General features: G+C 46.0%; 2 pseudogenes; both read right to left on the bottom strand.

Moving 5' to 3' along the window:
• Positions 1-20,822: 20,822 nt before the first annotated feature.
• On the bottom strand, positions 20,823-29,122 carry LOC129006068 (golgin subfamily A member 6-like protein 6; annotated as a pseudogene).
• A 1,250-nt stretch (positions 29,123-30,372) lies between these two features.
• On the bottom strand, positions 30,373-56,861 carry LOC129045022 (U3 small nucleolar ribonucleoprotein protein MPP10-like; annotated as a pseudogene).
• Positions 56,862-72,089: the final 15,228 nt, after the last annotated feature.

Here is a 72,089-nt window from a genome sequence, read left to right on the forward strand (position 1 = left end):
TGGGACTTTAGGTGATAAACAGGTACCTTTTCTGAGCGTAGCATAGCAAAACTGATAAGGCCTTGTTTACATCCCTATACTTAGAATACTTGGCATTCTAAGGTCAGGAGTTTGAGACCGGCCTGGCTAACATGGTGAAACCCCGTTTCTACTAAAAATACAAAAAATTAGTTGAGCTTGGTGGCAGGCGCCTGTAGTCCCAGCTACTCAGGAGGCTAAGGCAGGACAATCACTTGAACCCAGGAAGCAGAGATTGCAGTGAGCCGAGATCATGTCGTTGCCCTCCAGCTTGGGCAACAAGAGCAAAACTCCGGCTCAAAAAAAAAAAAAAAAAGATTTTACAAATTCACTTTCTTTAACAGATATAGACCTATTCATGTGACCTGTTTGTTTCTAGGAGGATTTTCCTGGTTTGTAGCACTCAGACATTGCTTTATTTCATCTAAGTTGTCTGATTTTTACATGTCAAGTTTTCCTTAGTATTCTCTTGCTAACCATCTCAAGTCTGTGGGGCCTGCAGTGATGTCCCTTCATTCATTCCTGATACTGATAATTTGTATCTTTTCTGTTTTTTTGTTTGTCAATTTTGCTAGAGTTTTTCAATTTCGTTGATCTTTTCAAAGAACAATATTTAAGTTTCATTAATTTTTTGCTTGTTTTTTTGCTTTCAATCTCATTGGTTTCTGCTTTTATCTTGTCATTTGTCCCTTTGGCTTGTTTTGCGTTCACTTTGCTCTTTTTCTAGTTTCTTAAGGTGGAAACTTAGATTGCTGATTTAGACCTTTTTTGTAATATATAATGATTTGATGCTATAAATTTTTCTCTAAGCAGTGCTTTAATTAAACCCACAAATTTTGGTGCATTTTAATTTATGTTCAAAACATTTTCTAATTTCTCCTGAGAATTGTTCTTTGACCCATGGATTATTATTATTTTTTTTTTTTTCAAGATGGAGTTTCACTGTTGTTGCCCAGGCTGGAGTGCAATGACATGGTCTCGGCTCACTGCAAACTCTGTCTCCTGGGTTCAAGCAATTCTCCTGCCTCAGCCTCCTGATTAGCTGGGACAACAGGCACCCACCACCATGCCCGGCTAATTTTTTTGTATTTTCAGTAGAGATGGGGTTTCTCCATGTTGGCCAGGCTGATCTTGAACTCCTGGCCTCAGGTGATTCCCCCACCTTGGCCCCCCACAGTGTTGGGATTACACGCATGAGCCACTGCACCCGGCCTGACCCATGGATTATTAAGTATGTTGTTTAATTTTGAAGTGTTTGCAGATTGTTCTGTTAATGACTTCTAGTTTAATACCATTGTGATTGGAGAACAAACTGCATATGATTTCATTTCTTTTAAATTTGTCAAGATTTATGTGTCAGGATATGTTCTCTCTTAGCGAACATTCTGTGTGTGCTTAAAAAGTACATGTATGGTCCGGGCGTGGTGGCTGAAGCCTGTAATCCCAGCACTTTGGGAGGCCGAGGAGGGCAGATCACGAGGTCAGGAGATCGAGACCATCCTGGCTAACACGGTGAAACCCCGTCTCTACTAAAAATACAAAAAAAAAAAAAAAAAATTAGGCGTGGTGGTGAGCACCCATAGTCCCAGCTACTTGGGAGGCTGAGGTAGGAGAATGGCGTGAACCCGGGAGGCAGAGCTTGCAGTGAGCTGAGATCGCGCCACTGCACTCTAGCCTGGGCAACAGAGCGAGACTCTGTCTCAAAAAAAAAAAAAAAAAGTATATGCATTTTGCTGTTGTTGGGTGAAATGTTCTATAAATTAGATCCAGTTTATTGATGGTGTTCTACAGTTCTAGATTTTTGCGGATTACTTGTTCTGTCACTATGAAAGGTAGTGTGTGTGTTATATGTGTCTAACAATTCATTGTGTAGTTAGAGTTGCTATTATACCACTTCAAGTGGATGGAGATCCTCACTGCCATCCATTAATGTGCATTAATCATTTTGAGAGTGAAAAGATTTTTTAAAATGCTTTTACTTTTTTAGGTATGGCCAAATGAGATGGGGCTAGTGAAATGGGCGGGAAAATTGGAAGCTGATAGTGTGTGAGCTAGACACCCACGAATGCCTTTGGACTGGGCAGTTCGAAGGATGATAGGTAATAACATAAGGCAGCTCCATCACACACGCTGGTGACTCCTGTGGAACAGACCAGCAGCTGCATTTGGAGATTCATTTCAGATTGCTGCGTTTCCTCTTAGAGCTGTGCTTGGTCATCGTGTTTTGAGTGATCCATTGGCCTCCATGTCCCTTTTGTGGTGGACATTTGCTCAGTGACTTTTGAGCAGCTGGATCTCCTGCTGTGGCAGGTGAGTGAGGGGATGGATGGCTCTGTGGACTGGCCCCCACCCCAGGAGAAAGAGTGCGTGGCTGTGGCAGCGCTGAATCTTCCCCGACTTCAGGTATTCGTGATTTCCCTTCTTCTTGCTCCTTTTATAAGTGTCTTAGGGATTTGTAAGAAGTTTTATGTATTTTGAAGGGCATGGGTTTTAGCCTGTTTGGTGAAGTATTTTAAAGTAAGATTGTAATGTGCTAATAATGGACATGAGGCTTAAAAAACTTGATCTGGTTATATTATGTTTGTCCTGGAAGTCAGCCTCCACATGCAGGAAGAGTGTATATGGATCATGTTATTTTTGCTATAATCAGTTTGTTGGCATTCTTACTGTTTTACTGTTGTTGTGTGTGGAGAAAAGACTGGGTGAGATCACAGGTGATGGAGAGAGACAGCGCTCAGCTGAGAGACCAGTGCTGGCGTGTCTCTCCTCTGTACTGTGAAAATCCTGCTCCAGGAGGGCCAAGTCTTTTGGTTTCCCTGGGCCACACTGGAGAAGAATTGTCTTGGGCTGCACATAAAATACACTAACGATAGCTGATGAGCTTTAAAAATATCCCAAAAATATCTCATAATGTTTTAAGAAAGTTTACTTTTGGGCCACATTCAAAGCCATCCTGGGCCACATGCTGCCCTCGGGCTGTGGGTTGGACAAGCTTGATCTACTTAGTAAGCTCAGCTCCCTACAGCAATACCTTCCTTTCCTCACCATGAAGGTTATGGTTAGGGTCAAAATAAAAGCTACAAAAGTCTTCCTCCCTGGCAAAACTAAAGCTGAAGTCTTTGATCATCATCTTTTCTTCGTCTTTGTAATAAAACCCTATAACTTAATGACAAGAACCACGGTTTTCTCGACATAGTAATTTTTCCCTTTTATTACAGTGGTTTCTGTGTAACAACTCATTGTGTCCCTCTTTCAGCCCCTCCCCTTTTTGCCCTGCTTCTAGAATGTACAGAACTGAGTGTAGTGTTTAGTTGCAGTAATGAACTGAGCGGAGGTCTGGAGCGTGCTTCTCCTCTAGTCCTCTGTAGCACTCATTTATCACCATACCTGTGGCGTCCTGGCGTTTGCATGGGTGCGCCCCAGGTGTTTGCTGCCCTCCTGGGTTGCAGTGATGTTTCTGTTCTGGTCAGTGCTGTGGGGCGTGGCCTTGTGTATGTCTTAGGCTGTCGGGGTGTCCCAGTGTATGGTTTTGCATTGGCCTCTCCGGGGTTCTGAGGGTTCTGTGGGTTTCACAGACTCTAGGTGAGTTTCGGTGCTCATTTCCTGACCTGTGATATCTATACCTAGAGGAGTGGTGTGCTTTTGATTTCACTTCTACTCACAGGGCAAGGCCGGGTCTCTGATTTCTCATGGCGCCTCTTGCTACCCAAAGCCTGGGATGGGGAGTGTGTTTCCCCCTGGCTGTGGTTGGTTGGCAGGCAGGTGATCCTGAGTGGCTCCCAGCCTTCTGCAGAAAGCTCGGGTTCAGTGGGTCCTTGTGTGCATTCCCGTGTGGGAGTTGTGCTGAAGCCTGGTGGCTTGGCTCTGCTTTCACAGCCCGGAACCTCTTGACTCCTGCTGTGTGTGCCCCTGTGAATTTCGGTTTTGCATTTGAGGAGTTCCCTTGTGTACTCTCAGCTCCGCAATCTAATTTTTAGCAGCTTTTTTTTTTTTTTAGATGGGGTGTCACTTTGTCACCTAGGCTGGAATGCAGTGGTGCTGTCTTGGCCTGCCAGGTTCAAGTGATTCTCCTGCCTCAGCCTCCCAAGTAGCTGGGACTACAGGTGTGTACCATCACACCTGGCTGAATTTTTATAGACTTGGGGTTTCATCATGTTGGCCAGGCTGATCTTGAACTCCTGATCTCAAGTGATCTTCCCACCTCCGCCTCCCAAAGTGCTGGGATTACAGGCATGAGCCACCACCTGTGGCAGCTTTTGTGGTTACGTTGTAGCCATTATTTCTGTGTTTGGTGCAGATTGTTGGGGCGGGGTGGAGGTTGCTGTTGCTAGTTGTTTAGCTCCTCTGCTGATCTTGAGTTTTTCCATATACGTGTTCATGGTGGGGTTAAAAAAATTCCTCTAGAAAATACTTCAACTATTGTGGGTAAGAGTATTTTTAGTCCAGTTTTTAAAAATACATAAACTGAGAAGTTATTTTGTCTATTTAAATAATACTTCAAATTGAGTTTTATTCAGTGTTTAATAAGACTTTGAAATTCATTCATTTTTAGGTGTTCTAAGTGAAAATTGTTTTTCTCCTTTCAGTTGCATGCTGCCATTAGTCACCAGGTTGACCCAGAATTCCTTGGTTTAGGTCTGGGCAGCGTCCTCCTGAACAGCCTGAAGCAGACGGTGGTGACCCTGGCCAGCAGCGCGGGCATGCTGAGCACTGTGCAGTCGGCCTCCCAGGCCATGCTGCAGAGCAGCTGGTCTGTGCTGCTGCCCACCGCCAAGAAGCAGGCCCAGGCACTCTCTGCTCTCTTGCCCTGCGCAGGTGGGCTTGGGGAAGGAACAGGAGAGGGCATGGGGTCAGGGTGTTGGGAGGGGATGGCGTTTCACTCAAATTGGCACACACTTTCTATTTCAGTTTCAGGCAATGAAGTGAACATAGTCCAGTCGTCGATTCATGATTGATCTTCTGGTGGGCAGCTTCATGGCTGCTGGAGGGTTGGAGTCAGCCTTACACACAGCCATTATGGCAGAGATCCAGGTATGGCCTTGGAGGCACACGTGACCTGGTGGTGCGCTGAGATCAGAAATACCACACTCACACATGTGAAGAATAACTGAAAACAGTAAAACACTAAACTTTCATCATATCCAAGTATTTTTTAAATTAAAATTATTTTATGTGCTAATTTTAAAAATTATGGAGATATGATTTAATTATGAGAAAATACTGCAGTTTGTCTGTTTCAGTGAAGTTAACAGGTAACCTGTTCGTCATGTAGACCATTCCCATCACCCGGAAAGATCCCTGTGCCCTTGACACTTGCAGCCAGGATACTCCCCTGCCCTCAGATTAGATTCATTTTGCCTGCTCTGAGTGTCGCAGCAATATAACTGTATAGTATGCACTCCTTCCTGTTTTCTTTGGAGAATGATTTTCAGATTCGCTCACTGTTGTGTGTATTATGACTTTGTTTTTATTATTGGGAAGTGTTCCATTTTATAGGTGTAGTACTGTTAGTTCATTCTCCTATTGAAGGACATTTAATTGTTTTTGGGTTTTGTTTCCTTTTTTTGTTTGTTTTTTTTTTGAGACAGGGTCTTGCTCTGTCACCCAGGCTGGATGCAGTGACCTGATGTTGGGTCACTGCAGCCTTGTCCTCCTAGGCTCAAATGATCCTCCCAACTCAGCCTCCTGCGTTGCAGGGACCACAGACATGTCACCATGCCTGGCTAGTTTTTTGATTTTGTTGTAGAGACAAGGTGTTACTGTGTTGCACAGGCTGGTCTTGAACTCCTGGGCTCAAGTGATCCCCCACCTTGGCCTCCCAAAGTGTTGGGATTACAAGTGTGAGCCACCGAGCCCAGGCTTTCTGGTTTTTGGCCATGTAGAGCTGCCACGATTGTGCTGTGAACAAGTACTTTAGTGAACGTATGTTCTCCCTTTGGGTAAACACTTGGAGTGGAATTTGTTAGGTCCTGGGGTAAGTGTGTGTTCATAGTTTCCCCAAGTGACTTTGCCATTTACATTTGAACCAGTGTGTGTGAGAAATACAGCTTCTTCTTGTCCTTACAAAGCAGCTGGATGCTGCATGTGTGGGGCAGATCACATTGGGTTTTGTGAGAGCCAGTAGCAGAGTTCACAATTTTGGGGACTTCACAGAAGGAGGCTGGAGAGCATCAGCAGAGGCAGCCTGGACCTTGGATCTGTAAAAAGAAGACACTGTTTGAAACTGCACAACTGAGTTGGGGTTTCCAACAGGGCAGGTGGGGGCCTGTGGGTAGGTGTGCGCATTAGCCACAGGGGCTGGGATAGCTTGGCGCTGGGGTCAGGGCTCAGCCAGCCTGTGTGTCTTCACACCTGGTAATGAGATCACTTGTAAACAATTTCTGTTTATGAATTACAGGATATTGAAGCCAAAAAAGAAGCACAGAAGGAAAAAGAAATGGATGAACAGGAAGCGAATGACTCAACATTTCATAGAAGGAGGACTCCATTGGATAAAGACCTTGTTAATACGGGGATCTGTGAGTCTTCTGGCAAACAGTGTTTGCTTCTGGTTCAGCTCATACAACAGCTTCTTAGGTAAATCGTATTAGCTGTGTTGTATTGTATTGTATTTATTTACTTTTCTTTTTTTTTTCTTGAGATGGAGTCTTGCTCAGTTGCCCAGGCTGGAGTGTAGTAGCGCAGTCTCAGCTCACTGCAGGCTCCGCCTCTTGGGTTCATGCTGTTCTTCTGCGTCAGCCTCCCGAGTAGCTGGGACTACAGGTGCCCACCACCACGCCCGGCTAATTTTTTTTTGTACTTTTAGTAGAGACAGGGTTTCACCGTGTTAGCCAGGATGGTTTCCATCTCCTGACCTCATGATCCACCCACCTCAGCCTCCTAAAGTGCTGGGATTACAGGCGTGAGCCACTGTGCCTGGCTTTTTTTTTTTTTTTTTTTTTTTTTTTTTTTTTTGAGACAGAGTTTCACTCTTGTTGCTCAGGCTGGAGTGCAGTGGTGCGATCTTGACTTCCTGCAACCTCCACCACCTGGGTTCAAGTGATTCTCCTGCCTCAGCTTCTCGAGCATCTGGGATTACAGGCATGTGCCACCTCACCCAGCTAATTTTGTAGTTTTAGTAGAGACGGAGTTTCTTCATGTTGGTCAGGCTGGTCTTGAACTCCCAACCTCAGGTGATCCACCCACCTTCGCCTCCCATAGTGATGGGATTATAGGCATTAGCCACCACACCCGGCCTATTTACTTTTCTTTTTTTTTTTTTCTTTGAGACAGAGTCTCGCTCTGTTGTCCAGGCTGGAGTGCAGTGTCACAATCTTGGCTCACTGCAGCCTCTGCCTCCTGGGTTCAAGCTATTCCCCTGCCTCAGCCTCCCAAGTAGCTGGGACTACAGGTGTCCGCAACCACACCTGGCTGATTTTTGTAGTTTTAGTAGAGATGGGGTTTTACCATATTGGGCAGGCTGGTCTCAAACTCCTGACCTCAGGTGATCCACCTGTCTTCGCCTCTCAAAATGTTGGGATTACAGGTGTTAGCCACTGTGCCTGGACTGTATTGTATTTTAATAGGTGATTATTGGTTTTCATATTAAGACAGTGAAATCCAACACAAGGATCTCAAAAATTTGTTTGGTGATTGAAGGAATATTCTGAAAATTACCTAGTATAGATGTTAGGATAAAGAGCACACCCTTTTCAATATAGGTGAGAGGAGAAGTTGGAGGGTATGATGATATTCAGAAGTTTTTCACAGAAGAGAAATTGGGATGTGCAGTAAACATGTAAAAAGATTCTTACTAATAAGCAGGTAGGTGCAAATGAAAATAATCATGGAAGGTTATTTTTAAAACTGGTTGTATCATTGCCTCACTTCATATATTACGGAGTTATACATACTACTTTGTAAGATAACTTTCCTTTTCAAAACTGAAGTCAATGTGAAAGAATGGTGAGCATTGTTGTGGAAGGCCAGACTAGGAGGAGGTGGGAGGAAGAAGTCAGAGTTTGCCTGTGAACAGAGGCTAACCTTGGGAGAAGCCAAAACGATCAGACAGTGTTGTCTAAAAATGATCATTCAAGAAGAGCAAAACAGCAAGGTGACTTGTGAAAGAAATCTATTAGAAAATGAAACACATTTATACCTCTGTTTAATAAAAATCTGCTTTTTGTCAACTTGTGCTCCTGGTTTTTGTTTCTACACATAGAGAAAGCAGAGCCCTGGCAGGTTGGATCAGGCAGCCGAGCACAGAGCAGGGAGCCCTGGGCAGTGGCCGCAGCTCTCAGCTGGCCTGTTCATGGGACCATGGTGGGTCTGTGGCGTGGGGTGGGCCTGTGGCGTGGGGTGGGCCTGTGGCGTGGGGTGGGCCTGCTGTCCACAGCCAGAAAAATGAACTTAGTGGACACACAGTGAAATTTTGAAACGGGAAGTTTTAGAGCTAGTTTCTGTCATAGATTTTAGTAAATGCTAATTTGCAAAACCTTTTTCTGATGTTTGTTTTGTTTTTCTAATCTGATAATGCATATTTCACACATTCTGGTCTTTAACAAATGGAAATAAAGAGAACTAAACTTAATATAGTTTGTGTTAATGGAAAGAGCTTGGGATTTGTTCTCAGGAAATTTCAGTTGCAACAGTTTGTTCATATAGGTGGACTTCCAACACAGTAACTATAGGAGTAAGAATAAAAGCTGTGTTTACTTTCACAGAGTTAATTAAGAATACATGAGAAAATGGATGTTAAAAACCTTGTAATTAAAATGCACAGTTACATGCAAAGTTTTAAAGTGAGCATTTTCCAGAGGTGCTTTTCTAAGTTCTTGAATGCCTCTCCCTTTTCTGGGGAGCCTGCTTTGTGGGGCTGTTGGTGTCTTTGGCAGAGGGGTGAGTGCAGGCTTCCTGTTGTGGGTCCTTCGTTCTCACGAGGGCAGTGCCTGTTTTCCCCGTCTCCTGCTTGCTCAGACTGTTCCTGTGCGCAGAGAGACTGACCTGTTTCACCTGCAGCTGTGCTGTTTCAGCTACAGCTGTGTAGCCTGCGCCGGCCGTTTGCTAATCGGCACTTGAAGTCTGTCTGTCCTAGCTGAGACACTGAATATTTTATCTGTTTAATTTTTATTAATTAAAATGCAGGTTTAAAAATTTGATTCTGTTATTAGAAAGCACTTAAGTATGTTTAGAATCACTTGGCCATGTGAGTCTACTTTGTCAACTGTATATTTTATGAGTCTAAATGGAGATCAGATATTTTCAATGCAAATTTCACTGTCCAAATTGAAATGTGCTACATATGTAAGCTGCGCAGATGGTTTTTGAGGACTTAATATGAAATAACCTATGTAAAATATCTCAATAATTTTTCTTATATTGATTTCATGTTGAAATGGTAATATTTTTGATCTGTTGGAATAACTACGATACATTATTAAAATTATTTTTATTTTTTAAGATGGAGTCTTGGTCTGTTGACCAGACCGGAGTGCAGTGGCGCAATCTTGGCTCACTGCAACCTATGCCTCTTGGGTTCAAGTGGTTCTCCTGCCTCAGCCTCCCGAGCAGCTGGGACTACAGGACTACAGACTCCCAAGCAGCTGGGACTACCACCACACCTGGCTGATTTTTATATTTTCATAGAGACAGAGTTTCACCATGTTGGCCAGGCTGGTCTCGAAGTAATCCTGACCTCAAGTAATCTGTCCGCCTTGGCTTCCCAAAGTGCTGGGATAACAGGCATGAGCCACTGCACCCAGCCATTATTACAATTAATTTTATGCGTTGTTGTTTTTTCTTGTTGGTGTTTTTGTGTGTGTGTGTGTGTGTTTTACTTTTATTAATGTGACTAAGAACAATTTTTTTTCCCCACCCTGAGATGGATCCTCACTCTGTTGCCTGGACTGGAGTGCAGTGGCACGATCTCAGCTCACTGCAGCCTCTGCCTCCTGGGTTCAAATGATTCTCCTGCCTCAACCTCCTGAGTGGCTGGGACTAACAGAAGCACGCCACCATACCTGGCTAATTTTTGTATTTTTAGTAGAGATGGGGTTTCACCATGTTGGCCAGGATGGTCTTGAACTCCCAACCTCAGGTAATCTGCCCACCTCAGCCTCCCAAAGTGTTGGGATTACAGGCGTGAGCCACCGCACCTGGCCATGTTTATTAATGCGACTAAGAACATTTTGAATTGCACCTGTGGCTCCACTGGTGTCCTGGGCAGGTGGCTCTGTGCTGTCTACACAGGTTGTCTCCTGTGCCTTCATCTTCGCTGCATGCGACTTTTTGGTTCCTGTGGCACATAGAGTCCCATATGGGATATTGGTTCTACAGCAGATTTATAGTAAGGATGTACCTACCAAAAAATACAAAATAAAAAGAATAGAAACAAACGTAGAAATAAGTATCACCTCACAAAAATTTTGGAAAGTAGAAAAATGCATTCGCAGCTTTTCAGTAGCCGATATTCAGGCTGTCTTCGTAAGCAAGGATAATGTGTCCCTCTCCTGCATGGATAGACACTGTTTTCTCACCTTAAGTGTTTGTGAGTGAAGGATTCTTGATGTGTTGACTTGGCGGATGCAGTTGTTGAACAGTAGTTTATCTAAAGATTGTAAGAGACTTTTGGAGACATTTCATGTCCTTTTTTCCCTTGGAAAACGTGGGTTGAAGAAATCGCTGCTTGCCAAAAATAAGCCGTGAAACGGATTTCCGAGTAAATCATTATTTACCTGCCGGCGAGGAGCCACGGAATACCATTTACATTTGAAAATAGAGCGCTGTGAAGTTTTTATAAGTAGTGAATCCCATCAGAATTACACATTTTGATTATGGCTCTAAATTTTATATTAAGTAAATTAAAAATTTTCTTGTATTTTATTACCGTCTTTTGCTCCTTCAGGTGTAGCATACATGCTAAATTCTAGACCTGTTTCTTGTGTTACAGTGGTGTTATCCAGGCAGGTTATCAGGTAGTGAAGCTGAAAGGTGATGTTGAGTGGTGGTGGTGAGCCCAGTGAGGGCGCATCCTTGCCGTGTGTGATGAGGGCCTGTGGGTTGCTGTGGGATTCCCAAGCCTTGGCTCCTCTGTCTCCTGCTTCTCATACTTACTGCTGGTAGTTTTCTGGTGTGAGCCACGGGGGCCAGTGGGATTGACAAGCCTGCTGTCACGTTAGGAACCTGAGTTAAAGTGGAGCTGAAAGCATGTCCTCGCTCTTGATGTTGTGCAGAGAGCCACCTGTGCTCCTGGCTCAATGGGGCGTGTGCAGTGGGTCTGGAACCAGGCCCTGGTTTGGCTGTCCTCCCCTCCATGTTCCCCTGTCCTGTCTGATTTGCTTCACACTGACATAAGAGTTACTTTCCCTTGGCCTCCCAAAGTGCTGGTATTACAGGCATTAGCCACTGGACCCGGCCAGCATCCTTTCAAGTACTGGGGTACACCCAAGCTCCCAGCTTCTAGCTAGGAGTCATTTGGTCCCTCTTTATCCCAAAGTACCTGCCACCATCTTTGGTTCCCAAAGCCCAGCAAGGTCCAGGCTCTTCAGCCTCCAAGCACTTCATTTCTTTTCTGCTTTTCGTTCATGGAGATAAAGATTAACTTATTTTTCAGCCTGGGCATGTCTTTTTTATTTATTCTTTATTTTTATTTTTTGAGATGGAATCTCACTCTGTCGTTGCCCAGGCTGGAATGCAGTGGCGGGATCTCATTTCACTGCAGCCTCCACCTCCCGGGTTCAAGTGATTCTCCTGCCTCAGCCTCCTGAGTAGCTGGGACTACAGGTGTGCACCACTATGCCCAGCTAATTTTTATATTTTTAGTAGGGACAGGGTGTCACTATATTGGACAGGCTGGTCTCGAACTCCTGGCTTCAAGTGATCCTCCTACCTCAGCCTCCCAGAGTGCTGGGATTACAGGCATGACCACCGCACCCAGCCTTTATTTACTTTGTATATCTCATCTATTAGTGCTGCAGTTTGCAGAAGAGAGGATGCCCTCAAACCTAACTACTCCAAACCATCCCAAATGGGAAGTCTGCTCCATGGCAACAGCATTGTTGCTTTTAAAGACTACATGTCAACATGCCAGATTATAGCAAAAGGATGTCGAGGGCGCAATAGGAAAGCAAGCCTGAGAGTCCTGGAGAGACGGTGGCAGAGCTGCCTTTTGAAGGTGGTTCCTTCCTCAGACCCTGCTCTTCCTGCCTTGTTCCTCCAGTTGCCAGATTTGCTGTTGGAGCTCCTCCACGGGCGAAGAGGTGAGGCTGGACTGAGAGGGAGATGGAGAAGCTGCCAGAGGTTCTTTTGGATCTAGAATTGAGACAGCAGTTCCAGCTAGGTCGGGAGGTGGGGGCTGTCACCCAGCCCCCAGGGGAATGGTACTGATTGCAGAATGTGGCAAGAACTCCCTGGCTGGGAGAGGGAGGTGCTTGCTCCCTTGAATCACCTGAGCCCAGACTGGAAGGCCCAAGGGGGAGGACGAGGCCAGCTCACTCCAGCTCCATCCCCTCCCTTTAACCCTGAGCTAGTCACCCTCCCAGATTCCAGTCCCTTTTCCTAAGTGCCCTCCCTGCAAAGTCTGCACTGAGCAGCACTCCCTTGCGCCAGCTCATCCCGCACTTTCTTGTCTTTCAGCAACCCCATGGGTGTGAACTTGAGATGATTCATTTTCCTAAAAACCTCTTTGGGCTGAGGGAAGGTGTGGGTGGCTCTGCCAGTTTTGGAGTGGGGGCCACCTCTTCTCAGAGCCACTGCGAGGGCCAGGGCCACCCTCCCAGGTGGGTGTCTCTGGGCTGGGCAGCAGCTTTGTAGGCAGCCCGGGTCATCCCCACTGGTCTGGGAAGCTGGGGGTACACCAGCTCCTGCTCCTGATAGGGCCAAGGCACTTTCCTTACCTAAGAGCTGACTTTCTTGAAGAGTGGGCACAGAGGAGCCGGCAACCTGGGTGGTGTAGGCACCCAGGAGAAAATCTGCGGCTCAATATCAGGAAGAAGTCTCCACCAGCATAGCTGTTGTAGAGATGGGGAAACCAGGCTGAGAGGGAAAGGGGCTTGCCCAAATCACCAGCCCTGGGATGTTTTTTTTGTTTGTTTTTTTTTTGTTTTTTTCAAGTTTGAGCTTTTCCTTTATTTGGAAGGTGAAAATATGCTACTTATCACCACTTTTTGACTTTCATAAACTGAATCCCTAATTCCTATTACAGAACTCTTATGTAATGTTAATTATAACATGTATATTCTTAGCTATTTTATCTATTATATTTCCCTGAAGACTGGCACATTTTTTTTTTTTTATTATTATACTTTAGCTTTTATGGTACATGTGCGCAATGTGCAGGTAAGTTACATATGTATACATGTGCCATGCTGGTGCGCTGCACCCACCAACTCGTCATCTAGCATTAGGTATATCTCCCAATGCCATCCCTCCCCCCTCCCCCCACCCCACAACAGTCCCCGAAGTGTGATGTTCCCCTTCCTGTGTCCATGTGTTCTCATTGTTCAATTCCCACCTATGAGTGAGAATATGCGGTGTTTGGTTTTTTGTTCTTGCGATAGTTTACTGAGAATGATGATTTCCAATTTCATCCATGTCCCTACAAAGGACATGAACTCATCATTTTTTATGGCTGCATAGTATTCCATGGTGTGTATGTGCCACTGAATCCCTTCCTTACACCTTATACAAAAATCAATTCAAGATGGATTAAAGACTTAAATGTTAGACCTAAAACCATAAAAACTCTAGAAGAAAACCTAGGCATTACCATTCAGGACATAGGCATGGGCAAGGACTTCATGTCTAAAACACCAAAAGCAATGGCAACAAAAGCCAAAATTGACAAATGGGATCTAATTAAACTCAAGAGCTTCTGCACAGCAAAAGAAACTACCATCAGAGTGAACAGGCAACCTACAAAATGGGAGAAAATTTTCGCAACCTACTCATCTGACAAAGGGCTAATATCCAGAATCTACAATGAACTCCAACAAATTTACAAGAAAAAAACAAACAACCCCATCAAAAAGTGGGCGAAGGACATGAACAGACACTTCTCAAAAGAAGACATTTATGCAGCCAAAAAACACATGAAAAAATGCTCACCATCACTGGCCATCAGAGAAATGCAAATCAAAACCACAATGAGATACCATCTCACACCAGTTAGAATGGCAATCATTAAAAAGTCAGGAAACAACAGGTGCTGGAGAGGATGTGGAGAAATAGGAACACTTTTACACTGTTGGTGGGACTGTAAACTAGTTCAACCATTGTGGAAGTCAGTGTGGCGATTCCTCAGGGATCTAGAACTAGAAATTCCATTCGACCCAGCCATCCCATTACTGGGTATATACCCAAAGGACTATAAATCATGCTGCTATAAAGACACATGCACACGTATGTTTATTGCGGCATTATTCACAATAGCAAAGACTTGGAACCAACCCAAATGTCCAACAATGATAGACTGGATTAAGCCCTGGGATGTTTTGAGCTTTGGGGATGGATCTCCCAGGAAACGTGTTTTATGGCACCACCGCCTCTAGTCACCCACCCCGAGGTGTGGCAGGCCTGGACAGCCAGCTTGACTGAGGGCCAGGCTGGTGAAGTCAAAACTACCACTCAGGAAGGAGACCCAGCCCTTCTCCAGACAGAGTTCAAATGCGAGAACTGCCTTCTTTGGGTCTCAAATTCCCCACATGAATTCCAAGGACCCCTCTAGCTCCTACACTCTGGGCCAAGGTTTCCTCTGAGCCCCAGTCAGCCTAGAGGACCTAGGATACATCTTCCTTGGACAGAGACCCACCATAGGGGCAGCAGGAGGTAGGGGTGGGGGTAGGCAAGGTTCCTGTGGGGAGGTGGAGCTGTCATCAGAGATAGTGTCTGCAGGCAGTGGGTGTATCATGGCTCTGCTACTACTTGCTGGGTGGCCCTGTGATGTTTCTTTCCCCACTCTGGACCTCAGTTTCCCTATCTGTTCTGTGGAGATAAGATGCCTGCCTACAAAGCTGTGGACTGGGATGTGTGTGGGCCAGTTGCAGTGTTTCTTGGTGTGGTCCTGGGGCAGCCTGCACCACCCCATAGAGATTTCTGGGCCCCACCCTAGGCTCACAGGACCAGAATCTCTGGGAATGAAGCCTGGGAATTTGCATTTCCACAGGCATCTGGCTGATTCTGACATGATTGAAAAGCACTAATAGTATATAGCAAGCTCTTTATAAAAGGTAAATTCATAGCTGCCTTTTACTAAACATAAATCTCACCTTCCCTTCCTCAGTTAAGGACACACACCGCAGTTGAAAATCACTGTGCCTTTCCAGATGCAGAATCTGACCTTTCTGATAAGATTCTGTTAACTGCTGCTTTCTGTAGTTTGAATTCCAAAACAAGGGGAACATCTTTCCATTTTTTCAATATAAATGTTTAAGTCGGATATACTTTTTCAAACTGGACACACACTCACACAGTTTAGAATTTCAGCTATGGCTTCCTCTCAAATTATTAGCCCTTTTCTGCCAGGGAGCACTTTTGCCCAGACAAGACCCTGGGCAGAGGCTGGTGGGGCCCCCTCCTCATCAGAATCACTAGATCATGACTGACCCCTAGAGGTGGCTTTCTGCTTAAGTGTCAGCCCGTGGGCTGGGATGTGACCCCCAAAGCTCCAGGAGAAGCTGCCACCCATCCTGGGCACCCCCCTGCCATCTATGGGGAAAGCCCTGTCCCTTGTCTTCTGGGCCCAGCCGGCCTCACAGGCATTCAGCAGATTGGAAAGTCGAAGCATGTGCTGTGCTTGGCTGGGCTCTCCTGCGCCCCTTTTTGGAGTGAGGTGGAGTGCATTCCAGCTCCCAGAATCCCTGCCATTTATTCCCACCCCTCATCCCTACCCCCATACACACTCACAAGTACAAACACAGGCGCAGTCACGGACACACACCACTCTGGACAGCACCATTTCCAGCCTCAGCGGGGCAGTTTCCTTACAGGGAAGTTAATGAGGCACTAAAAAAGGCTCAGGGGACTGGGAGAACCTCTATCGAGAAAAGGCTCCTAGACCTGGTTCTGCCTCCGAATTGCTGGGGGTCCTTGAAAAAGTTGCCTTCCCTCTCTGGTCTCAGTTTCCTCAGGTGAGAAATGGGGGTTGGGCCAAATGGTCTAAGGTTCTGGGAACCTCTAAGTCAGAGCCCGTAGCTGGTGGTCAAGATGAGGGAGAGGCCCTCGGGGTCAGCCGAATGCCTGAGAGGCAGGACATGCCCAAAGGTGAGCAACCTGAGCACATCAGGTGGGTTCGGAGCTGACGCATAAGCCCCATAGCCTGCAGAGCAGCCCTGGACTCGGGAGCCCACTCGCACCAGCCCGGTGGGACTTCAGAGATGTGGGGTCCAGCCTCTCCTACTATTGCAGGGCTGAGGGTTGGAAGCTGCAGATTCTGACCCCACAGCTGCCTTAGACATGCCAGATGGGCTGGGGCAAAACACAACCCTCTCTATGAAATGAGCACTCAGTCCAAATAGATACACTAAAGAAGGGCTGTGAGATGGACCCAGCTGTAGCCTGGGGCTACAGACTGGCTTCCAGGGTACTCAAGCAGCTGGCTTCTGGGGTAGCAGCCCCGGGTATGAGAGGCAGGACTCAGAATCTAGGCCAAGCCTCCACAGGAATCCCCTCTGGAGAGCCTGGGCACTCTGCGGGAGGGGCAGCAGGCAGCAGGGGCACTAGGAGCATGTTTCATGAGGTGCCCAATATTACGTCTGCTCAGATAGGCAGTGATTTGGAAAGCAGATGCAGTAGGCAGGGTGGCAGCTGCTCCTCACAGCCAGGAGTCCAGCCCAGCACCCACCTGAGTCCACCTCAGTCCTGCTCAATTGGGTCATCCGTGCTCTGGGCCCTCTGGTCCCACCCACAGAAGGAGGGCTTTGGGGCGACCAGGTGACCTCGTGGAAGGATGTAACCTTCCTGAGCCTGGCGAGCCAGGCAGCCCCTCACCAGCATCCCCACCCCCAACTCTCCAGCCCCCCTCATTCCCTGATCCTCCCATCTGCTCCCCTGACCCAGCAGTTTCCTCTGCTCACTCTCTTTTCCTGCTCCCAGGCTCGCCTGGTCACATGTCCTTCACCCTCCTCTGAGTCTCCCTCTTTCCAAGCCGCCTCCACTCTACTTGACACACTCTCCCTTAAGACACCAGAGTACACAAGCGCAAGTCCCTGCACCTCACCTTTATTCCCAGACATGGGAGGGAGATGACATGAAGACCCAAACGCCACTTGGCAAGAGATCTGGGGTATGCAGAGGGGCAGATCTGAGGCTGTGGAAGCTCCAGGGGCTCCCTGCAGGAGGCTGCATTTAAGCTGGCTATTGAATGTGGCTCTGAGCTGAGACCTCTCCTTGAAGCTCCAGACCAGGAGCCAGCTGCTAGCTGGACCCCTCCATTTGGTGCCTCAGAGAAACTTTGCACTCTGTAGGTCTAACTCTGAACCCAGAAAATCCTCCCATATCAGCCCTGTCTCTTCATAGGGAAAGCACCACCTCAGGCCCAGTTCTGCACCAAACCCACATTTGAGTCATGGGGCTCCTGCCCTGCACTGTGAGCACTCTGATAAGCGAGTGCCGAGGGGGAAAGAGCTCTGAATGCCAAGCCAGAACATGAGCTTCAACTCCACCTCCAGCTCTGAGAGCTGTGGGTAGGGAAGGGCCCTAGTCCAGTTTTCTGTAGAAAGACCAGTCTGCCACTGTATGGCACATGGATGGCAGGGGCAGAGTGCAGGTGGAGAGAATACAAGGTGGGCAGCGTAGGGGAGGCAGGGACATGGCTATAGCCGTGGAGATGGGAGGACAGACAGGACTTGGTGGCTACTTGGATGAACCAAGGGAGGAGTCAGGAAGAGACACCTAGTTTTGTATCAGATGTGTAGAGCATGGGATGCTGTTCATTGATTGAGGGAGGAGGAGGAGGAAGAGGTATGGCATGGGGAGGAGGTAGCTGAGCTCTGTCATGAATGTCATTTGAAGTCCCCAGGGAAAGCCAAGCCCACCAGCGCCTTCACTGCTTCAGCCAGCTCTCAGGGTGTCTGTGCTCCCTGGCCCTCTCAGCTCCTGCTTCATAGCTGTCAGCTGCAGTGGGGGACAGCTGCACAAGGGCCCAGCATGTCTATGTGTTTACCCAGGGGACTGCCACATGGCCCATGCCAAGCAGAAACGGATGGACGACCTTCTGAACAAAACCCGTTGCAACAACCTGATCCGCACAGCCACCAGCCCCTCACAGCTCATCTCCATTCAGATGGAGCTCTCCCTGGCCCAGTGCATCAGTGTGGTAGATGCAGAGGGTACCTGTGGCTCAGGCTCAGGTGAAGAGACAGCTCATGCCCAAGCCCCAAGCAGTCAATGTCCAGAGGAATGAAATGACTAGAGTTGACTTAGACTCACCAGTACAGGGTGGGGAGGCTGGAGGAGGGTCCATGAGGTTTATAGGTGTCCAATATTTCGTGAGGTCATGGTTTTGTTAACAAAGAAGAAATGAGGGTGGGAGCGGGATCACCACTGGCTAGGCAGCCAATGGGCCTGCATAGACTCTGCTCAGCTGAGTCTCCAGCATGACCATGAGCTTCTCCTCCTCATCCTCCCATCCCCACCCTATTTTCTCCCCCAGCTTGCTCAACAGGTGACCTTACAGGCTCCCTACTCTTTGCGGGGAATAAGAACCAGACTGGGAGAACTGACGGGTACAGAGGCCCAGGTGTAGGTGCAGGACCACAGGCAGTGCAGCGTCTACTCAGCCAGGCAGATGAGGGTCTGGAGAGTGGGCATGGCTGCTGCAGGCATGGAAAGGAGGCGCAGATGGCGGCACTCCCAGGGCCCATTGTCAGGGTCTCCATATGTGGACGTGTGCAGAGGTGGGGGTGCTGAGGGGGGAGGGGCAGGGAATTTCTCATCTTCTCTCTACTGCCTCTGAGTTGGAGATGTCAGAGGGAGCCATGGCCCACTGTAAAGTAACACAACGTCCCCACCCACAGGGTTAGAACCCCTCCCCTGGAAGCAGCTCTGAGGGGAACAGTCACATGTAGAGAGTGCAGGGCACTGTGTCCAGCCAGGTGAAGGAGGTCACCAAGGGGGTTGATCCTCCCCTGGCCAGGTGGCTGCCTTCTGACACACCAGCCTCTCTCTCTAGCACCATGGCCCCCACACACCCAGCCTGTGAAACCTACAGCCCTCAAGAAGGCTTTGGCCAAATTAATGAGTGGCTCCCTCTCCCAGGAGGAAGCACAGCTGAAGTATGCGGAGGGCAGTAGAGTTGTGTGTGCTCTGCCCCCCTCTCTCCACAGTCAGACTGGAAAGAAGGGGGCTTTCAGCCAGGCTGGCCCAGGCTGGGGTCTGAGTGTCACTGTCCAGCTATTGGCTTCTTGCTTAATGGGTGAGCCCAGCTGCTCCTGTGCAGTTGCCACCCTAGTGAGGGTGAACCGGCAGGTGAGTTACATTTCTGAAAGCCTGGGAATACAGTCAATATTAGGCTGTGGGCTGCTGGGCCAGGAAGGGGTCTTTATTTTTCAGGGTTTGTTTATCTATTGACTTGATGAGGGAGGGTTATAGGTTCAATCAGTTTAAAGATGGAAATTTTGAGAGAGCAGGCAGGGATTTAGTGCTGGGTAAGCCTTGGCTCTTTTGGGGTGGCCAGAATCCAGTACCAATGTCCTCAGCATGTTCATCAGCTGCTGGGGGAGTGTGGGACAGGATTAAAGCACAGGAAAACTTTCTGGATGATGGAAATACTCTATCTTCAAAGGAGGTAGGTTACATGGGTAATGTTAAATGAGTTAAAACTCATCAAAATGTAAACCACATCTGTGCATTTCACTGAATATGAATTATACCTCCAATTAAAAACATTTTTTAAAAGACAGATGGGCTGGACGCAGTGGCTCACACTTGTAATCCCAGCGGCTGAGGTGGGTAGATCACCTGAGTCAGGAGCTCGAGACCAGCCTGGAAAACATGGTGAAATCCTGCCTGTATTAAAGGTATAAAAAAAAATTAGCCAGGCATGGTGGCACATGCCTGTAATTCCAGCTACTCAGGAAGCTGAGGCAGGAGAATTGCTTGAACCCAAGAGGCAGAGGTTACAGTGAGCAGAGATCGTGCCACTGCACTAGAGCCTGGGCAACAGAGCGAGACTCCATCTCAAAAACAACAAAAAAAGGGCAGATGAAGGTTTTCAACTTTCACTAAAGGCAGAGGAGCTTGTTACAGATTCGCCTCCCCTCAAGAACAGTTAGAAAAACTGAACAAAAGTGTGCCCCGCCCCCAATCAAAAACAATTGTTGGAAGGTAATTGGAGACCTCAGCCAGCACTTGAGTGACCAGGCCTAGGAGGTGACCCTGACAGTCTGTAGTGCTTTTCCCACATTTGGTGATTGGTAAACAGTAGAGGGCTAAGAGGCTAAGAAACTGAGTATGAAGTGATAGTTAACAGGCTGGAGAGCCTAGCTGAATGTTTGGCACTCTCACAGGGCTGAAATGACCTAATGAGAATTTGGGTCCCAGGAAGGAGATGGGACCTTGGTGGGGACCCTGGAAGGGTCACCCCTAGGAGTCCAAATAAATAAAACATAGACCAGCTGTCACAAAACCTAAAACCTGCTTTGAACTAGGTTAGTCCCAAACTAGACGAAGGCGATCTGCCCTTACTCCAATTGTGTGCCATAAAGTCAAAGTCAATACTCTCTGGAGGCAGATAAATATTTACTAGGAATGCCATAAGACAATACAAGACTAAATAAGAAAGACCAAGAAGAAAACTAATAGAAGCATACATGTAAGCAAGAAACTTTTTTTTTTTTGAGACGGAGTCTCGCTCTGTCACCCAGGCTTGAGTGCAGTGGCATGATCTCAGCTCACTGCAACCTCTGCCTCCCAGGTTCAAGCGATTCTCTTGCCTCAGCCTCCCAAGTAGCTAGGATTACAGGCATGTGCCACCATGCCCGGCTAATTTTTGTTATTGGCCAGGCTGGTCTTGAACTCTTGACCTCAGGTCATCCATTTACCTCGGCCTCCCCAATTGCTGGGATTACAGGCGTGAGCCACGGTGCCTGGCCAGTATTTCGCCACAATTTAAAATAAATAAAAAAAATTTTTTTTTCAGGTTTGTGCTCAAACTCTATTCTAAACAGTCACATGGCGGCTTACTCTTCTCCAGGCCTTGCTGCTGGCTTTTACATGTTTATTGTCTTTGCCTTCTTGTCATGTGCTCGGTAGATGGCAGTTTCCAGGTGCTCCTAAGGGGCCAGGAAAGAGAGTGAGAAGGCACGGAGGTTGCCAGGTCATCCCCCTTGGGGGCCCCGCCCTCATCAACTCCCTCAACCGGGTCTCCTGCTACTATGGGTGGGCCATCTCGGCCACCGCTTTGCCCTGAGTTTCCTGCTGCTGCAGCTGGGCAGTGCCTCCTTCTCAGCGGCCAGCTGCTGATAGGTGGCCATGTACTGCTGCAGGTGACCCAGGTAATGGTCTCGCTGCTGCTGCAGACTCTGAGCCTCTTGGCTCTTCAGCTCCACCTGCAGGATAGGCGTCAGGGTAGGTAGTGGCTGGCTTCCAGATTCTGGGCCCATAAACAGGGTAGCGAGGGCACTGCGGGGCTCTGTTGCCTGCCCAGACCCCTGGCCCTGGCCCCTTCCTCCAGGCCTAAATGACTGCCTCCCTTGCCTAGAGGCCCATGCCTCCCTCCCCAGCCTCAAATCTCACACTCTTCTTCCCACCATTTAAACTGTAGGCCACAGACTGGTGGAAAAGCAGAGGGAGCCAACCACCATCTGCTAAGTTGTGGTGAGGTTGTTCTGTATGATCTCCAGGGTTTGCACGCACCTCTGCCTGCTCCCCCAGAGCTCGGCCTTCGGCCCCAGCTCCTCCAGCCTCTCCTCCAGCTCCTGCAGCCTCACCTCCTGTTCCTGCATATTCTCCTCCTGCTACCACAGCCTCACTTCTGCTCCCGCATCTTCTCCTCCTGCCTCCGCATCTTCTCCTGTTCCTGCATCTTCTCTTCCTGCTCCCCCATCTTCTCTTCCTGTTCCTGCATCATCTCCTCCTGCTCCCGTATCTTCTCCTGCTCCCGCATCATAACCTTCTGCTTCCGAATCTTCTCCTCCTGCCTCCACATCTTCTCCTCCTGCTCCTGTATCTTCTCCTCCTGCTCCCTTATCTTCTCCTCCTGCTCCCTTATCTTCTCCTCCTGCTTCCACATCTCCTCCTGCTCTCGCTTCTTTTCCTCCTGCTCCCGTATCTTCTCCTCCTGCCTCCACACCTTCTCCTCCTGCTCCCGTATCTTCTCCTCCTGCCTCCACACCTTCTCCTCCTGCTCCTGTATCTTCTCCTCCTGCTCGTGCATCTTCTCCTTCTGCCTCCACATCTCCTCCTGCTCCCGTATCTTCTCCTCCTGCCTCCACATCTTCTCCTCCTGCTCCTGCCTCTTCTCCTCCTCCCGTATCTTCTCCTGTTCATGCATCTTCTCTTCCTGCCTCCACATCTTCTCCTCCTGCTCCCGTATCTTCTCCTCCTGCCTCCACATCTTCTGCTTCTGCCTCCACATCTCCTCCTGCTCCCGTATCTTCTCCTCCTGCCTCCACATCTTCTCCTCCTGCTCCTGCCTCTTCTCCTCCTCCCGTATCTTCTCCTGCTCGTGCATCTTCTCCTCCTGCCTCCACATCTTTTTCTCCTGCTCCTGTGTCTTCTCCTCCTGCTCCCGTATCTTCTCCTCCTGCCTCCACATCTTCTTCTCCTGCTCCTGCCTCTTCTCCTGCTCGTGTATCTTCTCCTGCTCCTGGCTCTTCTCCTCCTGCTTCCGTATCTTCTCCTGCTCGTGCATCTTCTCCTCCAGCTCCCGTATCTTCTCCTTCTTCTCCTGCATCATCTTCTCCTGCCTCCGCATCTTCTCCTCCTGCTCCCGTATCTTCTCCTCCTGCTCCTGTATCTTCTCCTCCCGTTCCCGTATCTTCTCCTCCTGCTCCTGTATCTTCTCCTCCCACTCCCGTATCTTCTCCTCCTGCCTCCACATCTTCTCCTCCTGTTGCTGGTTCAGGTGGTTCCACAACTCGTTCTCTTCCACCTGGGCTTGGAGCTTTGCTGACACACTCTGCAGCTCCTTACCCAGGTGGTCAGCCTCCGCCTGCAGCTGCTGCTGGAATAGTGAAAGTGTTGGTTTGAACCTCAGAAGGAAACAGAATCATGAGCTAGCCATATAAATGTAATCTATAGGCTGGGGGCGGTGGCTCACGCCTGTAATCCCAGCACTTTGGGAGGCCGAGGCGGGCGGATCACGAGGTCAGGAGATCGAGACCATCCTGGTTTACACAGTGAAACCCCATCTCTACTAAAAATACAAAAAATTAGCCGGGTGTGATGGCGGGTGCCTGTAGTCCCAGCTACTTGGGAGGCTGAGGCAGGAGAATGGCGTGAACCCGGGGGACGGAGCTTGCAGTGAGCCGAGATTGCGCCACTGCACTCTGGCCTGGGCGACAGAGTGAGACTCCATCTCAAATAAATAAATAAATAAATAAATAAATAAATGTAATCTATAAAATAATGGTTTTCATCCATGATCCTTTAAAAAATATATTTTTAAGCCCTAACTCTGAGATTCTGATTCCCCTGGCAGGGCCCCAATTTGTACATTTTTAGCACACTCTAGAGGATTCTATGGCGGGACCAGAACAAGGACCCAAATTTTCCAGCTCTTGGCTGGAGCCTCCCCACACCCTGCATGATCCCTAGACCATGGTCCCAGCTGGATGGGGCTCCCACAACCCCCGGGGCTGCAGCCACTCACCTGTGGCAGCAAGAGCTTGGCCCTCTCCAGTTTCCTTTTTAGCTCCTTTACATTGAGCTGGATCTCAGACTTTTCAGATTCTACAAGTCGAAGTTTTTCTTGTAGTTAGGCATTTTTCTCCTTCAGCTTCTCATCGGTTATGCTATGGCCAGAGGCAGTAGAGAAAGGAATGAACGAAGAACAGAAAGGACCGCTTTGGTGATCAACCCTCTACTTTCAACCCACAACCACAGAACCATGGCACTGGAAGGGACCCCAGGAATTAAAAGTCCCAGGTGGCAGGTCAGAGAGAAGACATGAGTTGCCTGAGGCTACCCCATGAGTCAGTGGCACAGCTGGCACTAGAGCTTCCCTGTGCACACATGAAAACCTGTATGAGCCTCTCCCCATGCTCACCTCTACCTCCCACCTCCCAGCACACCACCCACGCTAAGGGCCCCCAGACCTCCCATTCCACCTTCTCCCATCCTGCGTGTTCCTGTACAGTTCCAGACTCAAAGCGTCCCTCTCCTTTGTTAACTCCTCAATGTACTGCAAATAGAGAAAGGTTAAGTCAGGATAGAGCAGGCAGAGGAGTAGCTGGATGACCAGGAACAACAGCTACAGTGACTACTCCACAGTAACACTTCCTCACTCTCAATTACACTTGACATGTTCTCAAGGCATTTCCAAGCCCATGGTCTCATTTGTTTTTCTTTCTTTTCTTTTTTTTTTTTTGGCAGAGTTTTGTTCTTGTTGCCCTGACTGGAGTGCAATGGAGCAATCTCAGCTCACCACAACCTCCGCCTCCTGGGTTCAAGCGATTCTCCTGCCTCAGCTTCCCGAGTAGCTGGGATTACAGGCATGTGCCACCACACCCAGCTAATTTTGTATTTTTAGTAGAGACGGGGTTTCTTCATGTTGGTCAGTCTAGTCTTGAACTCCCGACCTCAGGTGATCTGCCCACCTCGGCCTCTCAAAGTGCTGGCATTACAGGCGTGAGCAAGAGCACCCGGCCTTCATTTGTTTTTCAAAGAACTCAGTGAAGATGGAAGGGACAGGGAAAGAGATTGAATTTAGGGCTGGCTAACAGGGGCCCAGAGAGATCAGATAATATTGCTATTGTTATTACTGTTATTACTACCACTGTTGGAACCTTTATTGAGTGCTTCACCAGGCACTATGCTAACAAACCCATTTAATCCTGACAACCGCCATAGGAGATGGTTACCATTATTACCTCTATTGTGTAGATGAAAAACATGGGGTATTAAAGGTTAAGTGCTGCCTAAGATCACTTAGAGCTGGGATTTCAACACCCAGGTATATCTGATTCTTTCGCTGGAGGTAGGGGCACAGTTAAGAAGGAGGAAATTAATCCTTTGTTGAATTTTTGAAAGGATGATACGTTCACATAGTCCAAAACTCAGAAAGTCCAGAAGGGAAATATCTTCCCCCCACACTGTGCCTCTATCTTGAGTTTTTTAATGAATGCTTACAAACATGTTTCATGTATATTACCATAATACGTACACACACACACTTATAAACCTGCTCCTCTCTCCACACAAATAATAACATACTCAAGATACTCTTCTGTACCTTTATGGTACAAGTACCCTAACTGCCACCTAGGACTTGGCCAAGGCCACAGCCAAGTATGGGCAGGGCGGGCACTTGGCCTCTGAGCTCTATGTCCAGTGCTCGCTCCCCACAGTGCTCCCCAACTCACCCACAGCAGCCGACTCAGCCCCAGTCTGCCTCTAACAACCACACACAAAAGCAGCAAGAAATGGCCATGCTGCCTTCTGGGCAGGACAGTCCATCCTACAGAAAGGACATTTAGGCTCACTCCTCCATCTGCAAAGCTGGGCTCCCAGGGGACGTGGCAGGTGGTTGGACTCACCCTATCTGCCTTCTTCTTCTGAGTAGTGACAGCAGAGAGAGCCTGCTCTAACTTTCCTGCGAACTTCCATGAATCATGCAGGTGGCTGATCAGATCCCTGGACTCTCCTGGAATGAGAGACATTCAGATGTGGCCCAAAGGACTCCCCCAAAGGCCTGTCAAAGTGCCAGGTTGAAGGATGATAGGGTGCCAGATTCCCACCTTCCAACTGCTTGATGGCATGCTGGCTGTAATAGAGTGCCATCTGAAGCTCAGTTTTCTGACATGTAAGGATTCGTATGGTATGAACCTGGGCCTTTGGGAGAAAAGCAAATGCTGAAAGATAAGCAAAGAAACATTCTCCAGAGGACAGGAGGGAACTTCACACACTCCACTCACCTCTAGCTCCCTCCTTAGGGCTTCCTGATGTTGGTGGCTTGCCTTCTTTTCCTATAGAAAGAGGAAAACAGAGCTCTTGCTAGGGGGAGGCAGAGATGGTGCAGCAAGAGACATGCCCCCAGAATGGCACCACTGCCCTAGGACAGGCCCACCCATGGGACCAGGTTATCAGGGACCCTGTGGGAATGGGATGGAATATGGGGGGTGAGCCTTCTTCCCCAGGCTGGGAGTGGGCGAGATGAGACTGGGGCCTCTACATCTGAGTGCCCCCAAACCCAGTGGTCATGTCATGAGCAAACAAAGAAATCACGTTACTTCTTCCAGCTGAGCTCGGTTCTGTTGTTTCTGTGGGGAGAGTCAAAGGAAGGTGACTGAGGGTGGCCCCCTCAACTCTATTCCCCAGGCCAGGAAGTGATAGGCAGGGACCAGGAATGGATTTAAAAGGCACAGTTCTCAGACCCAATGGGAACACGAACTGGTAAACTCGCCTCAACTCCCAAAGAAGAAGGATTTGGGTCTTTGTTGGTTTTTGCCCACAGCCACAGAACTGAAAGTCTGAAACTAGATTCTCTTGAAAAGACAGTAACAGAAACCTTCAGAGATGGAGTGTGAGAAAAGCCCACCCTTCTGCCAGCTTGTGATTTAGAAAGGTGCATTCATTCAGCAAACATTGAGCACATATGGGCCAGGGACGGTTCTTCACAGTGGGGATAGAGGTCAGAAAAGGCAGACAGGAGCCCTTGGCCCCGAGGTTTCCATTCTAGTGGGCCTTTAACTCTTGGACTCTCAGAGCTAGCAGAAACCTCTGATACTCTCTAACTCTACCTCGGGAAACACAAGCCCAAGAAGGAGAGTTTACAGCAGGCCCTGGACTAGGGATTAACATAAAAATGCAATGACAAATCTCATTTAAACTTCACAAATGTAAGTAAAACAATACCACTCCTGTTTTACAGATGTGAAAAGAGAGGCCCAAAGAGCTCAAGCAATTTGCCCTAAATCATATCCCTAGCAGATGGAGAGGTACGATTCAAACCCAGAATTCTTAACCAGTACCTGGCAGTTCTTCCACAATCTTAACAATTACCCTCCACCACCCCTTGGGCCCTCTGTCCCCAGGAGCCTAGCTAGCCAAGACTCACATCCTCAGGTGAGTGGCAATCACCAGAAGTGGTTGTATCAGGGTTAGTGCCATTATTTATTTTCTTCTTTTTGGTGTTGCTTGCTCTTGTACCAAAACTAGGGTTGGTCTGGGGATGATGGTCTCTCAACTGTGGAAAGGAAGAGCAGTGATACTCATGAGAACTACAAGCTCCTACAGTCACATCCTGCTTTACTGTTTATACTAAATACTCTTATAGACCATCTGATTTAATGCCACCAACTGTAGGAAATGTTGTCACAATCACTTAGTGACTGAGAGAGATTGATACCATGGCTGAAAAAAAAGGCAGTAATGGAACTTAAACTCAGTTTTCTGATTCTGAGCTCTGGCATTTTGCCACAAATCAGCAGCTGCCAGGGACCAAAACCAGAGGCAGAGGTAGAAAAGCAAATATTAAGTAGGCAGGAACTGTACACTATGTGGTTTAGAGTTATTCACCCTCACACGTCTGTTAGTGTTAAGAAGTACACCAGTACCTCTCCAACCTTTACATCAATGTATCCTCATGGCAGAAGGCAGCCTTTCTGTTAAACCTGGGAATTTAACAGAAAGAGGACAACTCAAGCCTCATTTCAGAGAGAAGTATTATATACTCTTATAAATCTATGTGACTTTCATCCCTAAGTACATTAATGTTTTGTCTCTCAATAGAATCAAGGGAAACTGATGCTTCATAAAGATGCCCCATATTTATCTTGTGGCACTCAAAGTACCCCAGGTTAAGATGAGATGAGGAAGACTCAAGCTGTATCAAGTTCAGTTTCCCAAGATCTGTTCCACAGAAGATAAGCAGATCTCACTCCAGAAACCACTGATTGAGGGGCACTCTGGTCCCAGAACAATGGAGAATTCAAATCTGAGGTGCAGAACTCAGAAAAAATGTTAAAGTGTCTCTGGAGAGTAGAAGCCTTGGAGAAAACCAAATCAAACCCATTCTCCCATTGCCACCCAGAGACACTGTCAATGTGTTGAGCTCATGGGGGAGGTGTAGGCTTTTCACACTGTCAACATCTGTGGTAAGGAAGTAAGGCAGCCTGAAACCTCTCTCTTCTAGGTCCCACAGTCCCTATTCCCCTTCCAGCTGGAAACTTGTGCTGCAACCAGAGGAAACAGAAATGGGCAAGAACACTTAGGGAACTGGGTCCTAAGACCAAAGGCCGGTCTTGTGGTAGTAATGACAGTTTGTAGAGGGACTGTGACATCACTACATTCCACTCCTCGGTGGAGTGGCGGGCGGGGGGAACACATGAGTGCAATGCCCAAGTTGCTGCTTTGAGACTGGGGAGGTGGTCACAAAATTGGGACCCAGGTCCTTGGAGACCTGACCCCAAAGAGCCCCAGGAGGTCAGGCTTGGGGTGGCAGGAGGTGAGGGCCAAGTAAGGAGCAAGGAGCCCCAAGAGTCACATCCCCAAAGTCACCCTGTGGCAACTGGTGAGGGCAGGTTCTGGGGCACCCAGGTCCTTGGAGATGTGAGCCCAAAGAGCCCAGGGAGGTCGGGTTTGGGGTAGCAGGAGGTAAGGGCAGAGTATGGAAGCCCTGGGAGTCACCTGCTCAAAGTCACCCTGGGGTGCTGGGCAGGGCAGGGGCAGGACTCATGAAGGGATTGGGCTGGCTGGCAAGATTTTGGTGTGGGGAGCCCAGAGGCATTGGAGGGGGGCCCAGCCTGGTGTGCCTCAGGAGTGGCACAGACTCTGTCAGCAGTTTGGCTGTCAGAGGGGGCCTTGAGTTGGGTTGGGGTGCTGGTGCATTTACCTTTTCCTTGGCCTTGGCCAATTTGCTCTGTTGGGTTTCTTTGGACATCATGGGATGGGTAGGGAGGTGGGGTTGGGGCCACATCAGCACGATCCAGGTGAGGACAACTATACACCTCCAGTCACCTATACGTAGCTGTGTGCTGAGCCAGAGGAGGCGTAACCAGGGCTGCACTAGAATGCAGAATAGGGGTGTGGCCTTAATGCTTGAAGCCCATTGGTCAATGAGAAAGATGAAAGGGAAAGGAGGTGTGGCCAGACAGCAGCATGTCATGAAGGACCTGTGTTGTCACAAGGAAAGCTGCCCATGCAACTGCTGTCCCCGCCCACTCCAGGAGAGGGGCAGGGCTGGCTTTCACTTTAAAAACTTTAAAACTTTATTACCTCAATTGAGGTACAAATCCTATTAAAATGGAAATTTTATAGTGTGCTTGATGATTGATAAAGCAGACTTTATTATCCAACATTCCAATAAGATAAAATAATCACAATGTTTTCTCTTTTTTGGAAAAACTTTCTCTTATTCTCCTACATTAGTGTTAAGTTTAAAAAAAAAAAAGAAACATGTCTAATATCTTTAAAAACACAAAGCTTTTGAGCCAGGCGTGATGGCTCATGCCTGTAATCCCAGCACTTTGGGAGGCTGGGGTGGGTGGATCACCTGAATTCAGGAGTTCAAGACCAGCCTGGCCAACATGATGAAACCCTGTCTCTACTAAAAATACAAAAGTAGCTGGGCATGGTGACAGGTGCCTGTAATCCCAGCTACTTGGGAGGCTGAGGCAGGAGAATCCCTTGAACCTGTGAGGCAGAGGTTGCAGTGAGCCAAAATCATGCCACTGCACTTCAGCCTGGGCTACAGAACGAGACTCTGTCTCTAAATACATACATACACACACACAAACACACACACACACACACACACACCTTTCCATTTAATAAGCCCTCAAAGTTCTTTACAAGGTTAAAGCAAATACAGGACCCTTCTAAAGTAAGGCTAAATGCTAAGTGATGGGGGAGAGAAAAAGGACATAGATAACTCCTACTCTCATGAGGTTAATCACTAAATCCTATTTTTCTAGAATCACCTGGCCTCTCTAAGCCCTGCAAATGAAACTGAATTTCTCACTCGATACTTGGCTATGACTTGCAATCATGAAAACCAAGAATTGTGTTATGTCATTGTGTATTGCTTGTTACCTGGGATCAAGGGTTGACTTTTTCATGATTTTCTCCATTATCTGTGTGCTTCTTATCCCAGACCAAACTAAGCTTTTTTCTAGATTTCTATAATTTACAATTAGTATATAACAGTGGTTCTCAAAAATGTAGTCTCTGGACCAGGAGCACCTGGGAACTTCTTATTAACGTAAATTCTCAGGCCCCAGCCTAGAACTGATGAATCGGAAACTCTGGAATAGGGCCCAGCAATCCATGCTGCAGTAAGCCGTCCAGGTGTTCAGGAGCCTCTGCCATATAGCAGGTAGAAAAATGTGTTTCCTTCTGTAGGTCCAAAGCCAGGGATACTCTATGTTCTGTCTCGATATGAAGCTACGACATGCAATTAAAAGACATAAATCTCCTTCCTACTCCCACCCTCCAGCCAATGTGTTTTGTTTTTATGAGTTCAATAAGAAAACAAGTGGCAATCAGAGATTTTTGTCTAAAAAGTATATTTACAGGTATCAGTTCTCATCCAGCCTGATCTCATCCAATATCATTTATATCCTCTTACATCTAAAGTTTTAGAAAAGGATCTTCACAGTATAAGACTCAGGTGCACTAGGAGTTCTATGATAAAAGACCAAGTAGATCTGAATGTCCAAACTTACTAGAGAAGAAAAGTGGACTCTGGCTATATTTTCAAATTGCATCCAACAGGAAATTAAAGTTTTGAATTTTTTTCACCTTCATCCTTCCAAGTTAATAGAATTAAACCAGAATACTCCATTCTTCCAAAGCCTCTATCCAGGCGAACTTTTACTGTATTACTTCTTGCTTTTCAATGGATATAAAGCAGTATCCTGGTATGCACATTTTGTATACCTGCAAAGATGCAAAACTAAACAGTTCCCTCTGTTCAATATTAAAACAAAAGTCCTGCAAACCTCAGATGGTGAGTGTAATACTTCAGCACTAGCACAAAAGCCTCAAATATAAAAAGATGCCGAGAACACCACTAGCAAACAAAAGTAAGCTCTTGGCCGGGAGCAGTAGTTCACGCCTGTACTCCCAGCATATTGGCAAGCCAAGGTGGCATAAGTTAGGAGTTCAAGACCAGCCTGGGCAGCATAGCAAATTCACAGCTCTACAAAAAAAGTTAAAAATTAGCTGGGCTTGGCGGCACACACCTGTAGTCCTAGCTACTTGGGAGGCTGAGGTGGGAAAGTTGCTTGAGCCCAGGAGTTTGAGGCTGCAGTAGCTATGATCATGCCACTGCACTCCAGTTGGGGTGACAGAGTGAGATCTAGTTATTACATTCTGTCCTGCTCCTGTTTCCACTAAAATCACTAAGTTAAAATGTTTTCATTCAGCAGGATAAAAATTAAGTGAAATTTGACTTTGGTGCTTTGCTAGCAAAAAATAAATAAATAAAGTGAAAGTGACAAATTACTTACTGGGAAGAGGTCTTTGTAACCTCAATGACAGATTAAAGGTTTGTATCCTTAGCCTATAAAGAAATCTTTAAAATTACTCAGAAAAAAAAAATGAATGATTTCCAGCAGAAAATGGGCAATGGAGAAACTGGCACTTCCCACAAGAATAAAAATGGCCAATGAGCAAATGAAAAAGATTCAAAAGCAGTAGAAATCAAAGAAAGGTAATGAAAACAATGAGATTTTCTGCTTAAAGACCAGCAAAGATGACAAACGGAAGGGGGAACCTGGAGCTCTGTCCCTGGTGGTGGGAGCATAAACCCAACAAATTTTCCTATAGGATGATTTGAACATTTCTTTTAAAAATCCTAAAACTTTTATATTATTTTCCTCTAGAAATTCTCCTTCTATGAATTCAGTGCAAAAATCCTCACTCGAGTCCATTAAAATATATATAGAAGGAAATTCACCTCTGGGGTAGCAATGATTCACTTAACATACATCCAGCTATTGAAAGTGATGATGCCAGAATACATTTCTCCCATAGAAACATGCTTAAAATACAGTAAGTGACAAAAGACCATGTATTATGATTCTACTTTTTAAAATGTTTATAGCATAAAAAGTGTGAAAAGCAACAAACCAGAATGTTTTGAGTGGCAAAATTAAAGATTTTTCTTTATATTTTGTCATCCAAATTATTAGAAAAACAATGTGATTTCCTTTATAATCATGGAGAGGTGTTATTTTCATTTATTTATATTTACATTTCTTTTCTTTGTCGTGTTTTTTCTCCTGTATGTATTCCATGTAGGCTACAGAGCTTAAATCCCTGCCTCTTGAGGGAAATCAGCCCATTTTCAGGACATGCAGTACACAAAGCTGCCCCATCTTCCATTTATTTTTATTTTTATCTTATTTATTTATTTATTTATTTTGAGATGGAGTCTTGCTCTGTTGCCCAGGCTGGAGTGCAGTGGCGCATCTCAGCTCACTGCAACCTCCATATCCCGAGTTCAAGCGATTCCCCTGCCTCAGCCTCCCGAGTACCTGGGACTATAGGCGTGCACCACCATGCCCAGCTAAGTTTTGTATTTTTAGTAGAGAGGGAATTTTACCATCTTGGACAGGTTGGTCTCGAACTCCTGACCTCAAGTGATCCATCTGCCTTGGCCTCCCAAAGTGCTGGGATTACAGGCATGAGCCACTGTGCCTGGCCTGTCATATTATTTCTAAACATTTGAGTGACATTTCAATTAAGTTAAATTTAATTCTTACTGACCTGATCTTTTATCCTCTGTTTAATGACACCTTCCAGTTGAAAGGTGTTTCCTCTGTAATCACAGGTGCTAAAGGAAATACAACATGTATTCATTAGGTAGATATCCACTAAACCACGGATTCGCGCATTGTAGTCCTTAGACCCTCAGCATCAGCAACACGTGGGAACTTGTTAGACATGCAAATTCCTGGGCCAGCCCCACACCTCCTGAATCAGAAAGTGGGGAAGGACAGCTATCTGTGCTTTAATAAGCCTTGAGATGCTCCCTGAAGTTTGAAAACTACAGAACTAGAACATATATGGTAGTAAGTGCTCATACTTTATCCAAGGTACTAGGGACTCTTCCCCTCTTTTCCATTCTCTTTTCTGTTGAAATAAAATGAGAGCTTCTTTTGACTTAATGGGTATAAGAAAGAAGGCAATGAGATGACCAGCGTTTCAAGTTAGAGTTCAAAATTTAATCAGTGGACAGTGACAGGATGCAAGCCTTCTAAACAGATTACTGCAAGAAAGCTGATTATAATCCATACATTAGATATCATTAGTGTATTGATGTTAAATTTTTTGGGTGGATTAATGGCATTGTGATTATATAGGAGAATGTCCTGGTTCTTAGACGATATCTGCAAAAGTACTTAACAGTGAAATGCTCTGATACTGCCAACTTACTTTGAAATGATTCAGGGGGAAAAAGGGCACATATACAATCTTCCATATGCAGAAGAGAGAAAACAAATGTGACAAAACATTAACTAGTGAATACAGTTGAATAGCATACAGATGTTCACTGTATGATTTTATCAACTTTTCTGTGTTTGCAAGTTTTTAAAATAAAAAGTTGAGGGAAAGAAACATCACCCCAAATCTTTCTATGAAATGGGACCATAGAAAAAGCGTAGAAGTGAACACTCTGCAGAAGAGCGCACAGCACCCATCCGGACAGCATGGTCAAAGCGCAGCTCTCCTCCAAGAGGCTCTTCTCTGGTCTCTTCTGTGCTGCCACTTCCCCCACACGCAGCCTAACAACTCTTTTTCTAAAGATGTAATTTTTGTCATTCAACTAAGAAAGAGAAAAAAGAATTAGTATACATTTAGAAAATAAAATTACAGTTACATTTGTGAAAAAGCAAAAAATATTTTGAAAAGTGGGGAAGCAAGAAATGTACTGTTCTATAATTCCGTTCTGTTCTTACCATCTTTTTATTCTGCCAATGACTTCCTATTCCTGCTGCCTATGGTGGGTGAGCTGCAAATGATTTCTTTTCCTCATTGATTTAAAATGTCATGTTTATAAATATACTAAACTCCCCCAGAAGCATTTGGGTTTATTTCTGGGTTCTATTCTATTCAAGTGATTTATCTGTTCACAAGCCACTCTCAATTCTGATTATTAGAGCATCCTAAAGTTAAGTAATTGTTGTTTTTGTTTTTGTTTTTAAGATGCAGTCTCTCACTCTGTCGCCCAGGCTGGAGTGCAGTGGCGTGATCTAGGCTCACTGAAAGCTCCATCTCCCGGGTTCATGCCATTCTCCTGCCTCAGCCTCCTGAGTAGCCCAGGCACCCACCACCACGCCTGGCTAATTTTTTGTATTTTTAGTAGAGATGGGGGTTTCACCGTGTTAGCCAGGATGGTCTCGATCTCCTGACCTTGTGATCTGCCTGCCTCAGCCTCCCAAAGTGCTGGGATTACAGGCGTGAGCCACCACATCTGCCTAAGTAATTCTTTGATTAGAATATTAGTATTTGATGGAGCCTGACCCTTTTGACTCTAAACTCAAATTCTTATTATCTCTAACTTCTAAAAAACAACAATTATGACTTCAGTGTATAAAATACCAGCTTTTTCAGCTATCTTACAGAATTCTCTTATTTTCCTAATATCAATTCAGTTTATCCATTCAGTTTTCTCTCCAAACACTACTGTTTTCATTTTAGTATCCCTAATCTTTTTTTTTTTTTTTTTTTGGAGACAGAGTCTCACTCTGTTGCCCAGGTTGGAGTACAGCTGCACAATCTCAGCTCATTGCAACATCCGCCTCCCAGGCTCAAGCAGTCTCTCACCTCAGACTCCCAAGTAGCTGGGACCACAGGCACATGTAACACACCCAGATAATTTTCTATTTTTTTACAGAGATGAGGTCTCACTATGTTGCCCAGGCTGGTGTCAAACTCCTGAGCTCAACTCCTGGGAGCTCCTGAGCTCCCAAAGTTCTGGGATTACAGGTGTGAACCACTGATCCCAGCAGTTTTCCTAATCTCTTATCTTTATCTTTTGTAGTTGCACTGGCTTATTTGGTTATTAACTGTTAATGTTAATTAACGGTGGTAACAGTAATACTGGACATTTTGTCTTATTCCTGATCTTAAAGGGATGTTTGTAGAATTTCACCCATCATGCATGATGGCAGCTCTTGGATAGATGTATTTATAATCCACTAGGAGTAAAAAAAAATTAGAAATAAATACTGAATTTTTATCAAAGGTCTTTCTAACATATATGGATGGAACCGTGTATTTTCTCCTTAACATCTTGCAACCAGGAATCATATCAGATCTTCTAATAGTGATTCAAGAGAATAAGGTTCAAGTGGTTGTGTGGCATAATTTTCCCACTGTGCTATGTTTGCATCACTAGTTATGAATGAGAGACTGTGTGTGTTTTAATGCCACGTTTGTCAGGTACCTTTGTCAGTTTGGGTTTTCATGTTCTAACAGTTTCAAAAGAAAAAAGTTTGAAAGTTCTACTTTATTCTTTATACGTGGAAATTGCAATAAATTATTTGTGATTTACTGAAAACTTCGCTTGAAGCTCTGATATAATTTCATAGCGAAACCAAACCTTTCTTTCTTTTTTGTGGGGGAGGGTGGGAGGAGTGGGATGGGAGGACACTAACTCATTGATAATTTACGTTTCTTTTTCTCCTTTAGAATTTATCTTCCAGGGATAATCTGACAATGATGAATTTAACTTAGATTCACAGATTTTAAAAATAATTCTTTTGATATTCTTGGTATCGTTTATTTGCTTAGTCTCCAGCTCTGTTGCCCAGGCTGGAGTGCCATAGTCCAGTCATAGCTCACTGCAGCCTTGAACTCCTGGAGTCAAGTGATCATGCCTGATCAGCCTCTTGAGTGGCAGAGACTATAGGCTCATGCTACCATACCCAGTTAATTTTTTACATTTTTAGTGGAGACGAGGTTTCACCATGTTGCCCAGGCTGGTCTCGAACTCCTGGGCTCAAGCAAACCTCCCTCCTCAGCCTCCCAAAGTGCTGGAATTACAAGTGTGAGCTACTATGCCTGGCACGGTTCTCATTTTTATTATAATAAAATTTTAAGATTGGATAAATAATGTAGCCCAATTATTGGAGCCAGACTACATCTACTAAAATTAAATGAAATTTCACTTGTCTGAAATCATGACATACTTTGGAAGATATCTTTGTCATGGTATTAATTAAAATTACGGCTATTTGGCACTCACCAAAATCTGTGGAGCACCTTAAAGACATAGGTGGCATCCTTCGGAGCAGTCAAAACAGTTACAAGAAGAGGCTCTCAGGACAGCTTTGTCAGGAGAGACATGCTATACATATAAAGACATAAGGGAGACAGAAAAGAAACAACCATTTTACACACAGGCCCCAAGTTGAAAGCTATAGGCTGGGTAATGCAGGCACTGATTTTTGCAAATCACATGCTTTCCATATGGCATCTCTATATACTGTGCTTTTGCTTTAGAGAGTAGCAGCAAGATTTTCAGTTTTCTGTTTGTTTGTGTTTGTTCGTTTGTTTGTTTGTTTGTTTTAAGACAGGATCTTGCTCCACCACCCAGGCTGGAGAGAGTGATGTGATCATAGCTCACTGCAGCATTGAACTCCTGGGCTGAAGTGATCCTCCCACCTCAGCTACCTGAGTAGCTGGACTACAGGCATACACCACCGTGTCTCACTAATTTTTGTATTTTTTGTAGGGACAAGGTCTCACTATGTTGCCCAGGCTGGTCTTCACTCCTGAGCTTGAGCGATCCTCCTGCTTCAGACTACCAAAATGCTAGGATTACAGGCGTAAGCCACCACACCTGGCCAACATATTTGTTTTCAAAGGATGGTTAATAGTTACCACAAGAAAAATAGGGAAGGCTGGGGCACAGTGGCTCATACCTGTATCCTCAGCACTTTGGGAGGCCAAGGCAGGAAAATCACCTGAGGTCAGGAGTTTGAGACCAGCCTGGTCAACACGGTGAAACGCCGTGTCTTCTAAACATACAAAAATTAGCCAGGCATGGTGGCATGCACCTCTAATCTCAGCTACTCAATAGGCTGAGGGAGAATCACTTGAAACCAGGAGGCGGAGGCTGCAGTGAGCCAAGATCGCACCATTGCACTCCAGCCTGGGTGACAGAGCAAGACTCCATCTCAAAAAAAAAAAAAAAAAAAAAAAAAATAGGGAAGATTTGTTAGTAGTCTGTGAGTTCCACAATCATGTCAAGCATATTAAAAATTCCTTAAATTCCTAACTATCTTTTCCTGTCTTTTTTCAAAAGAGGATTTAACTTCATCAGAATTTTTCTTTACATTTAAAACACTTGCATCTTCAGTTGCCTCATCATCTGGCAAAGCAAAGGTCACTCTTCTCAAGCTTTCTTTACATTGTTTACTGTCTTCACTTTCTTCTAGGTCATCATCTTCATCCCTACACTACCAAAACTCTTATAAAAAGAAATATACTGGTTTCCATTAGAAAAACAAAAGGAAACATATTTTCCCTTAATAAAGTTCTTCTTTTATATGCCTAATGCCACCAAATACTCAGAACTTCCAAAATCATTCAGGTGTTAAGGAAGAGAAGGCATCATCTGAGTGAAATGCTATGTAAGAAATATAACAAAAAGTGTCCAATATATAGAAAATAAATTATTCATCAATCTATAATACAAACCTCCTATCTCACAAAAATAACAGGATATTTTGGGCACAAAACCAAATCAAAGTTCCTGGTAAGAAAGGTTTGATTGCTCATGCCAGTAGTAGTTTTCTTCATTAAATGATCTCTAATATCCCTTTAAATCCAGACTTTCCTCTGGCTATCTTGAGAATATCTGATAGGAGAGAATCTAACTTCTTAAAACAAACATATGTGAAAACCACAAGTACAAATACATGATTGGGCAATTCCAGCTCACAATGTAAAGGATGGTTCAAAATACTCACATTTCAGAAACGCTTAGTTCTTCTGCTGCTTCTTCAGCAATTTCATCATCTTGTTTGAACCAGATCATCATCATGATCACTTGCTATGTCTTCATCACTTTCAACTGGATCAAAAGTCTTTGTACTTCATATTTCTGGAAATTTTATCTGACTAAAATAAAAAGATTTGTAAAACTATTAATTAGGAATAGAAAAATACATCATTAACACATGCATATACATTTGTCTATATACTGTATGTCTACATTACTTTCTAACTTAATAACACTACAAGCCAAAAATAGTTATTAGGTGAAATTGGCAACTAAAAACATTACCATAAAACTATTATAAGAACAACTGGAACAGAAACTGAATGGAAGTACAGATTCATTTATAACTGATAAGATAGAGCACAATATTTCTTAGCTCCAAATCTTCTAACTACAATTACATCTCTCCTAGAAAAACAGAACAAAAGCTGATTTGAGGAGGAGGAAAGTGCTCTCTCTTCTCTCAAAACTTTACCTGAAGTTTTTTACTTCCAAACAGTCCCCCTTGATCTTCATCAGAATCAATATCTTCAAAAAAATCAGCATCTGCCACCTCATCATCATTTTCTTTACGTTCCTCTTCTTTCTCTCCGTTTTCTAAATAGGCCTCCATTTTAGAGAGTTGGAAGAATTTCTCATCTACTATGGACATTTCTCTTGGTTTTCCATGTCCTTTGCTTTGCACCTTGCTCTGCTGTTCCAATGTGTTGATATCAAAGTCAAGGTCAGAATCCTCATCACAGAGAACTGGGCTTTTCCTCAGATCTAATTTGCTTGAGTTTTTTGTTTTGTTTTGTTTTGTTTTTTGAGACGGAGTCTTGCTCTGTCGCCCAGGCTGGAGTGCAGTGGCATGATCTCAGCTCACTGCAAGACTGCCTCCCAGGTTCAGGCCATTCTCCTGCTTCAGCCTCCCAATTTGCTGGGACTACAGGTGCCTATCACCACGCCCAGCTAAATTTTTTTTATATTTTTAGTAGAGACGGGGTTTCACCATGTTAGCCAGGATGGTCTCAATCTCCTGACCTCGTGATCTGCCCACCTCAGCCTCCCAAAGTGCTGGGATTACAGGCATGAGCCACCGCACCTGGCCCCGAATTTGCTTGAGTTTTTAGCTCTCTCACCCATTTCAGGATTGTCACCACCCATATCTGACACGTCCTCCTCCTCCTCCTCTAAATCTTCTAGGTACTCCTGGCCATCAGCCTCTGCCTCTGAACCATCCTCTTCATGCTGCTGTTCTTCACTCTCTGGGAGAAGACTGGTATCTTCGTCTTTGTTTCACTAACTGCATTCTGGAAGCTTTGTAAAATTGCTTCATTTTGCAATTCCAGTTGTTGCAAAGTCTGCTCATCAGCAAAACTTTCTATCACAAGTTTTTGTAAAGAGCTTCCATGGATTCTACCATTCTCTACTATTTTATTAAAGTCGTAAAGCACTTTTGTTAAAGAAGTGAACTTTGATGCGAATCCATCTTGAATCCTATTGGGAGGAATTAAATGAGATTTAGAATTATGGATAATAATTTCACAGCCCTCTTAATTAAAAGAAAAATAAAAACCTCAACTCTTCTGTAAAATCAAATTTGAATGAAGTGTTAAGTATAGATTCTGACCCCAATAACATATAAGCTGATGAGCCACAATGATATATAAAACCTGTCAACCAAGTATTTGTGAATCAGCTGTACAGATTGTTGGCAGGAAAAGCATTACAAATCTATTTGCTTGGAGATATATAGTGAATTAGCCTTAAATTATCTACTCTGCTACGTTATATACCACTCCATTCATTCATTCCCTTACTCACTCAATGATCAACATTTGCTTTGGCTACAGTGGTCAAGGAAAACCTCTCTTAGATGTGACATCCGAGATGAAACTTACAGATAAGTATAGTCTTATAAAGATTGGGAAACATGTATTCCAGGCAGAAGAAACAGCAAGAACAAATTCTCTAAGATGCAACTGAGCTTGGTAAGCCTGAGGAATAAAAAAGTGAGCATGGCTATAGCGTGAAGGAGGCAGAAGGTGAAGTTGGAGAGACTGATGGGAACCAAATTCTGCAGGGCTCAAGGGTAAGAGTTTGCCATTTTAAGTGTAATAAGAAAACATGAGAAGATTTTAAGCAGAAGGATGAAATGATGATTTACACGAAGGAAGAAGAAAGGGAGGAAGGCGGAGAAGGAAAGTAGAGTGATTAGAAGGTTGATGCAGCATTCCAGGCAAAGGATGATGGTGATTTAAGCTGGAGTTAGAGCAGTGAATATGCTGAGTACAGTTTGGAGGTATAACTGACAGGATTGCTAAGGAATTAGATACAAAATAGAGAAAAACGAAGACATCAAAATAGCAGCCTAGTTTTATGTGTGAGCAACTGGAGAGACAGAACTGCCATTTACTGTGATGGGCAAGGTTTGAGTGGTGGAGCATGGGGAAAGGACTTCAGGGGATGGCAGAGTATAGGTGGGTAGAAACAACATTCTACTGTATTTTGGACACAGTGAATTTGTGATGCTGAGAGGACCAAAATTTAAAAAATTGTTAAAAGCCATACAGTGCAGATATCCCAGTTGTGTGCTATTGAATTCCAACTAATCTCAGTCTGTAGTTGCTGTGAGCCAGGAACTCAAGGGAGAGGTTGGAGTTTGAAACATAAATAAGTCATAATTTTATAGGTCATATTTGAAGTTCTTCAACAAAATACACATAAAACGTTTGTGTTGGGAAGAGACATGAAAGTTCTAATTCTCAAGAAGCTTAGTGGGGAGGACAGACAAGTGACAAGTTTGTACTTTCAATAAAGTATGATGGCAGGTAAACACTGAGTGCTTTAGGAGCACAGGCGGAAGGAGAAACCAACACAGTTGTGTGCAAGGTGATGGGGACCGTAATAAGCCTCAAGGGGAGCTTATAGGCGTTAATAACTGAGGTTAGGTTGATTTCAATAGCATTCAACGGAAAGATCCATGCTGTAAAAGTTTTAACAATTTTTAAAATTTTGATAGCCTAGGTCCTCTGAAATGTGGGGAAAGGTGATTTACATTTCCCCTTATCTTCCCCCAGCTCCACAATTTGCCAGGGGTCTGCAACCCGCGTCCACGTGCGACCCCAGTGGCAGGGGAGCCCGGGATCTGCGCACTTATGTGAGGATGCACTCGGGCCAGCCAGTGGCTTTGCTGACCTCCCTCAGAAACCGCTCCAGGGTCTGTCAGCGCCAGGCCCAGGGGCCATGGCTGTCTACAACTCCGGACACAAGCTGCAAGGCAAGAGAGCCACTGGGAAACCACACCGCAAGGATGCACCTAGCGCAACTGGGAGCTCAGAGCCGAAAGTTCCGCGGCTCACAGGTTCAGGACTCACCCCCAGCCAGAGCCAATGGCAGCCTGAGCGCTTTGGCGTGTGCAGTGGGGCGGGAAACAAAAATTGCCACTGGTCAACCCAAGCGCCTTTGAACTGTCTCCAAACTTCCTTTTGTACTTTTCAGGGGGCCACAAAGGATGGCGCCACCTGGCTTTGATTTCTGCTTTAGGTAAAGTGGATGTGTTGTATACAGTAGGAAATCAGCGGCCTTCACCACGTCCCCTGCGGGGTCGCCCGTCCTGCACCGCGCATCTGGCTTGGTCAGCCGCTAGTTGGGACACAGCGGAGTTGGCGCAGGTGCTGAACGCTGCACTGCAAACGCCTTAAGTGAATACGGGGCGCCAGCGAAGGTCGCTGTGGGTCGGCCATGTGGGAACGGAGGCCAGGGGAGAGAAGGAGGCCTCAATGTGGCCAAAGCACCCTGATGATGCGCTCTGTCCCCCGGGCTGCGTTCCGCGGCCACCGCTGGCACCTAGGCACAGGGTACCTTCCAGAATCGCCTCAGCTTAGCGCGGGGACAGCCTGTGCATGAGTCCCACTGCCACCCGGGAGCTGTGCGCCCTGGGCCTGCACCTTCCAGTATGTGAGTGGGAGAGGCAAGGGATCTTGCCCAGCGGGTCCGACAGGGCAGGGACGGAAGTAAGTGGAAGCCAGTAGGTAAGTGTTATTTTATGGCATACCCATAAAGAGGCTGGGGAGAAACCAGAAAGGAGAGCGAGTCTTGTTAAAAAAAATAAAAATAAAAATAAAAATCCAGCTGAACTGCAAGCATGACCAGCATTCTGTTGGGACCACTCAAAGGTCAGTGTTGTAGGGAATACAGAAAGTTAGTTTTCCACGTGCCCTAGTAAGTTTATCCTTGCGTGCATAAATGGAAAGATAAAGCATGTGGATTTAGAAACTTACTTGATTTCTCTCTCCCTTATTTTTTTTAATCGTCTAGATAAAATCACTTATGACACAAACGTGCGTTTTCTGACTCTCACTTTCTTTTCATTCTTTTTTTTCCTCTTTCTCCTTTTATGAGAGGCAAGTGCTTCCCTTAATCTGAGATTAAGTGCCAAGTGGTAAAGCCCCAGAGTTACTCCAGGACATTCGTGGTAAATCCTTCTAGCACCAGAGCCCACGTTCTTAACCATGAGGCATACTCACTTCTTAGGTGATACACAAAATCGGAAGGGGAAAATATAAATTTAAAAATGAATATTCGGGAAAAGGTATTTTTATATCTATTTTTAGAACTGCACACTTTAATGATTGATGGTTTGGGAGGACTATGACTTTCAACAGGCCATATACTTACTGCAAGAACTGAATACAGATAAAGATGCATTTTTGTTTTGTAACTTACACATCTTGGCATAAAGTAAAGGAAAAGCGAAAATAGTATATTCCAAAGACTGGTTTTGATTTGTCCTATTAAAATACTTGAAACTTCATGCCTCCATTTTTGTGTGTGTGTGGTTGAATATATGTAAGGTAAAATTTACGATGTTAACATTTTTAAGTGTACAGTTCAGTGGCTTTAACTACACTTACTTTGTTGTGCAACAGTCACCACCACCCCTCTCCAGAGTTTCATCTCACCAAAACTGAAACTCTGTACCCATTACACGACACCTGCCCATTCTCCTCTGACCCGGCTCTTGGCAACCACTGTTCTACCTTCTCTGTAAATCTGACTACTCTAGGTACCTCATATAATGTGGAATCACATATTGTTTTTCTTTTCTGTGTTTGGCTTCTTTCACTTACTTTCACTTAGCATAATGCCCTCAAGGTTTATCCATATTGTAGCATGTATCAGAATTTACTTTTTTTTTTCTTTTTTTTGAGAAGGAGTTTCACTGTTGTTGCCCACAGTGGAGTGCAATGGCACGAACCCGGCTCACCACAACCTCTGCCTCCCTGGCTCAAGCAATTCTCCTGCCTCAGCTTCCTGAGTAGCTGGGATTACAGGCATGCGCCACCATGCCCGGCTAATTTTGTATTTTTAGTAGAGACAGGGTTTCTCCATACATGGTTATACACTGTAGTTTATTCATGCAAAGCAACCTTTATTGGAATAGTAACAAATTATACATTCCAGTATTCAAAATAATGCAATTCTGCTGCACCATTCTGAAATGGGAGGCAGAGAGACCTGAAACTAAAGAGCTGTGAATTTCTACCAATTGGGGGCCAACCTGAAATAAAAATATCTTTAAAAAGTTAGCTTGATTGTGGGTAACCATTTCATAATTTATACCTATATTAAATCACCACATTGTACACCTTAAAGATACATAATTTCTATGAGTCCTCATGCCTCAAGCTGGACAAAAAGTTGCTACAAGTCAAAGGAGAAAAAATAATAAGAGTTCAACTCACAATAAACTTTTCAGGAACACATTTTTATTAAATATAAAGCTCTGTCTCATTTTAACCTCTTTATTCAGGGTTCTCCACCCAGTTTGCTTGGTCTACACAATTTCACCTTTGGATTTTTATTGTTGGATCATCTCTTCTTTTTTCTTTCTTTCTTTTTTTTTTTTTTTTTGAGGTAAAATTTACATAACAAAATTAGCCCTTTAAAACTGTACAGTTTGGCCAGGTGCGGTGGCTCATGCCTGTAATCCCAGCACTTTGGGAGTCTAAGGCGGGAGGATCATGAGGTCAGGAGATCGAGACCATCTCTGGCTAACACGGTGAAACCCCATCTCTACTAAAAATAAAAAAAATTAGCCAGGCCTGGTGGTGGGCCGTCTGTAGTCCCAGCTACTCGGGAGGCTGAGGCAGAATGGCGTGAACCCAGGAGGCGGAGCTTGCTGTGAGCCAAAATCGTGCCACTGCAGTCCAGCCTAGGCGCCAGAATGAGGCTCCGTCCTCCCCGCCCTCAAAAAAAGTACAATAGCAATGATAACATTCACTGGGTTCATGGACCATCACCTTTATCTATTTCAAAACATTTTCATTGGCCGAGTGCGGTGGCTTACTCCAGAAGTTCCAGCACACTGGGAGGCAAAGGCGGGAGGAACACTTGGATATCAGGAATTCAAGACAAGACCAGCCTGGGCAACATGGCAAAACCCCATCTCCAAAAAAATACAAAAATTAGTCAGGCATGGTGGCACATGACTGTAGTTCCAGCTACTCAGGAAGCTGAGGCAGGAGAATTGCTTGAACCCTGGAGGTGGAGGTTGCAGTGCGCCGAGATTGTGCCATTGCACTCCAGCCTGGGAGACAGAGAGACTCCATTTCAAAAAAAAAAAAAAAGAGACTTTTAATGAAAGAAAGGCAATCTTCCGGTACCACCCCTCCACACCCCCTTCTCCCTTTCTCCCCTCTCCAGACACAATACCTTTACAATATAGTAACTGCTTCCTTTAGTATTTATCTTCATATCACTAAATAATATGCTTCTATTACTGTTTGATTTTTTGGTTCTTTATATTCTCTATTGGCTCCCCACTGTGGGAGATGATATTTGTCTCTTTCAGTGTCTTCCTCGCTCCCGGTGTGTTCTCTCACGCCCTCACCGAATTCCCTTCTTCCCATCCTTCAAGCATAATAACTTTGATTAGATGAATATTGACTGTTTATATTATTATATTCTGTTATTATCACATGTATGATTATGGCAGGGTCCTGTAGTACACTATGATTCCCTTCCCTGCGAAATGATTTTTTGGGGTGGGGGGGTGGTGGTTGAGTAAATAAGTGTGGTTTTGTTTGTTGACTTGATTAGTTATATATGTACCCCAAACCCTCAGTTGCTTTATCTTATCTCAAAAAGTACTGTTTCTTAAAGAATGCTATCAATTTCACCCTCTTTTTTTTTTTTTTTTTTGGAAACAGATTCTCTCTCTGTCGCCCAGGCTGCAGTGCAGTGGTGCGATCTCAACTCACTGCAACCTCCACCTCCCAGGCTCAAGTGATTCTTCTGCCTCAGCCTCCCGAGTAGCTGAGATTACAGGGGTGCACAACCACGACCAACTGATTTTGTATTTTTAGTAGAGACGGGGTTTACTATGTTGGCCAGGCTGGTCTCAAACTCCTGACCTCAAATGATCCACCTGTGTTGGCCTCCCAAAGTGCTGGGATTATAGGTGTGAGCCACCGTGCCTGGCCTCAGTTTCACCTTTTTTAACATGTAAGGGCGTAAATAAATGTGCTTGCCTAATCCAAATTCATTCCTCTCCAAAAAGCATCCAACTCTGGCCGGGCATTGTGGCTCATGCCTGTAATCCCAGTACTTTGGAAGGCTGAGGCGGGCAGACCATCTGAGGTCAGGAGTTCGAGACCAGCCTGACCAACATGGTGAAACCCCATCTCTACTAAAAATAAAAAATTAGCCAGGCAAGGTGGTATGTCTGTAATCCCAGCTACTCAGGAGGCTGAGTATTCTCAAGGAGAATCACTTGAACACAGGAGGCGGAGGTTGCAGTGAGCCGAGATTGCGCCATTGCACTCCAGCCTGGGCGACAGAGCAAAACTCCATCTCAAAAAAAAAAAAAAGCATCCAACTCTCTGAAAGTTGGTTTTGAAGGAGGCTTCTTTCCTACTCCCACCCAGACCCTGCCCCTGAGGACCCCTCACCCCTAAAAGTTGAGGCGTCCAATCATCTGGGAGGAAAAACGGCTTCAATTGCTGCCCAGCCCTACAACCCAGTTCTATTGTTAACTGTTTGTTCTGTGACCTTTGTCACTCCATCTCTTTAAAAGCTGTATGCTGTGGGGTTTTTTTTTTTCCCTTGTTTTTATTTTTGTTTTTGTTTTTGACAAGTTCTCGCTCTACCACCCAGGCTGGAGTGCAGTTGTGTGACCTCAGCTCACTGCAACCTCTGCCTCCTGGGCTCAAGCAATCCTCCCACCTCAGCCTCCTGAGTAGCTGGGACTATACATGCATGCCACCATGCCCAGCTAATTTTTGTATTTTTTACTGTAGAGTTGGGGTCTCACATGTTACCCAGGTTGGTCTCAAACTCCCGAGCTCAAGCAATCCTCCTGCCTTGGCCTCCCAAAGTGCTGGGATTATAGGCGGGGATTACGGCTGGCAAAAGTTGTGATCTTTATGGGATGGGAAGAACATGAAGAAAGTAGAGACTTGCTTGGCTGGCTAGATCTTGGGAGATTTTGTTGCCATCCTAGGTCTTCGGCCTCTCTTACCTGGCGCTGCTGCAGACATTTCAATCACAGCTCACAATCCTGATTTCAGCTCTCCCCTCCCCCATCACAAGACAACCAGGAGCTTTATTAGAAAGTCTAAGCCTGACATTGTGATCTGTACAATGTGCCTCCCCTGGGAGCCTCCACCCTCCACTGGCCTCTGTTTGTGACATTCACCTTGATGTCTGAGTGCCAAGTTCCTCACTTTTGGTGTCCTGCAGCAACAAATCAGATGAATACAAAAAATTACATAATTCCTAGGAGCTAACCAGGGCAAAAGTGAAGACCAATCATCCAAGGAAAAAGGATATAGATTATCTATCACCCCTGGTTCAAGTTAATTAAAGAAATGCAGGCTGATTATGGACTCAAATACAGCCTGATCCAGAAGTGTGGGGGAAAAAAAATGCCAGCTCCAGCAGCTTTGTCCTCAGACCCTGAGGTTTGGAAGCAAAGTTCACATTTACTGTCTCCATTCTGATGGAGGCCACCTGTGGTCGGCAGGTGCATTGGTTTGCTCTGCACATGCATGAATATAGCCTCAAGATCTTCCCCAGCTTCCCACCCCATCCTTCCTGCAGAGGTCACTATATGTTTGGATAGATTCCAGGGTGTCGCAGGGCCATGTTTGCCAATGGGCGGGGGGGGGGGCACTACTATGAAAAGACTCTGCACTTGGGGCCCTCAGGGGTACCCCTGTCTCCATGAGCCTCCTTTGGCAGGACAGGCTGATCCTGCTGTGCTAAGCCTGGTCATCTCACTTCCACTCCTATTCTGGGCCAAGCACTTCTGGTGCCTCAGGCTTCTGCCCCTGTGCCAGCCTGTGGGTGGTATAGGATTCTGAGGTCCACGTTGGGTTAGAGCTGTAGGTCTCAGCCAGGAGACACTGTCACAACTAGGGAGAAGGTGCTGCTGGTATCCAGTGGGTCGAGACCAGAGATGCTACTAAACATGCTCCAATGCATGGGACAGCCCTCAGAACAAAGGTCTATCTAGTCCCAAATGTCAAAGAGAAGCTCTGGCTTAGGGGAAGGGGCATCCTCCAGAGAGCACGGCTTTAGGCTTTCAGCCCCTCTAAGAATGAGGGTTCTTGCTTTTTTTCTCCATCTCTCATTGGCCCAGATATAGGGGAGGGAAGAGTTAGACCAAGGTAGGATCCAAGTACTCCTGAACCTCTAAGCCAAATGTGGTTCTCCAAATAGCACAATTTCCCCTAAAAATGCAGTCTGAAATGGAATGGATGAGAAACATGCTTCCTTCCAACTTCCAGTACATTGGCTCTAAAGCTCATCTTAAAAATATGACAAGGCATTCACTGTAGCACTGTTCATAGTTCATAACTGAAAAAGATTTTTTAAAACCCTAAATGTCCACTTATAAGGACCAGATAAATTATGATACATTCATCCAATTAAATTATATGCAGTTGTTGAAAGACTGAGGTAGCTCTAAATATAATGATACGAAACAATCTCCAAGACATATTATTAAGAATACCAAGGCCAGGCACGGTGGCTCACACCTGTAATCCCAGCACTTTGGGAGGCCCAGGTGAGAAGATGGCTTGAGCTCAGGAGTTTGAGACCAGCCTGGGCAACATAGTGAGATCACATCTCTACAAAAATAAAAAATTTAGCCAGACATGATGGTGCACACCTGTGGTCTCTGCTACTTGGGAGACTGAGGTGGGACGATCGTTTGGGTCTGTGAGGTCGAGGCTGCAGTGAGCTATGATTGTGCCACTGTTCTCCAGCTTGGGTGACAGAGCAAGACCCTGTCTCAAGAAAGAAAGAGGATGTGGCCGGGCACGGTGACTCACGCCTGTAATCCCAGCACTTTGGGATTAGCCAGGTGTGGTGGCGGCTGCCTATAATCCCAGCTACTCCGGAGGCTGAGGCAAGAGAACTGCTTGAACCTGAGAGGCAGAGGTTGCAGTTAGCCAAGATCGTGCCATTGCACTCCAGCCTGGGCAACGAGTGAAACTCCGTCTCAAAACAAAACAAAAACAAAAACAAAACAACAACAAAAGAGTCTGTGTTTTAAAAAAAGAAAACAGTATCCATAATATATTATTACAGAAAAAAAAAAAGCTGAAAAAAATAAAAATAAAGTTGCAGAACAATGTGATTTGGGGGAAAATTTGCATGCAAATAAATTTGCAAAGAAAAAAGACTAGAAGGATACACACAAAAGCATTCATATTGGGTACATCTGAAGAGTGGAAGTAGAGGTGGGTGTGGGAGTGCATTTTTGCTTTATGCAAGTCTATAATGCTTGCTTTCTCTTTCAACAAATGTGTGTATTCCTTTTGTCATAAAAAGAAATTAATCGGCCAGGCACAGTGGCTCATGCCTGTAATCTCAGCACTTTGGGAGGCTGGGGTGGGACCTGAGGTCAGGAGTTTGAAACCAGCCTGGCCAACATGGTGAAACCCCGTCTCTACTAAAAATACAAAATTAGCTGGGCATGGTGGCACGTGCCTGTAGTCCCAGCTACTCAGGAGGCTGAGGCAAGAGAATCACTTGAACCAGGGAGGTGGAGGTTGCAGTGAGCCAGGATTGTACCATTGCAGTCCACCCTGGGCAAAAAGAGCAAAATTCTCTCTCAAAAAAAAAAAAAAAAAAGGAAAGAAAGAAAGCAATTAATAACAACTGCAACCTTAAAGCATGAGAAGCCAGAGCAGGAACCACTGAGTCAGTTAGTCTTGGAGGACAACGATATACATTAAACACAGTGTTGGAGGGCCACTGTGGTGAGAGGTGAGAATAATGAACAAATAGTGCCTGCAGCACTAAAGGCTCTGGCTGATTTAGAAGGAGATGGGATAAACTGAGTCAAACACCAAGGAGAAAAGAGGGAACTCACTTCCATATACAATTGATCTCAGGACATCATTGAGTCTACAGCCTGGCTGGAAGTCACCCCCATTGGGATAGATGTCAATGTGGCCCATGGGCATGTAAATACCAGTGCTCAAGCTGAAGGAACACGTGTAGGTGTGGGGGACATCCACAAAATCTGCATCGTCAGGGGAGAGCCTCTTGTGGATGTCCGCCCCTTCAAACATGGGCCCAGCAGGATCCGAACCTGCAGCATAAGGGGGCCCCAAACCAGCTATGGCAGGTGCACCAAGTCAGTGAGTCCTGATTACAAGTTAAGTCTGAGTTTGCAGAATGAAGATGTCTTCTGACCCCAGCCCCGAGTATCAAGATATGGAGAGCATGGAAGAAAATAAGAGATCCATTTCCATATGCAATTGACCCCAAGACATCATTGCAGAAATTAAATTCTATTGTTATGGAATTTATACTTTCTTCTGAAGCTTTCATGTATCCCGACACCTCAGCCAAACCCTGTAAACCAGCCACAAGGTTCATGCTGCCACCAAGGAACTGCTCCTGTTAAAACTGAAGCAGTTCTAGAAATGCTGAAATGCCTGAAACTAAGCCATTTGTCCCATTCATTCTGCCACTGAGCACCTTTCACGTCCTTAATTTTAGCAGAATTTTTACAGAATAACTAAGCTGCCTACATCCTTCTGGAAGGAGAACCCAGTCTCCCCAGACTGAGCTATTTGTACTTGGACTTATTCTTCACCTTCCCTTAGTTATGAGTCAGGCCCAGAGGTGAAACAGCGAGAGAGAAGAGGACATCCAATACACTGAGAATCCACACATCAGGCCCCCAGAATTCCTCTGTTTTGCAATCACAGTAAGAAAACCTTTCTGCCTCCAAACATTTTGTGTTGAGCAGGCAAGTGGCACTGTTGAGAGCACTGGTTCTCATATTTGAAATTGCACAAATAGCACTGGGAGCTTGTTAAATTTAAATTCCACCATATAGCTACAGAAAATTCTGAAAGGACACACAAGCAACTAGTTACCTGTATGCATGTGTGTCGAGGGAGAAGGTGGGAAAGGGAGCTGGACAGGTAGACAGAGCAATAAGAGAGACTTTTCACCATCTTTTGATTTGAAAACCACATTAATGTAAAACCATTCCAAAAAAGAACTTGCAAACTATACAATGCAGATTCCCAAGTCCCTGACCTCCTAGAGATTCTGGTGGGTAGATATGAATTATGGAGCCTAGAAATAGATATTCAATCCCCAGATGATCCTAAAAGTAGGTATTCTGTGGACCAAATATTGAAAAACTTCCCCGTGCTTCACTATCATTTATAAAATGGAACCTGAATTTATACCTTAATTCATACAGTCCATGTGAGATCTTAAGAGTTTGAGTGCCCATCAGTATTAGCTACTGTTACCAAGCCCAAGTGATTATGGGAACCAGATTTATCGCAACCAGAATGGCTCTTTGCCCCACAGACACGCAGGAAGGACCTGGAGAAAGTTAAGAGATGAAATGTGCCAGGAAGGAAGGGCCTCTAGAACAGTGGTTCACCACCACAAGTGGTTTTGCCCCCCAGGGGACATCTGGCAATGCTTGCAGACCTTTTTGTTGCCCCCATTCTGATGGAGAGAGTTGCTAGCATGTAGCAGGGCCAAGGCAGGAAACAGATAAACATCCCACACTGCACAAGTCAATCCCCCCGACACACACACACACACACACATACACACACAGCCCACACCACAACCTTACCTGGCCCCAAATGTCAATAGTTCATAGGCTGAGAAACCCAGGTCTCGAAACACCAAGGCTGGGCAGAGATGTGACCAATAAGAGTCCTGAAAGGAGCAAATGGTTAACTGAACTGTGTTCACCAGGGGCACATTAGAACCAGGAGACTTGAGAGGGTAATTTCAGGATAAACAAGAGGTAGAGCTACGGTCTAGAGTGGACGGTCAATTTGCAGAACTCATAACTCATGAGAACTGGTAGAGGCTGAAACGCTACATAGTTTCCAAAAATTTAGATAACTTTATTTGCAACCAACACAGAAAGGGAGCCCAGGCTGCTTGAGGGTTCATCCCTAGCCCAGGACCCAAAAGAAAGAGGGCACAAAAGCAGTGTCCTCCCAGAATAGCCCATGACAACCCATCTCAGAGGCCGCAAGGACCATGGTACTGACACAGAGGCCTCTCCCTGCCTCTCACCATGTCCCCTGGAGAAAAGAGAAAGACAGAGCCACATTCTGCTTTGCAATCAATACGAGAGAGAGAGGCTCTTTGTCATGGAAACCAGGCTGTGCTGGAGGAATGCAGGTGGTTGATGGGGCTTCACAGGCTGGCTGGCAGGCAAGGCTTGGCCTTCACCTACCCAGCTGGAGCCTGCCTGCCCTGCTCTGACTGTCCCTGACACATATCTGTGGCCCACAGATTCAGGGCCACAGTGGCACATTTAACTTTTTTAACTAGGGATGAATGAGAGGGAGAACTGCCCCCTTAAATAAAGGGGAGGTAGAGAACCTCCACTTCTTCCATTCAGTCATAGTCTGCTCCAAAGTTGCTTTGTCCAGCAAATGGAGCACACACACATGCAGGCATGCAAAACTTCTAGGGCTGTGCATTCTGGCCTGGCAGGGCAGGGCCTGCTGTAGTTCAACAGCTACTTTTTTTTTGACAGAGTCTCACTCTATTGCCCAGGCTGGAGTGCAGTGGCACAATCTTGGCTCACCGTAACCTCTGCCGCTTGGGCTCAGGTGATCCTCCCACCTCAGCCTCCAGAGTAGCTAGAATTACAGGCATGTACCACCATGCCTGGCTACTTTATTTCTACCTACAGAAGAGAGGTGGCATGGCATAGCAGTGAGGTGCATGAGATCTGGAATCTGACAGCATGGGTTTGAGTCCCAGTTCTGCTACTTTTAGGGCCCAGGATATTAGGCCCTTTGCTTAATCACTGAGTCCTAGTTTCCCCATCTGTAGACTGTCCAGGGTTGCTACGTGGCTCAGAGATAGCATAAAGTAGCTGTCATACATGAGGTATTTGACATTAGCTAGCATCTAGCCTACACATAGTAGATATTAAATTCACATTTCTTGAATAAGTTCATCTGTTTGCTTACCTGTTTATAGCAAACAAGACACACGTTCAATTACAAATTTATGACCCCTTTTCTAGTATATCACAGACTTCTCTCAGAAGCCTAAGAGGGTAAAACTCTAACTAACCCCTATCCCACACCCTCTGGCCCAAGCAAGATTGGGGCTCAGGTATCCCCTTACAAGGCCCAGGCTAAGGACTGCCTGGTGGCCTTGGCATAGTGGCATCGCTGGACGCAGGACTGCATGCAAGCCTCAATCTGTCCTCTTACCAGTTGTGATCACCTGGTCCACAAGTCCATGAGAAGTCTACCTACTAAAGGGAGAGGAGAGGACACAGCCTCCCCCATCAGACACGCACAATAGTGTGTGTCAGATAAGTCAAATAATCCTGAGGTGCTGCTTGGCAACTGGACAGAGGCCAGGCCCCTGCTCCACAGAGAAAAGCCAGAGGGAAGGGGCTGTGCTCAGGGCATGTGGCCCTCATGCTCCATGCAAGCATCTCAGAGCACTAATTAGCATTCTTCTTCCTGGCTCCCCTGCCATCCTCAGGAGAGAAGCCCTCACCCCAGTGGATGCCACTCAAATAGGCAGGGGGAAAGAACCGGAAAGGTCCTTCCCTAGCCTCATCTCATTTCAGATTTAGAAATAGAGAAAGGCAAGATCTGCAGTTTATCATTGTTACTGACACCCTGGGCCTGACTCTGGTGTGTGCTAAAATTTGAACTCAGCCTCCTGGATCTGAAACATCACACCTCTCATTCAGGGGCTAGGAAGAGGTGCTCAGACAGTGGAACCCAGGTGGCTTCAGGTCAAACTGCTTTGCGCCAACAAGGGGTTAATGAGCAGTCATGGCTGGCCACACAGTCATAGCCCACTTTGGGCAGCTCAAGCCGCACAGTCTAGGAAATCAAAAATAAAGCTCTCAAGCTGAGATGAATGAAATCATAGGGTCAACAGGCATGTGCGTGCATGCGTGTTTGTGTGTGTGCATGCACTTACTAGACTCAAGCCTAGGGACAAGATTCAGGACAGCCAGGAAAATCTCACAAATACTCTTTTTAAAAGTCTACCATATCGGCCAGGCACGGTAGCTCACACCTGTAATCCCAGCACTTTGGGAGGCTGAGGCGGGCGGATCACGAGGTCAGGAGATCGAGACCATCCTAGCTAACACAGTAAAACCCCGTCTCCACTAAAAATACAAAAAAATTAGCCAGGCGTGGTGGCGGGCGCCTGTATCCCCAGCTACTCAGGAAGCTGAGGCAGGAGAATCATGAACCCAGGAGGCAGAGCTTGCAGTGAGTAGAGATCGTGCCACTGCACTCCAGCCTGGGCAACAGAGTAAAACTCCATCTCAAAAAAAAAAAAAAAAAAAAAAATTCTACCATATCAGCTTGTCACTGAAACCTGAAATTCTACCTTAGCCCAGGCTGACTTCATGGTGCCATTTCCCTACAGACTGTCATTATATGAATGAATAAATCCCTGGCTGGTCAAAAGCTTCTGAAGCTGAGTGCTAGAGCTCTTTTTTGTTGAAGTTTGTCATGGGCTTTTCAACGTGAATTGCTCAGCTAGGGCACATAAAAAGCCCCAGTGCCTTTAAACAGGGCTATCTCTATACAAACAGGAAGGCGCTGTGCCAAGGGCAGCTGGCAATCCAGGCCGGCTGCCTGCTCATAGGTTCTTGGAGCCAGTCAAGTTGCTTTAGTTAAGCTCAGCTCTCACTGCAGGACAGCCCCCTCCAGGCAGTGGTTGACCAGCGTAATTAAATGTAATTTGAGGTGTCCTTAAGAGCCAGTGGAGCTGGGCTTTGCCCCCTGGAGAGCCACTTTCTGAAAGCCCGCTGTGTGCCAGCATTAATACCACCCTGCTGGAGTCCAGATTGCCCCTTAGTGAATGTCTGTTACATTCTTCGCGGCTGTCTGAAATATAAGCAGCACACAAGGAAAAGGGGGAAGAGGGTTTGGAATCCAGAAACACCAGAATTCTTTCTAATTGAAACAAAGGGAATTAAATCTTGTGTAAAGCCGGAGAGCTCCCTCCCCGGGCTCACCATCCATCTGTGAATGATGAAAAGGGTTTTAGCTGTCATGTTGAAACCTCAGTCTGCTAAGGACTGGCTGTGGCTGAGGAGAGGTAGCATCCTTCATGCTCTGGGTCCTTGGAGGTGCAGAGGTTAAACCTCACAGAGGGTTTGACCTCAGCCTGTACAGCTTTGGGTTTGTGGAGCTCATCTGGGGAGAGAGAACAGAGCGTAGGTACATCTAGCAGACTTGGGGAGTGAGAGACCTGAGGTCTGGTCCTAGTTCAATTGTGAGCAAATTGCTTAAGCCATCTGGGTTTCAGTTTTCACATCTGCTGAATGTTTCCTTTTCACCTCCCAGAAAAACTGTGAAGATATTATTAAAAGGACATCTCATCTATGCTTAATGAGTATTAATTAGTCACTAGTATTAATTACTGTCACTCTGAAATAAATAGATCTCCCTCTTGCTTTTCCCTCTTCTTTCCTATCAAAAGGAGTTCTCTCCTCCCTAGTTGTTGTTGTTTTTTTTTTTTTAGATGAAGTTTCACTCTTGTTGCCCAGGCTGGAGTGCAATGGCACAATCTTGGCTCACTGCAAACTCTGCCTCCCAGATTCAGGGAATTCTCCTGCCTCAGCCTCCTAAGTAGCTGGGATTACAGGCGTGCACCACTACGCCCAGCTAATTTTGTATTTTTAGTAGAGATCGGGTTTCTCCACGTTGGTCAGGCTGGTCTCAAACTCCCGACCTCAGGTGATCCACCCACCTTGGCCTCCCAAAATGCTGGGATTACAGGCATGAGCCATCATGCCCAGCCCCTTCCTACTTTTAGAGTACGGGTCCTCAGTTCTTTTTCTAAAATGCTTGGGACCAGGTGAGTTTCAGAATTCAGAAGTTTTCAGATTTCAGAAAGGCATTATGGAGCATACACCATATATTATATAATGCTGCCATTGGGGTCTGAGCTATCCCCTCTGGATCAAACACCCTAATATTTCTGCAGAGAAATACATAACCACTCACATTTGAGGGCAAACGTAAAGATAATCAATAGCCTTCTGTCATCTAGGCCAGGTTTTTGCTGCCAAATGAGTTCAGATCAGGTAAGGCCAGGTCTTGCTGCCCAACAAGTTCCCAAACACATTTTCCAATTTTGAGAGATTGTGGATTTTGGAATTGGAGGCAAGAGGCTGATGATCTGTTGGAAAATAGGCTTCCCCAGTGTTCCCATCTAGGGAACCTCGGGCATCCTCAGCACTCTTTCCAGTGGTGGCATGTGCCAGGCATTCATCCAGTTTGTTAAGTGAATTACTAAAGCCATGGAGAAACTCCTAAGAGCAACAAGATCCCCCCTTCCAGCTTCACTGATCATGCACAGGCCACCTAGGAGATGGCCCTGCTCCCACAGCACAGCTCATGTCACTGATGGCCCCTGCGGCTTAACACTAGGTAGGTGCTGTCATCATGACACTGTTTCAGAAAGTCATAAATGGACCCCACCCAGCACTCTTTCAGTCATCCTGGGATGCATCACTGGATAACTGGTGAGGAAGTTAGAGTATCAAACTCTCCTATAACCCAGCAGGGAAAGATGCCAAATGACCATCTTGGAGTTAATTTATCTGAGAGTTAAGAAGCAAAAGGAAAAAGATACCAAAAGGAAAAAGATATAGCAGTGGAGAGGGTGGAGGGAAAGGAGGGGGAGAGAGGGAAGAAGACAGAAGATATAAGATGGACAAGGTTCCAGAAAATGCTGCTGAATGCACATGAGCAGAAATCAGGTTAACTGTCATGAAAGTAATGAACAAAAAGCCCCAACCAGCAGAAATGTGAACCGCGGACATAACAAGTTCGACAACTCCCCACCTTCTACCCAGATAGCCACTCATGCAAAGACCAAATGAGGAAGTCTGGGAGAAAAGGAGGTTGCTGGCTTCCTGAGACAGATCTGTGGATAAACGCACATAGAGACAAAGACTCTTCCCCTTGGCCTCTGACCCGCTCTGACCCCAAAGTTCTCTAGCTGCATTCCTACTACTTTTGCCCTGGGTCACTTCAGCCTCTGAGACTTTCTGATTGTTCTTCACCCAGATGTCCTCATGCCTCCTTCTCTCACCCCCTTCAGCTCTTTGCTCAATGGTCAACTTCTCCATTAGGCCTTCCCTGACCACATTGTAAAATCGCACCACCTTCCCCCACCAGCATGCCGCACCTTCCTCCTCTGCTTGACTTTTCTCCATAATACTGAGCACCATTGATGTTTTAATCATTGCACCGTCTGTTTTCCAACCACTGAAATTTAAGCGTCACGAGGGCAGAGATTGCCATCTGTTTTGTTCACTGCTGCCTCCCCTGCTCCCAGAATAGTGCCTGGCACTAAGTAGGCATGCAGTAAATACTTTTTGGAATGAATGAAATGACTCACACATACTCAGAGGCAGGGAACACAGAAGATAGAAGGAACTTTAGCATTTTACAGGTGAGGAGCCAGAGATGAGACCTGCCCCCAGGCAATGCTTCTCTAGTTAGCACCAGAGTTGGAAGCATGTTGAGTAAAGCAAGGTTTTCCATTCATTCACAGTAACCCTCCCACACATGCATAGGGGACACAGACCATTTGCCACAACCTCAGCAGACTAGAAGATGAGATGATGGGGTTCAGTTTAGGGGCTCCTCAGCCCTCCACTGCTTAACCAGCTGACTTAGTTCTCACTCTGGGTGACTGACTCTGGCTCCCTCAGGGCAGGCTGCCTCCACTGCAAAAGGCTGCAATACAGAACCCAAGAGGAAAAAAAGCTAGAAGCCAGGAGGAGGAAAGGAAGGAGGAATGGGAAGAAGAAGAGCGGGGGCAGCACAAGAGTGTTGAAGAGAAAAGGCTGGCGACCTGGGGGAATAAGCCCTGCAGCTTCTAAGCACAAGTGACCCACCGGACGCTCCCTGCAAGTACGAATCAAACCAAAGCCAGCTACCTGCCACCTGAACTTCCAAGACACCTGCACCAAGATTAAAAGGCAGCTCCGGGGGACAGAGCTCTTTCTAACAACCTTCCTTGACTCTCAAACCTCCAGGTTCAGGCATGAGGACAAGGTTTCAGAGCTGCTGGCAGGCCACTCGGCTGGCTGGACAGCACCAGCACGGGCTGAGGAAAGGAGAGGGCTGGCAAGAGCCAGAGCACCCTGCCAGCCTTTGCCTCTTGCGTGTCTGGCGGGGATGCCCCCATCAGAAGCGCAGAGAGACAAGTGGACGCCAAGGTGGATTGGAGAAGAAAATGGGCAGCGCAGTGGGAAAGGAAGAATTTCAGAGGAACAAGGAGGGATTGAAGAATCAGCAAGACACAGGGGACCCAGCACGGACAAGAAGTGGCTGGGGGGAATAAAAATAAATGCATGTTACCTTCCAGCCGTCCCTCTGGATCAAAAGCTGCAGGGCTCCCCGCAGCAAAGCAACAGTAGAGGCTCCAGAAACACAGCAGAGGAACGGAGTTTCTCCTGCACCGCCACACCCCCTCCCCGAAACAGGAGTTTTAAAAGACAAAAAACACCTATGCATGTTTCCAGCAGTCTGGGCCCCTAAGACCAGAAGTGGGCAGCCTTCTCTCCGCCAGGGGCTGGCGGCGCTAGACGCGGAGAAGGTGGAAAATGAAAACTTGGCCACGGAGCCGCGGGCGGTGGCAGGGAGCGAGTGTAAACGGCTTCCACCAGAACCAGGCTCTGTCCTGAGCCGCCAAGAGGCAAGGGCTTGCTGCTGTCACAGTCCTATACAGGTAGTTTTTAAAAATATGGGAGTCATCTGATCCATTGTCAGATGGTGATTTGCATAATTTATTCCCGTCTCTGATCTCTGATTGGTCACACCTTCGCTGGCACCCAGACTGGAGAAAGTTTGAATGAAAGCGCTGCACACTCACCGCCTGGACGCTGCATGCTCGGCCTCTTTTCCTCCCGGGCGTTCCGCAGGCAGCTGCGACTCCAGCAACACCATCTTTCTCCCACTGCCCTTCCCCGGGCCCCCAGATCCTCCTCTCGCCCCTGCCACCCCAAGTGGCAGGGGTGGACATTTCCCCAAAATCCTGCGCCCGCTGGGGACGCGATCCCTGGAGAAGGAGGTCACCCTCTCCAAGGTGCAAAGCCACAATCTCTCTGGAAGTGGTCTATCCGCGCCCCGGGCCGGGAGTCCGTTCGGGGAGAGCCACCCGGCAATCCCTTGGTCCTTCTCTTCTCCCACCCCTCCCACCCAGCGAGGGCTACAACAGGTGCACCGGTGAGGCGGCACTATAACCTGGCGAAGCTAAGGGGCTGTGGGCTGTGGCCGGCGCTGGAGGATCGCACAGTCCCTGCTGGGGGTCCTCGCTCCGCCACTAGCTGCAGAACTCCAGGGGAGTCAGCCAGCTTCTCGGAGGCGGCTCTCTACTCCACAACAGGGTGATAACGTATTGGCGGATAAGGTATGCCGGTTAACGTATCCGCCAACATTGGGAAGTTGGGAAAACTAAGAGTTCACGTAGCAAAGCACTTAGCGCGGCGTAGGACTCCTGGCAGGCCCTCTCCTTCGGTGGGGTGGAGGGTTAAGAGGAACACCAGGCGACCTCCTCAAAGGGATCAGGGAGTCAAGATTTGGGGTCTAAGACCCGAGGCCAGCGGCCAGTGTCGCGCATGCGCAGTAACTCCTTGGTGAGTGAAATCAAGCACCTGCTTTCTCTCTTTTCTCCATCATTTTCCCCCGGCTCTCCTTCCCTTTTTTGATCTGGGTCCTGGGGCAGAAAGAAGCCAGCGGAGAGAGAACTTGGCCCAGAGTCTGCCTCTGGCGCTGGGGAGCGGGGACTGAGCCCGGTACACTGGCGGGGCGGTTGTGCCAACAGCCACTGAGGATGCAGAACCGGTGGGAGAGGCTGAGAGGCTGCGCCCCGCCATCCAGCCTGGCTTCAGCCCGGAGAAGCTGGCTCTTCAAGGCGACACCCTTGACCATGAGTAACCCTGCAGTCGCCCTCAACAGGTCCTGTCCCTGCCTGGGGAAGAAACTCACCCCGCAGCAGCCCCGCGCCCCTTCCTCCCTAGCGTCGGGGCTCCAGCTAGAGAGACCTGTGTGCGGAAACCTAGCCGGAGCCAGCAGATCCTGTTCAGACCTCCCCTCCTTACTTTTGTTACTCCAGCTGCCGGCAGAGCAGCTTTGTCCCTCCCGTGTGCTATCATTCATTAACAAGACGCAGGCTGGCTTTAGTTTTTGAATATAGAACTCAATGGTCTATGCAATGGTAAGTGTCACCCCTAGATACGTTGTTCCCACTCTCTCTCTCTTCATTGGCAAACTATACTTACATAGGTCTGATGTTATCTCCATTTTACAGACAGGAAAACTGAGTCATGGGGACAGGCTGCAGATTTGAAGAAAGGCTGGGGACAACCAGGTCTCTCTCCTCTGCTCTAGGTTTGATTTGGCCAATTAACCTTTAAATACGAGCCCTTGGCCACCTGGTCTCCATCTCTTTAGTGCGTGAGCCAGGGGGTAAGCTGTAGTCAAAAATCCTCTTCCCTAGCCCTGGCAACATAGAGAGACACTCATCTCTACCAAAAAAAAAAAAAAAAATCAAAAAAATTAGCCAGGCAAGGTGGTACACCTGTAGTGCAAGCTATTAATACTTGGGAGACTGAGGTGGAAGGAGTCCTTGAGCCCAGGAGTTCAGGTGTTCAGGGCTGCAGTGTACCATGATCACACCTCTGCACTCCAGCTTGGACAACAGAAGGAACAAAAAAACCCTCCTTCCCTGTCCTGAGTTGCTCACAGCCATGGTCCCTAGAACATTAACTGGATAATGTGGAGGGTGTGTCTTGAGAGCCTTTGCCATAGGTGAGATACCCCCATGGAAGCAAGTGTATTTTGCAGGATATTTTTGCAAGACAGTCCCGCAAAGTTGGTTATCCTGACTAGAAAAAAAGAAAAACCTGTGTTTTACAGGTTCACCAAGATCAACATCCATTTTTTAGCTGCCAAGGCTATGAAACTATTTAGGTTTTATTGCTAATTGGTTAGAATGCCCTCCTGTGTCTCCATATTAAAATATCATGCAAGAACTTTCAAAGGACATCATGAAATTATAACTGTGGCACTTTGGGAGGCCGAGGCAGGCAGATCACCTCAGGTTGGGAGTTTGAGACCAGCCTGACCAACATGGAGAAACCCCATCTCTACTAAAAATACAAAATTAGCCAGGTGTGGTGGTGCGTGCCTGTAATCCGAGCTACTCGGGAGACTGAGGCAAGAGAATCGCTTGAACCCGGGAGGCGGAGGTTGCGGTGAGCTGAAATCGTGTCATTGCACTCTAGTCTGGGCAACAAGAGCGAAACTCAGTCTCAAGAAAAAAAAAAAGAAATTATAATTGTAGCATTAGAATGTATGACATCAACTGTGCTGCTTCATACTTCGCAGAAGAACAAGGAGATCTGAAGAGCCTCCCGAGTGAAGGAGTTGCAGCTGAGGAGTCTCGGTGGAAACTTCTGCTGTGTTGCAGTCACAATTTCAAGGTCTCAGGCAACACAAGGAAAGGGTTCCAGTCATTCTTATTTGGCAGCCCAGCATCTAAAGACCTTTCCTATGTTAAAGGAATAAATCTTCTGCTTATGATAAGAGCCCACTTTCCACTAAAAATAGCTCGAAAGCAATTGCTCACCTTCCCAGCCTCCCTTGCAGCTTGAGTACCCAATTCAAACTCAGTCATTTTGAGCTCTGAATTGGAAGCTAATGAGACTGGAAGCATATACCCATTCCACTCTGCCAATGGGCAGCCAGCTCTGGTTCTCTGAGGCAGCAGTGGAGTCACCCCCAGGCTAGTCTGCAGTGGGATTTGGGACATTGCTGTCTGCCTGAGTATATCCTCCAAGCCTGGTTCTTCTGCCCTGCAGAGATTCTAATTGTTACCCAATATTCTCTTAATGGCTCTTTACATACATTATCCAGAGACTGTTTATATTCTTCCAGCTCAGAAAATGACTTAATTTCCAGATGCTTATTGAGCAGCTACTAGGGAGGAAACACTGGCCTGGAGACCATCCCTGTGCTCTCACAGACACAATGCAGAAAGTCACAAGTACCAGAAGGCTGGCTGGTATGTAGGAGTTCCCAGATATCTGGACCAATGCTGTGCAACAGAAATATATAATACAAACTGCACATCTTGGTCAGCTTGGTCTGCCAGAACAAAATACTATAGACTTAGTGGCTTAAAACAACAGAAATTTAGTTTCTCATAGTTCTGGAGGCTAGAAGTTCAACATCAGGGTATCAACATAGTTGGTTTCTGGTGAGGGCCCTCTTTCTGGCTTCTAGATGGCTGCCTTCCCACTGTATCCTCACATGGCAGAGAGAGAGAGAGAAAGGGAGAGAGAATGCTGATGTCTCTTCCAATAACAACTCTAATCTCATCATGCTGCCTCATCTCATAACCTCATCTAAACCTAATGATCTCCCACAGGCCCCATCTCCAAATATCATCATAGGGAGTTAGGGCTTCGACATAGGAATTTGAGGGGGTCCCAATTCAGTCCATAGCAGCACATATATAATTTTATGTTTTCTAATAGCCCTATTATAAAGGTAAAAAGAAACACATGAAATTTAAGTGGCTGAGTGTGGTGGCTCATGCCTGTAATCCTGGCACTTTTGGAGGCCAAGGAGGGAGGATGGCTTGAGGCCAGGGTTTTGAGACCAGCCTGGACAACATATGGAGACGTCATCTCTACCCAAATAAATAAGTAAAAACATTTTTAAAAAGAAATAATTAATAATAATATATTTTACTTAACCCAACATATCCAAAATATTATCATTTCAACATGTTGCCAATATAAAAAATTATTGCGATATTTTACATTCTTGTTTTGAATTCCAGTGTGTATTTTACACTTATAGCACATATCAGTTTGGACTAGCCATATTCAAGTGCTCAGTAGCCACATGTAGCTGCTCGCTACCATATTGAACAGCATAAATCTACAGTGTTAAAACTAAAACAAACTTTAGAGATTATTTAGTACAACCATCTCACTTTACAGATAATGATCCCAAGACCCAGCCAGATTAACTGACTTGCTCAAGAGCACACAGTTGGTAAAAAGGCAGAGATGGAACACAAACTTGAATTAGTAATTCCTTTTTTTTTTTTTTTTTTTTAGAGACAGTGGTGTCTCACTCTGTCACCCCGACCGAGTGCAGTGACACAGTCATGGCTCACTGCAGCCTCAAATTCCTGAGCTCAAGTGATCTTCCCACCTCCACCTCCCAAGTTGCTAGACTCCTAGTACCTGCCGCCATGCCCAGCTATTTATTTTTTTATGTTTTTGCAGAGACAGGCTCTTGCTATGTTGCCCAAGCTGGTCTCAAACTCCTGGGCTCCAGCGATCCTCCTGACTGGGCTTCCCAAAGCACTGGGATTACAGGCCTAAGCCATGGCGCCCCACCTCTAATTCCAAGATCAGTGCTTTTCCCATGGCCTTTCCCCATTCAAAGACAGAGGAGATGGCCGGGTGCGGTGGCTCACGCCTGTAATCCCAGCACTTTGGGAGGCCGAGGCGGGCAGATCATGAGGTCAGGAGATCAAGACCATCCTGGCTGACATGGTGAAACCCCGTCTCTACTAAAAATACAAAAAAAAAATTAGCCGGACGTGGTGGCAGGTGCCTGTAGTCCCAGCTACTTGGGAGGCTGAGGCAGGAAAATGGCATGAACCCGGCAGGCGGAGCATGCAGTGAGTGGAGATCTCGCCACTGCACTCCAGCCTGGGTGACAGAGCGAGACTCCTTCTCAAAAAAAAAAAAAAGACAGAAGAGATGTTGAAGGACTGAGAGGACCAGACTTAGTGGAAGACGTGAAATAAAGACATACCATGCCTCAAAAAAAGAATACAAACATGACCCCTTCATATACTTACTAAACACCTACCATATTCCTGGCATTGTGCTAGGTGCTGTAGGAAACTGAAAAAGAAATGACAAATATAAATGAATGCACAGCTTACTCACATTCTGAATTCCAAGTGCAGAGAAGAGAAAAAGTACAAGTGAAGCAAATTGATAGGACAGACCATTGGCTGAAGGCAAGACTTGGGAAGACCGTAAAGGATGAAAAGCCTTTATTTTTGGCTCTTGGCTAGCACTTGGATCCTCCCGAGTTATTGCCACCTACACAGTTTAGAAAGGGAGTGCCAGGCTTCCACCAAGGGAGCAGCATCTCTATGCTTACCTGGTCTTAGTTCTGTAGCCATGTAGCCTGGCTATCGCCTCAATAAGTTAAGAGGCCTGAAACCTCCAACTGCTTAAAGGTTTTTCGGGGATTTTTCTGGTTTTTTTTTTGAGAAGCATCTCATTCTGTTGGCCAGGCTGGAGTGCAGTGGCTTGATCATTGTTCACTGCAGCCTTGAACTTCTGAGCTCCAGCCGTCCTCCCGCCTCAGCTTCCCCAGTAGCTGGAAACATAGGTGCATGCTGCCACGCCCAGCTAATTTTTTGTTTTGTTTTGTTTTGTTTTTTATAAAGACAGTTTTTTATAGCCCATCTAATTTTTTGTTTTGTTTTGTTTTGTTTTCCTCACTATGTTGTCCAGGCTGGTCTGGAACTCCTGGCCTCAAGCCATCCTCCTGCCTCAGCCTCCCTGGTAACTGAGACTACAAGTGTGAGCCACAGTCCCCACCTCTTGCTTCAGTTTATATTAGCAGCAAGACTTCCTCTAAGTATAGTCAATAGAGCAGCATTTCCCAATGTGTGGCCCTAGGACATTGTTCGGTGTTACATGGAATAAAAATGGGAACACTGAGTTAAACAAGCAAGAACAGGCTTTTTCACTGCAGAGCTTCTCAGCACTTTTAATATGTTTTATGCCATCAGTGGCTTAGCTTCAAGATCAAGATCCTTAACGTGCCTACACTGCCTTCCATGGATTGGCCAAAGTGAATGGCAGCACCTCACCTCACACCCTTGTCTCTCTGTCTTCCTGCCACACTAGCCCTGCGGTCACTTCCTCTAGATCCGTGTCATTGAGGGCAGCATCCACAGGCCACTTGTGGCTACTGAGCACTTGAGACATGGCTAGTCTACATTGAGATGTGCTGGAAGCAGAAAATACCTACCAGATTTTGAAGACTTAAGACTAAAAAAAAGAATGTAAATCCTCACATTAATAATTTTTATGTTGAATGCATATTGAAATAACAATATTTTAGACAGGCTGAGCTAGGTAAAATATATTATTAAAATTATTTTCACCGGCTTCTTTTTACTTTTTATAATGTGGTTGCTGGAGAAATTGTAATTACATTATGTGGATCACAGCGTATTTTTATTGGACATCCTAAAGCCTCAAGATCTGGCCGTTGGCCTACTTAATGCTAACTCTGCAAGCTTCAGATATCTGTTTGCATCCTTTCCTCAAAGCCACTTTCCCTGACCCCTTGCCTAGGTTTCCTACAAGCATGTTCCTTTCTTTTGTAGAACTTACCTTGGTTTGTAATTATACAGTATTTGTTTGGCTGTTTGACTAATGTCCATCTCCCCATTAGGGTAAAAGATCCATGAAAGCAGCAGTTGGGTTTGCTGTCCTTTATTACCATTCTTCCAGAGCCCAGAATAAAGCCTGGCACACAGAAAGGGCTTATTACATGATTACATAAGTGAAGTGTGTTGTGAATCTCCAAGAAAGGGACAGAGTTTTCAGCTTTTACTAAATTGATCTGACCACGGAACCCTCACCCCACAAAGAGTTTAGTGAGTGTTAAAGCAAACTAAACATCACCTGAGAAGGACCCCTACTTCTATATTTGAGTCCTTGTGGACAAACCATAACCTAACTTAACTGGTAGACGAGATTGAAAACCTAATTTAGGAGTATGCACCTGTAACAATAGCTGAGTCTCGGCCAAACTCAGCAGCCACACTTCAATCACTCATAGACTGCTGAGTGTTCAAACCTTGTTCAAATAAGGGAGATGCCAACCTGTAACTAATCCAGTTGTTTCTGTACCTCACCTCCAATTTCTGTACGTCACTTTCCTTTTTTTTGCCTGTAAATTTGTTCTGACCACAAGGCATCCCTAAAGCCTCTCTGAATCTGCTGTGATTCTGAGGGCTGCCCAATTTGTGAATCGTGCATTGCTCAATTAAACTCCTTTAAATTTAATTCGGCTGGAGTTTTTCTTTTAACGTGAGGGATCAGAATTCTCCAGGAACACAGTCTGGGAAGCATCGGGTGAGAGACTACAGAAGAAGGTGATTGAGCCTAAATTGAAATTTCCCCTTGCAGTATGACCTCAGCTCTCCTGAATGTTGAAGGTAGCTTCTGATAGGTATATTTTGGTTTCTTTCTTTTTTTTTTCTGTTTGACAGGGTTTCACTCCACCACACTCAGCTTTCTTTTTTTTTCTTTGTAGAGATGTGGTTTCACCATGTTGCCCAGGTTGGCCTCGAACTACTGAGCTCAAGGGATTTGCTAACCTCGGCTCCCCAAAGTGCTGGAATTACAGGTGTGAGCCAACAATGCCTTGCCTGGTTTCCTTACCTTTTATGTTTCCCCTCCCTTGCAAATCATGAGCTCCAATTTCTTGAAATCTTCCAAAACATCTAGGGGAAGATGAATAATTTATTTTCATGCAACTTCATGCATGCTGTTCGTACATCGTTTTGTGTGTTTTTCTCCTGCATTTATACAGACAATGAGCAGGTTAAAAATTAGGTTTAACCAGCGTTTGGGGGAGTTCAAAGGGATTTACTTGAGAAACCCGCTAGGCCTGGCGCATTTCTTTAGGGAGAGGTTGTGCATGGTAATTGGCCACGTTATGAGAGGCTCAGGGAACGCTTGTCAAGCTCCACTCACCCCACCCTTCCCACTCCTATAAAAAAAAAAAAAATACCAGAGTGGTTCAGCTCAGAGTGTTAATTAATTATTTATTTAGAGATGGAGTCTCCCTCTGTTGCCTCTGTTGCCCACAGGATCTCGGCTCACTGTAACCTCCGCCTCCCAGGTTCAAGCAATTCTTCCACCTCAGGCTCCCAAGTAGCTGGGATTACAGGTGTGTGCCACCACACCTGGCTAATTTTTGTATTTTTAGTAGAGACAGGGTTTCGCCATGTTGACCAGGCTGGTCTTAAACTCCTGACCTCATGTGATCCTCCTGCCTCGGCCTCCCAAAATGCTGGGATTACAGGCATGAGTCACCTCAGCCAGCCAAGAGTGTTATTTAATTTACCAGATTAATAATCTTCTCCTACTTGTCCTGTACACAAAAGCTAAATGACCACTGATGAGATCAGCCAAGAACTTCATGACTCTGAGCAAGCCTAGAGATCAGCAGCTCCTGTTGATGGCTGATGTGACGCCTTGGTTCTTGTCTTCTTGGCTTAAAATAATTTAAACAGGAAACACACAGCAAAGGAGGCGTAGCATAGAGTAATTTATTGCAAAAGAAAAATACTATTTTGAAAGTTAGGTGCAGAGTAGACAGTTGATATGGTTTGGCTCTGTGTCTCCATCCAAATCTCACCTTGAATTGTAATCCCTATAATCCCCACGTGTCAAGGGCAGGACCAGGTGGAGGCAATTGAATCCTGGGGGCGGTTTCCCCCATGCTGTTCTCATGATAGTGAGTGAGTTCTCATGAGATCTGATGGTTTTATGTGTCTGGCATTTCCTCTGCTGGCTCTCACTCTCTCTCCTGCCATCCTGTGAAGAGGTGCCTTCTGCCATGATTGTTAAGTTTTCTGAGGCCTCCCCAGCCATGCGGAACTGTGAGTCAATTAAATCTCTTTTCTTTATAAATTACCCAGCCTCGGGTATTTCTTCATAGCAGCGTTAGAATGGACTAATACAACAGTACACCCTGAGAGAGTTCAGAGCAGGCTGTGTGTAAGGATGAGACAGCAAAACCTGGCACTAGGGGACTCCCTTTCCGGAAGTCTTACATGATTATTCATAAGAAGGTAGGAAGAGGTATTGCCAGTAAGCGTGTTCTGGGGGGTCCTCTGGGAGCACATGTGCAGTAGCCACACGTTTGTTCATACGTCACATGTCTCATTAGCACCTTAAATCTCCAAGGGGTGTGTCTTTTACTATTATAATGAGAAAAGGGTCAGTCTGAGGACAGGTAAAATGAAAATGTACATGCTCTCTAGAGGGGAAAGTCCCTACTGAAGATAGCTTTGCTCGGATGAGCTCAGTTACAATGCGAATGCTGAGGCTTATTGTGTTGACTGTACGGTCATTGCAGTTGCTGCCTCCCAAGAATGTGGTCGCTTCCTTGACTACCTATCCTGCCTCACTCCCAGGGTGAGAACTGTAGCCAGCACTGATGAAACACAGCTGAGCAAACCATGCAGCCCACCTGCTGGCATGCTTCTCTCTCCCACCACTTCCATAGACTGGAAGAGGGCAGGGCAAATGGCAGACTGGAGGCCTAGATCACCAAGTGAAGTTCAATTTTAAATGCTCTGAGCATCTCCAAAGTTCTGTGGGGGGGGGGGGGGAACAAAATAAAACAAAACAAAACCAAACCTGATCCAAAATGGCCCATTTTCTAGCAAAATATGTGATAAAGAACTGATCCTAGAAGATATAGAATAAATGGACCAGTAAACACAAACACAAGAAAAAAATTAATAAAAATGACTATCCTATCGAACCTCCTACCCCAAAATGTCAAGTCAGGTCAGTTTCCTTAAACTACCAAACTCTTGGTTAAATCCAGTTTTTCACCTATTCTTGTACCTATACCACCACAGCAGAAGAAACTACAAAAAAGCACTGCTAAATTCAATTAATGACCACTAACCTCAACAAGTCTTTTTTTGTTTGTTTTTTGAGATGGAGTCTTGCTCTGTCGCCCAGGCTAGAGTGCAGTGGCATGATCTTGGCTCACTGCAAGCTCCTCCTCCTGGGTTCACGCCCTTCTCCTGCCTCAGCCTCCGGAGTAGCTGGGACTACAGGTGCCCGCCACCATGCCCGGCTAATTTTTTTGTATTTTTAGTGGAGACGGGGTTTCACCCTGTTAGCCAGGACGGTCTAGATCTCCTGACCTCGTGATCCGCCCACCTCGGCCTCCCAAAATGCTGGGATTACAGGCGTGAGCCACCGCGCCTGGCCCCCCTTTTTTTTTTGAAACAGTCTTGCTCTGTCGCCCAGGCTGGAGTGCAGTGGCGCCATCTCAGCTCACTGCAAGCTCCATCTCCCAGGTTCACGACATTCTTCTGTCTCAACCTCCTGAGTAGCTGGGACTACAGGCGCCTGCCACCATGCCCAGCTAATTTTTTTAATACTTTTAGTGAGACGGGGGTTAGCCAGGATGGTCTCCATCTCCTGACCTCGTGATCCGCCCGCCTCGGCCTCTCAAAGTGCTGGGATTACAGGCGTGAGCCACCGCACCCAGCCTTCAACAGGTCTTTTAATTCTGCCCAGCAATAAAATTCTATTTCCCTGGACCACGTACCCCATTTACTCCTCCTTCTAGACAACCCTCTCACATCTTTCTCCTCGAACGTCCATCATCTCTCCCATCCTCACCGTCAGCTGATGACCTGACTTCATATTGCATTAGAAAAATAAAAACAACATCCATGAGCCCCTCCTCTATCACACCCATCCACCTATTTGTACCTGTACCATGTCCTCAGCCTCCCTTCCTGTTCAGACTGTCTGTGCTTCTATCTAAACTCACACCCCCTCCATTTACACACCAGATTCCGTCCCCTCTCACTTACGCAAGGACAGCACTCCAACTATCTTTTGCTCTCCGCTGGATCATTCCCATCAGCATACAAGTCAGTTATAATTTCTCCCTCTTTAAAAAATGCAGTTAACTCCACTTCCCTCTCTAGACTCACCCTATTCCCTGCTGCCCTTTCCAGTAAAATTCCTTTAAAGAGTCCTCTGTGCTCCCTGGTTCCAATTCTTACCTATTACGTCCTATTAGGCTCCAGCCAGCTTTGCCCCCCCACCCCAACCGCTCTCATCAAGGTCGCCCTTAGCCTCCACCAAGCCACAATCCTCCGCTCTCACTCCCTGCTCCTGGACCACTCCCTCCTCCATGAAGCCCCTTCTGGCTTCCCTCCTCTCTCCCTGGTCCCTCATCTCAGTCTCCTCTGTTCACCGATTCCTTGTTGCTGGAGAGCCTGGGGATCAGTCCATAGACCTCTTCATTTTTGTTTACCTAAAACCACTCATTTGATAATCTTATCTACTCATGGTCTCATGTTTTCAAAGCCATCTGTATGTCGTTCTCAGATCTTTTTTTTTTTTTCGAGATGGAGTCTCGCTGTCTCCCAGGCTGGAGCGCAGTGGTGCGATCTCAGCTCACTGCAAGCTCTGCCTTCCGGGTTTACGCCATTCTCCTGCCTCAGCCTCCAGAGTAGCTGGGACTACAGGCGCCCACCACCACGCCCGGCCATTCTTTGTATTTTTAGTAGAGACGGGGTTTCACAGTGTTAGCCAGGATGGTCTCGATATCCTGACCTCGTGATCCACCCTCCTAGGCCTCCCAAAGTGCTGGGATTACAGGCGTGAGCCACCGCGCCCGGCCCGTTCTCAGATCTTATCTCCAGGCTGAACCTCCTCCCTGAACCCCACACTTGCGTATCCCCTTACGCACATGAAAAACATCTCAAATGCATCATATCCAAAACTGAATCACTGATCATCCCTAGAAATCTACTCCCACCTCCATCTTCCCAACTCAATAAATGGCAAACAAATCCTTCCAGTCACTCCAGCCAAACATTGCAGTCAGATTTGACTTCTCCCATTTTTTCTTTCTTTCTTTTTCTTTTTTTTTTTTTTTTTTTTTTTTTTTTTTTTACAGGGTCTGGCTCTGTCGTCCAGGCTGGAGTGCAGTGGTGCGATCTCGGCTCACTGCAAGCTCCGCCTCCTGGGTTCACGGCATTCTCCTGCCTCAGCCTACCGAGTAGCTGGGACTCCAGGCGCCCACCACCACGCCCGCTAATTTTTTGTATTTTTAGTAGAGACGGGTTTCACTGTGTTAGCCAGGATGGTCTCGATCTCCTGACCTCATGATCCGCCCGCCTCGGCCTCCCAAAGTGCTGGGATTACAGGCATGAGCCACTGTGCCCGGCCAACTCATTTCCTCTTTCAGTATTTATCATCTCTCCATCTTCATGGGTGCCTGAGCATAGGACATTCCTAATAGCAGAGTGATTCAACGTCAGTGGAAGATGGGGAGAGGGATTATTGGATAGGCAACTGATAATCCTTATGACAGTGTTCTGCTTTTCAAAATATTGACTTGGAATCTGAGGTCTCTGGGTCATGTGTATTCCTACCTCATCCGGATATTGTTTTTCTGAAGAGAAGGAACATAGAAACTGCAAAGCAGCCCACATAGCTTTATCTGAGTTCATCTTCTTGCAGGACTTTGCTAAAAGTAGCAATAAGAGCCACTTATTACTGCATGTAATATTTTCAACATTTTCTGCCATTTTAGTTTGACAGTCTCATTAGGCATGTAGTTCATTTTTAAACATAAATCAAATGATGGTTTAACCAAATGGTTATTATTATTTCTTAATGCCAGCTCTGTCTTGTACCGTATGAAACTTATCCAACTACTTTCTGACTACCTTGTTCAGCCACATTTTAGTTTGCATTACTATCAACACCTCACTTCTAAATGATGCCTCTTTCAAGAATTGTGTTTAGTAAACACATAAAAAAAGTATAACCTTAAAACATATCTGGAGGAAGACAGTTCATGGCCGCTTCTGGTGGCTTCATACTCATTAAGCAAATGATGATTGTCTTCCATTCTCAGGATATCAGAAATAGAAGATTGCTGGTTGGACTTCAGCCTACTCTTCCTCATTCTAAAGAAGTCAACAGAAGAATGGTTGACTTTTATCTCTTGATTTACTGCTTACAGACAATGAATCATGCCTATTCTCACTGGCCAAAGCTATTGCAACAGTGGCTATGACAATTAGTTTTTTTAGCTGGAAATACTGGCACACTTCAGTAATGCAAGGATCATTCAATAATTAGGAAGGGGAGACAACATATTGAAAACATGGATGAAATTGGAAATCATCATTCTCAGTAAACTATCACAAGAACAAAAAACCAAACACCGCATATTCTCACTCATAGGTGGGAATTGAACAATGAGAACACATGGACACAGGAAGGGGATCATCACACTCTGGGGACTGTTGTGGGGTGGGGGGAGGGGGAAGGATAGCATTGGGAGATATACCTAATGCTAGATGATGAGTTAGTGGGTGCAGTGTACCAGCATGGCACAGGTATACATATGTAACTTACCTGCACATTGCGCACATGTACCATAAAACCTAAAGTATAATATTAATAAATTAAAAAAAAATAAGCCATAAAAAAGAACAAAAATTCAAAAAAAAAAACAACAGTCAACTAAGTTCTTAGGGATCTGGTAACCACTTATCCCAGCCAATATTACCAAAATTTTTGTCTCAGAGTTTTTAAAATTAAGATATAATCCACATA

Source organism: Pongo pygmaeus, chromosome 8 (assembly GCF_028885625.2).
Source record: "Pongo pygmaeus isolate AG05252 chromosome 8, NHGRI_mPonPyg2-v2.0_pri, whole genome shotgun sequence".
Taxonomy (NCBI): Eukaryota; Metazoa; Chordata; class Mammalia; order Primates; family Hominidae; genus Pongo; species Pongo pygmaeus.